This window comes from Nilaparvata lugens, chromosome Y (genome assembly GCF_014356525.2).
Source record: "Nilaparvata lugens isolate BPH chromosome Y, ASM1435652v1, whole genome shotgun sequence".
Taxonomy (NCBI): domain Eukaryota; kingdom Metazoa; phylum Arthropoda; class Insecta; order Hemiptera; family Delphacidae; genus Nilaparvata; species Nilaparvata lugens.
In genome coordinates, this window is record NC_052519.1 from 4,964,593 (window position 1) to 5,036,681 (window position 72,089).

Sequence of the window (72,089 nt, forward strand, 5' to 3'; positions counted from 1 at the left end):
GTACAATGCATACCGGAGGACTTCTCAAGCCCGATTTCAGCTTTTTCACCACTTCGTGGTGTTATGATGCATGTAAGATACATAAGTATAGACCCGATGGAAGGTGTGCTTTATTCTCTGCCCAACATTATAATTCTCTGCTGTTTAAAAATATGTATCAAACAAATAATTTCTTGTGCGAGAATACTCGTATGAAAAGTATGAAATTGGCGCCTATGTATACGAATGCTCAGAAAAGAAACTTTGCACGTTATGGATTCTTCTACAACGGAAAGGAATTACAGTGTGTTTATTGCTCGCATGCACTGAGACTGCATAAAGCTCGCACATGTTGTCTGTCTACAGACAAAGAAAGACCGTTTAATTACTCTATAATAGTGCCAGCCTACACATAGTTTTACTACTCGACAACGATGGATCCGGCAAAGTGGTTAGCTGCTGACAACGAATTGGAAGTGAGGTTAAAAAACTGCATAGACTGGTATGATGAGTGTGAAAGTGCAATTCAGAAATCATCTAGTGAAAATTATAGTTTGGCGAAACAATTAAAGGCTATTTTTCTAAGCACAGTTAATTTGAACGATATAAAAGACTATTTGTGCTATTACCGTCCATACAATTTGTCTGTAGATAAATTGATTAAAATTGAAGATGAAGTTATGATGTATTGTTGTAGTGAAATTTTTTAATTCAGATATTTCCTCGAACATTTTGGTTTAGTATCAGTGTAGACTTGATTGAGTGAGCACGCGAGAAACGCCCCCTCAGACACAACTGTTACAGCTTGAGCTTATCAAGAGATACGCCCCCTCAGAGTCAACTGTGTTACAGCTAAGTGCACATTATTGTTCATAACATAATCGAGGTCATGCAGTGTTTTAGCTTTGCTAAATTCAAAAAATTATCTCGCCTCTTGATGTCAATTTCATTCAATGAATTTGATTCTATTGCAAAAAATATTATATTTTCAACAGGATTCAAAGGCGATGATTTACCGTTAACAAAAACAGAAAATGTACATTTTCCAATTTTATCTGAGATTTTCGAATTATTGAACATACTAGATACAGGTCATCTACATTATTGTAGTGCGAATGATTTCTCAACTATTGTTACAAATACCGATGAACTTTGGAAATGCTTGTATGACATTGCAGATAAAAAATGTAAAAGATCAACTTAGATCATTCTGTTAAGACATCAATAGAGCTGATACCCCAAGTGATATAGGTCTGAGGATATCTATAGCCATTTTTGGAATGCTTGTTCGTACTAAATTTACTATAGATATTCTCGGAGAGCACACTTAAAAAGCAACGCCTGCGGTTTGTACAGCACATAGAAAATTTGTGAAATTTTTCTTAACTGTCGGGTGGAAAGCAAACCAATCACTTTTTACAGTATAAAGATGTATTCACTTTAATTTGTCAGTAGAAAAGGGAAAAAGGGACATTATACAGATTCACTCATTTAGCATTCACTTTAATTTGACAGTATAAAGATGTATTCACTCAGTATAAAGATGGATTCACTTTGCATTTAAAGATTTTAGGGTTGCATTTAAAGTAATATCCTTGCACTTAAAGATCCTTGCAACTAACTCTAGTAAAACGCAATAATCTATTTCTCACACTAGAGAAAATTGAAATACCCTTACGTCTAGAAAAAAATGAACATTAGAAAATTCAGTCCGATCACGCCATCGAGTCCAAAGTTCAATGATTTTAGATTGGCGTATCATGAGAAATAAAAAAATTAAATTAATTCACCTCCTCTCAATAATTCTACCCATTTACATTGCACCCCCCTTCGGGGAAGGGTGGACATCCCCTTCCGCACTTCTAACCGCACTCTCTTTCTTTGACACCTTGGGAACTTTGGCTTTGTTTATGGCACTATCACTAGAACTCACTTGTTGGGTGGTGGTCACCTGGGGCAGAGGTGCAGGCGCCTCCTCGCCGCTGGGGGTGGGGGCGGTCTGACTGGTCAGCAGCCTCCAGGCCACCGCGCCACCGGACAGTGCCATTACCATAGTGACCACCGCTGCTATAACGTAGTACCAGCAGGGAACCAGCTGGTCAGAAGACTCCTCCGCCTCCAACTCTCGTAGGGAGTTCATCAAGTGGTTGACCGTGACCTCTTCCACTCCACTCGTTCCAGGCCAAGCACGACCTTCTTGCAGACGTCTCGCCAGCTGCAGGCGAATCTGGGAAGCCGAGAATCGACCCTCAGCCAATGACAGGGCCGCTGGGATGTCGATGGCCACTGGCCTCAGTCGCACCTCGGTTCGACCACCAAGGCTGGTTGGTGCAGGAATCTGATAAGAGGGGTGACTGAGTGTGCACCCCTTTATCGCTCGCATCGCTCCAGTGCCATGAAGGTGTAACTCGTCCACAGTCGTCTGCCCGCCCGTCTTGCATTGAGAGACGAATCGTTTCTCCATTGACAGGCTATATATCCAGCTGTTATCGCTCCGACGCCATAGCCAGACGTCAGGATGATCCTTAGTCAGCACAAGACGTGTGCAGTGCTGACGGGCGAGCGTGATCTCTCCCAGGAACAAGAGGCTCAGACAGGACGGGTGGTGTCTGGCATAGAGTGGTGAAAATGCTGGACAAAGGGTGAGCGAGCCCACTCGGTTACACTGTTCAAGCATTGATTCACTCAATGTGGAATAACGGTCTCTGTCCTTGCTGACAAATAGAATTGTAGAGTCGAGTTGGTAACGCACACTCACATTAGTGTGGAAGTCCTTGACGTGGAGTACAAGTGCCTGAAACATATCAAATCTGCGTCCAATTGAAGAGAGGGGTACAGTCAACAATAGTTTAATCACTTCACCACTGGTTACCGCACAAGTCTTTATCAACTGGTAAAACGCCATCACTTGAGAAATGTCTGTTCCAAAAACTAATTCTAAGCCACTAGGTAAACTTGACCGAACCTTTAACAATATATTTCTTAATTCTAAAGGCGATAATAAATTTATACTCAATTTGCCGCTAGCAGCATCATTTAGACATTGTAAAATTTTTCTTAAATCTATTAGGGCCTTAAAAGTAGCAAGTTCTAATTCTTCTAATGCAGTAGAAGTATCCATATATACATGTAGTAAGTTTTCTACTTCAATAGTTTTCTTATTAGTTGTCAAAAATTGATTCATGAGAACAGTTAGATTACCATAGATTTCTTGTGAAACCCTTCCTAACTCTTGATGATTACGCTCCGTTTTCCGACTGAGTTCTCTAGTAACGGTCAAGTGTTCTCCTTCAATGTGTATTAAACTGGCAGTTTTCAATTGCGTCAACTCTTCGCTGTGTTGTACCTTCTCTAAGTCCTCACTCTCGGCTACTCCAAATAAAATATGAAGGATCTTCCCCCCCAAGTTTATTAATCCTCTACGGCTCCGTCCATAGTACAGATCGGTTAACGTTTGTACAATATCTTTTAATTCATTTTCCATTGTTATTATTCGTTGAAGTACTTTATGTTGAACTCCTAGAGCAGGGAGTTTCTCGGCCGCTTGTGCTAGCAGGAACGCTGTATCCTCTGTTCGTCCCTGAAGTTCGGCTACTTCTTGTCGAGTTTCAGTGAGATTGATTTCGATGACGATGGTCCACTTCTCTCCGGTAATAAGCGCCTCTCCCATACTTTCGAACCATACTCCCTCCTTGTTAGCTTCGTGTGGAGAGTTAGACATCACACCTGTAACCAATTATATTCGATGTTCTATTCTGTCAGAGTTGCCTTTATTCCACCATAATTCCACCACACCTCCATTAATTTTTATGGGTTGACAATTTGGATCAATTCCAATTAAAAACCGGTTTTAATGTCAAGTGCCAATTGAAGTTAACAATTTTTCTGAACAACGGTGACTCAATGTTCATTGTTGGGCCAGGAACGCTGATTCAACAAGGCTGTCACAAGGTAGAACCGTTGACCTACAATGTAAACATTGGACTCCATTGTTATAGTTACAACTGTCGCCGCTAGATTGCGTAAGATTCCAATCGCAGAAATTAATAAATTTTTCTCTAATATTTTTCTCACGGCTGTCGTTCGTTTACCCGCGTGAACATGGTTGCCGTTTCTATTGAGTTGTGGTAAACAATGGGTATTAGCTTAGGCGTGTTTGTCACTTTTCTTCTATCATGTAATTCGATACAATAAATTACCTTCCGTCACAATAATTCAACCCGTAATCTTGAACAAATCATTTCCCTAGATTATAGGCCTGCTTGCAAACCTTTCTATCAATCATAATAATATTATTCTATAGTCTCTATCATCGTCATTCGTCGTTTATTGGTTTTATTCACATTTGTATTGAAGTACATTTTATCACAACAAAATTTACTACTAAAATTCTTTCACTACTAAATCCTTACTAAAATAAATTGGAACGTTTCTTGTTCTCTTCTAGAACGTGGGCCTATTCCAGGGAAGTTCAACCAGGGCTCGGTTTGAGTACTACCGCCTACTCAATTCAACGATAGCCCTTACCCCTTATGGTTTTCACTAACCAACTGGTCATCCCTTATCGCAACAGCAATTATAACGTTCTCGAATCAGATACAATAAATTTTGTAATATTTCAATTGAAAATATTCATAAACTATTCCACAAACTTCAATATTATACAGTTGCAATTATTCTCAACACGACTTACAAGGTAACAATTTAACAATAACTAAACATCAATCCTCATCAATCTAATCTCAATTATAAAATTACAATCAATTACTGCATCTCGGTATCAATGTATTGAAATTAATTTTTATACAACATAGTCGCGTAATCTAAAACACTTCTTCCTAACACATTGAACTACAATAATCACGAAATCATCCATATCATCATAACATAATACAACAGTTAATATTTCATAGTCTTGGACTCAATCAAATTAATCGTTATCAATCAAAACATCAAATAACCATAAGCACTCGTTATCAAATTACTCTTCAAGTACAACATAAATCAATAATTCATCGAAATCATATTCTCATCGGAATCATAATTATTGAATCGCAATTAAAGATACATTACAATAATTCGTCATTTCATAAAAATTATACACAGTAGTCGTCAGCAATCGATAATAGCATTAATTTCCGTAAGCAGCATATGAGTCAGCAACTCCATTATCACTCATCATTTATCGCACCTTATTCATAATCACATGTAAATCAACAAAATAACGTAGCAGTTCTAATCTATAATCGTCTAGTATTCATCAACATCATAATAACGTCATCGTCTTATCAATATTTGTTAATCTTCATACTAATCGTAAATCGTTTTTTTTTTTTTTTTGTAAACTAATTCCTTAATAGTTTGTTTGTCGGATCTACCTTCATCTCATTTCGAAGCGATTAGCAAGCCATTGTGTATGCCTTGACATCTTATAACAATAGGCGGCTGTCCGTCTTCTTTCCTTTATTTCATTTCGCTCGTGAATAGTGTATTGATCTATCACACTCATTCATTCTCGATAATAATATTATGAAATTTAATATTATTCATGGTCTTTTTTTTTTCATCTCGATACAATAGCTTCTTACTCGAAATTCCTTTCCTATTTCGTTCTACTCCAATTATCACGTAATTATACTCCATTCAATCGTTACATCAAATACGTTACATTCATTAATTTTTCCGTACGAATTCATTCAACACTCTTTCCTTAAATACGGTTTCCCTACACTAATTTTCGAACGCAGTTTTCTGACATGCTCGGGTCATAATTTTCTCATTTTCCAAATATCGTTCGCCTACCCTAATCTTGAACGCAGTTTTATGACATGCTCGGGTCATAACTTTCTCTCATTTTCCAAATATCGTTCGCCTACCCTAATTTTGAACGCAGTTTTATGACATGCTCGGGTCATATTCTCCTTATTCCTTATACTCTAGGTGATTGTGCGTGCTCTCGATCGCAGAGGATATGGTGATCTCTGCTCCAGGTTTACACGCTCGGTTGGTTCAAAAGTGAGGTCCCGTGAATCGTCATCAAAAACGTTATCCGTTAAAGAGGGCTCCATCACTTCCACGTTTCCTTCTTCTGATCCCATCTCGTCATTGTTGTCGACGCGATTTCGTGATTCCTCAACATATTCATCTTCGTCGCTATCTGGCTGTTGATAAGGTTCTTCTTCTCCATCTGTTTCGTTCATGTATTCGTCATTGTCCATTATATCGTTCTCGACTTCCTTCTCTGCTTCTGAGTCATTGGTACTTTGTTTCTCCTTGTTACTAGATTTCAGCCTATTTACGTGCACTACGACTTGTCTCCCATCTGGTAGTTGTAATGCATAGTTCACTATCGATAACTTTTTAACAATGATAAATGGTCCATTCCAGGGTTGGTGGAATTTGGTCGCCTCTCCCGGTTTGACAGCAGGGTCGTATAGATAGACTGATTCTCCAACTGCAAATTCTCTCAGCTTTCTCCCTTTATTGATTATCTTAGATCTTTTTTCAGCAGATTGCACGGATTTTTCGTGGGTTGTTCTGTAGGCTTGTGACAATTTATTCCGCAGTTTGATTAGATGGTCGCCCACGGCCGTCTCCTGGACTTCCCTTGGGATTACACAGGTCCCTGGAAATATCATCTCTCTTCCGTGTAGTAGATAATAAGGGGAGTATCCAGTCGATGCATGAGGGATAGATCTAATACATACGGTAGCCATTTATCCCAGTCAGCTCCATCCCTCTGTACATAGTGTGCAATTGATTCATTCAGTGTCCTGTGCAAGCGCTCCAATCTACCATTTCCTTTGGGATGGTATGCTGTCGTCCTCAACTTCTTAACTCCTAATAGTTTACACACCTCGGTGAACAGTTGGGAAAGAAAGTTGCGGCCTTGATCGCTAAGAAGTCGTCCTGGTACGCCGTGTCGGGTGATAACGTGGGTAACAAACACACGTGCGATCGTCTCTGCTGTCTGGTCGCGAACTGGCACGGCCTCTGCGTAGCGGGTGAAATGATCAATGAAACTAACGTAGCATCTATTGCCAGCTTGTGTTACAGGCAATGGACCGACTACATCGACACTTATCAGTTCAAACGGATATCCAGGTTCCTCTGCAGTTTGTAAGGGTGCTTTTAACATGATGGGTGTTTTCCTTCGAGCACACTCATGACATCTCATTACGAAATTTTTTACATCTTCGTCTATACGTGGCCAATAGTAACGTTGTTTTATCAAGCGGCTTGTTCGTTCTCGTCCTGGATGGCCCGCCCATGGCACGCTGTGGTTGAGCTCGATTATATTCATTCGCATAGATTGGGGTATAGCTAATTTCCACTGTCTGTTCTCTTCTATATTTTTAGTCCACCAGATTATTCCGTTTTCGCATTGACCCTCTCCGGTTTGTAGAATCTTATTACACCAATCATCCCCTTTTTGTTCTTTGACTATTTCTTCCTCTGATAATTCACAGTTTTCAATCGTCATTACAGCTCGACTAAGAGCATCACAATTTACATGTTTCTTCCCAGGTCGATGCACCACACTGTACTCGTATTCGGATAATCTTAAGGCCCATCGTGTCAACCGTGAAGAAGGATCTCTCAAACTCAGCATCCATTTTAGGGCTGCATGGTCAGTGATAAGAGTAAACTTTCTTCCTAGGAGATAACATCTGAACTGGGTGGTTACTGCCCATATTATGGCTAAGAGCTCTCTTTCAGTTGTCGAATAGTTCCTTTCGGCTGTATTCAATTGTCTACTTGCATAGGCGATAGGTCGTTCCTCTCCATCAAAGTCTTGTGATAGTATTGCACCAACAGCCACCCCTGATGCATCGGTTGCTACTGTGAATGGTTTTGTAAAATCAGGAAAGGCTAGAACTCGGTCTGAACATAGGGTCTGTTTCAAGCTGTTGAATGCCTGTTCTTGTATAACTCCCCAATCGAATTTCACTTCCTTCTTTGTTAATTGAGTCATTGGTCGTGCTATTTCCGCAAAATCTGGTACAAATCTCCTGTAGTAGCCAGCTAGACCTAGAAATCCTCTTACTTCTTTCACGGTTTTTGGAGTTGGGAATTTTGCTACTACTTCTATTTTCGACGGGTCAGGTTTCACTCCTTCTGCTGATACTACATGTCCCAAATATTGTACTTCCTCCTTTCCAAAATGACATTTTTCTAAATTGGCTTTCAAGTTTACATTCTCCAAAATTCCAAGTACTTGGTCTATCCGTTTGGCATGCTCTTGAATTGAACTACTGGCTATCACTACGTCATCTAAATATACGAAACATCCAGTACCTTTTACGGAGGCAAGAATATTGTCCATTAGTCTCTGAAACGTTGCTGGTGCTCCACATAGCCCGAACGCCATACGTTGGTATTCAAAATGGCCGCCTACCGTTGTGAACGCCGTCTTTTCTTGATCTTCCTTAGCAATTTTAATCTGGTGGTATCCAGCAGTCAAATCGAGTGTAGAGAAATAACAGCAGTTTCCCAGATGTTCTAAAGTTTCGTTGATTAGAGGCAACGGATAGGCATCTGTTTTCGTAACTTCATTAAGGGCGCGAAAATCAGTACAAAAACGGTATTTTATTGTTCCGTCAGTGGATTTTTTCTTGACTAAAACAACTGGCGCACTATACGGACTCATAGATGGTACGATTACTCCCTTGTTAAGCATATCCGAAAGGTGTTCCTCTACTACTGGTCTTAAATGAAAGGGGACTCTGTACGGTCTTTTCCTGATGGGTCTGTCGTCTGTGGTTGGAATCTTATGTTCTACAGGAACATTACAACCCTCCGTATCTGGTTCCCCAAACACTGCCCAATATTTCATTAGAACAGGCTCCAGGATTGCTCTCTCTCTTCCTGGAAGGTGAGCTATTTTTTCTTTTATCTTCTGACGAATCTCTTGGCTATCACTTTCATCCTGCGATATGGTTGCTATAAATGGTCCAATATTTTCATGATCCAATAATTCACCGGTTCCAATTACTGTCTTCTTCTGTAATTTTATTGCGTTCTCTGTCACGTTAACTATGGAAGTGGTTACACATCCTTTCTTAGGTATGGCTAGAGCTCTGCTAACATACAAACCCGGTATCTGATGGTGAGGTTCAATTAATATCGGATTACCGTGTAAATCCCCATCAATTGACAATTTGATCAACAACTCCGACTGTGGTGGTATCACCAAGAATTTGGAATTCCTCAATTCATAAGTGAATTCGTCATAAGCACGGTTTTTTGAAACTGTACCGCGCGCGGTGACGTCACAGTTTGAAGCTCTCCCTATGCAGGCTACAGAGGGAATTTCGTCTCGGCCGCATTGCCGTGGTGACTGGGAATTTCCCTGCGGGTGGGAAATTTTCATAGGTTGCGGAACATTTGATGTCGGCTGTTGGTTAATCTGGATGCGCGCGCAAGGCTGACCCTCCTCCTCCTTCATCACCACTCGTCTCGTTCTATTCTTGTTCTCCTCCTTCTTCTTCTTGTCGGCCTCTCTGCTTTGTGCGGTATTTCGTTTCTCGCTATCAATTCTATCTCCTTGTGCTCCGTCGTTTGTACGCTCCACTCCCTGGTCACTGTTATCATTGTCTATCGGTCTCTCTTTCTTCTCTCTATCCGTTCCACTTCGTTCCACGATATGCACTGCGCTGACTGGCGATCCTTGTCGCTTATCGCCTATTTCATTATACTCATCTTCTTCTGGTGCGACTCCACAACACGTTATTCGTTTTCTTTTCACGTCTATCACTGCTTCAACTCTGTCTAGGAAATCAGCTCCTAAAATGCCGTCAGCTTGTATTGCGATTTCGGCTATAGAGAAAGGGTGAACAAAATTCAAGTGTGCTATCCGACAATTTAAATATTGTATGCCGAATACCCCCAGTGTAGCGCCGGTCACTCCCCGTGATCTTGAGTGTTTTTTCGATAAATCCACGCCTTCTATAGGATACTTCAGGATGGATATCTCGGCTCCGGTGTCCACTAGCAGGGTTCTCGTCTCTCCCTCTATGCGTAGTCTGACGTAGATGTTGTTCGTCTTGCCTGCTGCAATACAAGGTATCCAATCTACTGGTCCATTTTGGGTCTGGCCGGCATCTGGACCTCTGATACCTGGCCGTTCCCATTTGGGTGATTTCGGATATTATCATTTTTTGCTCCCTGTCCACGAGTCGGGCAGTTGAATGAGAGGTGATCGGGCGCCCCGCACGAAAAACAAAATTTCGGCCTTGCTTGTCCTCCGTCTCGACGTCCACCTCTCGAGGTTCGGTTCGGCTCACTCGGATTCGTTCTCTTCCTCCTTGTGGCGCACTCTCTCCCATAATGACCGAACCCTCCGCACTCGTAGCAGGTGTCTTTCTGGTTGCCTCGTTTCGGAGTAGACTCGTCTCTACGTTCAACTTTTCGACCTTGTATTAAATTGACATTGACGTCATTATTCATATATTCAGTTGCTATTGGGAAAATATTATTACTGGAGTTAATTGAGGGTTGTGCCTCTGCCGTTCGCTCTGCTATTCCGATCGCCTCCTCCAAGTCCTTGGGTGGGAATACTTGTAGCGTGGTCGCTGCTGGGCCCTTGATCCCTCGTACGAAGGCAGCCAGGAGAGTGCGTTGCAGCTGGGCACGCGTCCACTCAGCCTCTTGTCGGTTGCTAGGAGCTGGCATCGCCTTCAATCCCATTTCTCGGCATCTATCAGCAAATGCACGTGCGCTCTCTCCTACATTTTGCTGTACCGTACTCAGTGATAACAGCCAGCGTTCGGGGTCGATGGATCTTTCAAATCTTTGGAGAAGTAGCTTCCTAAAATCTTCAAAAGTTGCTGATTCGAGTGTAAGCTCTGGGTGGGCTTCAATACACGATGCAGCCGCTCCCGTCGATTTCAAACGACAAATCAATTTTTTGTCTTGATCGTCCCAACTTCCCGTTTGAGCTACAAGGTCGATGTTTCGTAGAAACTCTCGTACATTTTGGGTGCTTGATTCACCTGAGAAATTTTTAATGAGTGATTGTAATCCTAAATCTTTTCGCTTCGCCACCTGCCTAGTGTTACTGCTACTTCCGGAAGCCTGATTTCCGGCAGCGTCCCGGTTGATTTGTTCTGTCAATTCCCTGTTCTGTTGTCTTAATCTTGCTAGCTCCTCCCTCTCCGTGGTCGTCTCGTTCTGATCTTCCGCATCTGACATGATTGTGGATAGGTGGTAACTATTCTCTATATCTATCTACTCCGAATTAAAGGGTGAATTTGAAGGGTCACTTGAATTGAATCAGAGTTAATTAACTCAAATTAATTCTCCTAAATCAATCAATCAATCAAATAGTCAAAAATTCCTAACAGTGCATCGATCATTTCAATAAGCATTGAGAACACATTGTGTGCGTAATGGTTGAAACTTGGCATAAGGTCAACTATGATTGATACAAGCTCTACAATGAATTCGGCGACATTGTATGATAATAATCTACGACCATTAGGCATTTTTGCAGCCTAATCCCACCGCTGGGGCCACCAAATAATGTAACCGAACTGGCGGGTAGATCTGGTAGCGGGCCCAACCAGTTCGGACATAAACTTAAACCTAGTTAGGAGGTCGGCCCAGTCCTGCCTATACGACCCTGGAAGAGGCCCTCTGAGTTCAAGTGTGTTGAAATCTCAACCCCAATGGGAAAGAGGCACAAACTCCTCCAGGAGACGCAGACCACAGCAGAACTGTTCGACTCTCCCTCTTATCTATTTAACATGCCTTAACTAAGTGAGAACAAGGCGACTGGAGAAACAACGACTGTTGAAATGAAATAGATTTAATTTACGAAATAAATTGATTAGATCAATATTATGTATCCCTCACTAGTTCGCAAGAATGTCCAATTAGTTGTTAACGTTGAAACATAAAATTCTTCTCAACTCACATTAAATTCGAATTTTAATACTACACCAAATTAATGCCTTAGACATCGGCTTAAAAAGTAACATAGGTACACACATTTAAATACTCTCTACATCATAAAATATGCAACTGTCGTCAGGATAATTGTTAACAAAATTATAACTGTCTTCTCGTTAATGGTACAATTGAATAAAATGGACAAATTTATTATAAGTGTTCCTCAATAGTAGGCGAGAGTATCCAATTAGCTGTTAACGTTGGAATATAAAAACCCTTCGCCACTCTCGTCCAAATCAAATTCTAATAACACACTAACATTTCAATTAAATAACATTCAGAGTAATTATCAACTTGGTCAATTAAATAATATTAAAAATAATAGCACAGTACAACCTATCTCTATCCACCTATCTCTTACTCCAGCCGCCAAATAGACTAAGATAAAAATAATTCTCGACAATTTCAAAGGGAAGGTTCGGTCAAATATTAATCAATTATAGTGGCCAGAATAGATTCACTCACCCGTGATAATAATTCCGAGGGTCACTTTCATTAGGATCCAAAACCGCATCTTGGCTTCTGGATTCAGGTTAGAGTCACACGAATACGTTGTTCCCGCGAATTAATTTATTGTTCTCACGGAAAATAGTCACACGAATAAGTTCCACAAAATATATCAGAAAACTACAGGCCAACTTTATCGTTCATACTTCAGGAATAAGTTCAACAAATTAGCATATAACGAAAAACTGGAACCAATCCTTATTGTCCGTATCGCTCGAATAATTTCAACAATATTATAACGAAACACAAAGAAAGATTCTATCGTTCATATCTCACGAATTGTTCAACATAACACAACGAGTACAACGAATTAATTTGACATCAACTAAACACTAAAGACAAATTTTACCGCTCGTAGCACGCGAATAATTACAACAAATATAATGAATCAATTGAACTTGATTTTTATCGTTCGAATCACAAAATAAATTTAACAATATATAACAATTAAAACTTATTTCACCGCAGTGCGTCTCGCGTTCGAGAGTAACCGTTCGCTCAGGAGTCCATCGCTGACTGACTCGAGGGCTGTCCATGGACATTACCCTAGCCTAAAACACTTGGGAAACTCACCTTTTTCTCACGGCAGAGAAAGAGTGAGAGCTCAAAATTGGATGGAGAAAGAGATAGTTCCTCGTGGAAAACTGTCACCAGATTGCAGTTTTTTCTCCACGAGGCAGAAGAATATGCTGTACTGTGCACAATTCTTATATTCTAAAACGCAATAATCTATTTCTCACACTAGAGAAAATTGAAATACCCTTACGTCTAGAAAAAAAATGAACATTAGAAAATTCAGTCCGATCACGCCATCGAGTCCAAAGTTCAATGATTTTAGATTGGCGTATCATGAGAAATAAAAAAATTAAATTAATTCACCTCCTCTCAATAATTCTACCCATTTACAAGACCTTATGGATATTTCGATCTATTCGTATTTCGACCCCTTTCTCACGGATCACACCGATTATTACTGTAGGGTTCTTTGAAATACTGCACTTGAAAATATGTCTAGTGAACTGTGAAAGTATTACAGATGTAATAACCAAGTGAACATTATAACATCAACTATTTTCAAACTTACCTCTTTTCCTCCATGTATTTTTTCAATGCATCATTCAATCGCCGCTTTTTCCTCGGAGCTGACAAGCATTTTCGAGTCTTTCCCATAATTGATAACACGAAAATGAAAAAACTATAATTATTCACCAAGGACACAATGAACACCACAAAACTGATCCTTTCTTGTTGCTCGTATTCAAAACACTAATGATTTCCTATTACTAGTCGACAAGGCGACTAGAGACAGTCGAAGTCACTTGAAAGACAAAATTCCTCAACTAGCTTACAAAGTTTTGTGAATGAACAATAGTGTTTTTCTACTCCCTCGCTCACACACTCACACAAACTCACTCTCTCTCTCTCTCTCTCTCTCTCTCTCTCTCTCTCTCTCTCTCTCTCTCTCTCTCTCTATCTCTTGGTGAGATAAGAGTTATGAAAGCAGCTTGACGCGTCTCGTTTCAGCTCCTCAAAACTATTGTCGTTTCAGTCGGTTTTTCTCATTGAATCAGCGTGATTCTTTCATATATAGTGTGTGAAAGTGTTATCAAGTTCATCACCGAATCTTGTTGCGATCCACCTCATATATTTTGCGCAATTGAGAAACTTTCAAATTAAAGTAACATGTTCCATCGCCAAAAGCTCTACGAAGCGGTTCTAAGGCGCAGGCTTCGATAGATAAGGCTGCTGCAGGAGATAAGCGCCCAGCCGTGCCAGTAAATCAACGGTCGAATTCGGCCCCCTCTGCCTCTTCGTCCAAAGGTGGAAGCGATACGGTGGTGGGGGGAGGAGCGGCTCGAGAGAAATTCTCGGCATTCCTCTCCGATGACGAGTTCCTGACCAGGCTAGCAGATAGAGTTGCCGATAATCTATTCGATCGACTGGCAGATACCATCTCCGCGCGCTTTATCCAAGCGTTTGAACCGCGACTGTCGGCGTTGGAGGCGAGAGTGGAGTCTCTTGCGGCTGAGGTTATCGCCGTTCGCGAGGACGCGAGGGCCCGTCAGGTGCTGCTCGAAAACAAGATCGATGACCAGGAGCAGTACCAGCGGCGCAACAATGTGCGAATTTTTGGCGTGGAGGAGGTGAGGGGTGAGGACGTGACAGCCATCGTGACTGAAATATGTCGCGACAAGCTCAACGTGAATATAGACCCTGCACTCATTGACCGATGCCATCGCTCCAGCCGTGTTGTTGATCCAAGGCCCGGCGAGCCGCGACCTAGGCCGCGTCCGATACTGGTAAAGTTTATCAGTTATCAGACAAAACGTGCCATTCTCTCCGTGCGGCGGCAGCTGAAGGGGTCCTCGATCACCATCCGTGAGGACCTCACTTGGAAGCGGAACAGCTTCTATCGCGAGGTGGCTGCTCGTGTGGGCCAAGCAAACGCCTGGACTGTTGATGGTACGGTAAAGTGGAGGGAGGGGGATAGAATTATGTTTCAGAGAAATTTCTGATAAATTTAGTGGAAGCTGAACTATGAAATTGAATTTAGAAATCGTAGTATCTATGTTCTGTAAAGACTTATCATTGGTTTATTATTATTTGATTCTTTTTCCATTTTTCACTAATTTTTTTTAAAAATATTTTTATTTATTACTTTTCTTTGTTCTCCTTATTAATTTTATATTTTTCTGAAATTTTAAATTTCTTGATATCATATAAAATGTTGATATTTTTGTGATTATTGGTGCAAAAAGCAAGAGAGTCAAAAAGTCCCAATGACTTCAATCATTATAGCGGTTGAGAAACTCTTGCAAGCAACAATTAGAAATGCTAAGCTACATTCTACCGAAACTTGATCTCCTCAAAACGATCATCAACTTCATCTCTATGGCGTACTCTAATGGAGATTGGGGCTGGCAAGGAGAGGCAGGTACCGACTGTTGCTCACTCGCTGGATGATCTCAATGATTTCTTCACTGACATCCCTGTAAGTTTGGACCAAGCTCGTGCCCACTTCGATCCTCTGCCTGATTTTCATCCCAATGAAGACTTCTACTTCTCCAATGTCACCGAGCAGGAAGTCTTTTTTGCTGTTCATAGAGTGAAGAGTAATGCTGTTGGTGCAGACGGTATCCCAATCAAATTTATAAAAATTATCCTCCCTCTCATCCTCCTCCTTTCCTCACTCATTTGATCAATACCTCACTTTTAACGTCCGTTTTTCCCAATGACTGGAAGTCATCCATAGTGATTCCCTTGAACAAGATCCCTAATCCTCTCTCTCCATCTGATTACAGGCCTATTAGCTTACTGTCCGTCATGTCTAAGGTTCTGGAAATTATTGTACACTCCCAATTAAGCACTTTCATCCATGGTTCTGGATTGATTGGTGACTTTCAGTCAGGGTTCCGTGGCGGCCATAGCACCACCTCTGCGCTCCTGAGAGTCACTGACGACATCCGTAGAGCCATGGATAGTAGAGAGTTAACAGTTCTAGTCCTAATAGATTTAAGCAAGGCATTCGATAGCATTTTCCATCCTACTTTACTATATAAACTCAGAAACTTAGGTTTTTCCAACTCCACTGTGGCATGGGTAAGGTCCTATCTTCAGGGTCGGCGTCAGCGTGTGAGAGTTGGGGATGCCTCTTCACGGTGGCGTGAAGTGAACAGAGGAGTTCCTCAGGGTTCGGTATTGGGTCCTCTGCTGTTCAGCATCTACATAAATGACGTGACAAGCACTCTACTTACGACCAGACATCACCTGTATGCCGACGACTTACAAATATACCGGCACTGTAAGAAAAATGACTTTGAGGTCACAGTTGATGAAGTCAATGCTGACTTGACTCGTTTGGTACGATGGACTGAGAATAATGGACTGAAAATTAACGAGAATAAATCAAAATCAATAGTAATAGGTTACTCAAGACTTTTAAACACACTTGACATAACTAACGGACCATATATAAAATTGAATAACATACAATTGCAATACAGCTCTGACGTGAAAAATTTAGGACTGACAATGACAAGGACTCTTGACTGGACCAGCCATGTGACTCAGACTTGTAACAGGGTCATTGGGGGGATCATGACGTTGAAGAGGATCTCTGACTTCATTCCCTTTTCAACGAAGGTTATGTTGGTTAAGACTCTGATTTTCCCGATCTTCAACTACTGTGACATTGTGACTCTTGACATGACAGTTCAACTTCTGCAGAGGATGCAGCGTGCACATAATTACTGTGTTCGCTTTATCTTCAACCTGAGACGTGACGACCATGTAACTGAATACTTCAACAGACTTGAACTCATGAAGCTGCGTGAGAGTAGATCATATCATGCTTTGTGCTTCCTCTATAAGATATTGAAAACTAAAACCCCTAAGTATCTGGCTGTAGAGTACCGTTACTTGAGTGATTTTGGTCGTGGTGGAACGCGGCATGGATCCCATCTGCTGGCTGTCCCAACACATAGGACTGTTATGTACAACAAGTCGTTTCTTGTGACAGCCTGTAGTTTGTGGAATTCTCTACCTGCTGAGCTAAGGCTTGTTGAGGGACATCGTCGGTTCGGCGCGGCTGTCTTGCGGTGGATCAGAGGTGGTGGACTCGGCTGGAATGTTAACTGAATCTTAATGTAAGTGTGTGTGTGTGTGTGTGTGTGTGTGTGTGTGTGTGTGTGTGTGTGTATGTCTTTTCTTCCCTCTTTATCTATTCCTTTCCTCTCTTTCTATCGAAATGGTCTATGGATTTTGAACTGACTCTTATACCGTTTTCATTTTTCTCTTTTTTATTATTGTATTTTTCCACTGACTAAAATTCGAAAGAAAAAAATTTTTTTTCTCTTTCCTTCACTTGATATTTGAAAGTATTATTATTATTGTAAAATTAGTTTGTTTTCATAGTCTTATAATCTTTGTTGTACAGTGTTTTAGTTTTACTTAGAATTGTATTGGAGGGTTAAGTGTAAGAGAGGGCCGGCTGCGCCCTAACTTCGCCCTCCCAGGTTTTTTAATAAAGGCAGCAAATCAATCAATCAATCAATCAATCTCTCTCTCTCTCAGTAGGTCTTTTCTACTAATCGGTCTATTTTGGGTGGAAGGTATAGGAATACAAACTTGTTATCCTGCTACCAGCCCTTCTGAGTAGAAAACCGGAACTACCATGCAGGCCGGCTGAATGCAGTTTTTGGAGGCATATATAAATTTATTTTTTAACAATTTCAAAAAATAAAATATTCTTGTTTCAAATATTGGATTCACAAAGAAAATGTTGAACTTCATTGAGCAATTTTCAATTTCATTATCCATTAAAAAACAACTTAGTAATCATCATTATCGTTTTCACCAAATTGACGATTTTCTTATGGGAATTTAACAGTTATTTTTTACAAATAAAAACTTGACCACTTATCATATTGAGTTGATTTTAACATCAAATGAAAGCCACTAAAAAATCTGCGTGATTTGAATATAACCATTTCTCGAAAGCACTACTATGAGGCTTGTAATCGATTGATAAGTTTTTCACCCCATGTTAAACTGGGCACTCAGCGGCCGGCTGCCAGAATTATATCCTTCCTCACCTTAATTCAGGAAGGAAGAATTCAGTGAACATCTGTCTATAACGTTCTGAGGTTACAGTTACAGTGGTCCCGTTGTCGTATTCAAGAAAGTATGGACCAATAACAAATATACTACTGCTCACAGCACACCAAACTGTCACCTTGGGACTGTGTAATGGTCTCTCATGCATTAATTTTGGATTTTCATCTGACCAATAACGATAGTTCTGCTGATTAACGGTACCATTCAAATGAAAATGTGCTTCATCTGTCGTAAACAAAATGATGTTTTCATTTTGGTCAAATATGGCCTCCATTTCTCGAGCGAAATTTAGCCGCTTTACATAATCGCCAGGATTCAATTGTTGAACCATGGCCATTTTATAGGGATGAAATCCTAGATCAGTAGGGTATTTGTGCCGATTGAGCATCAATTTAACACCAAGGTCAAGGTCAAGGTCAAGGTCGAATTCAAGGTCAAGGTCGAATTCAAGGTCAAGGTCGAATTCAAGGTCAAATTCAAGGTCAAGGTCGAATTCAAGATCAAGGTTGAGAGATGTTATCTCAACCACCACCCCGCCCCGACTGAATTCTCTGTTGGAATGAGCCCTATATTTATAGACCAGGGAGGAGATGTTTACAGCAAGAATTTCTATTAAACACTGAGGAAAATATTTTTATTAGGGGGGGGGCGTGGCCTAATTCAATTCCCTCCCCCCACACCCCTAAAAGGTGTGGCCTAATTAAATTTCCCCCCTTCCAAAGAGGTGTGGCCTAATACCATTATTATTTCCCACTAGGTATACAACCAAAAGTCAAATTCAAGTCAAATTCAAGGTTAAGGTCAATGATGATCCCCACTTGGATAAAATATCTACTGCAAGTAAAACTAAGGGAGAGAGTGAGAAGTTCACACTCTTCCCAATGCAATAAGAGATCTATGTCATACCTACTGGATATTCTCCAGTCAAGAGGTATTAAATCCATCTATTGCAATCAAATCTAATCTAATGTGAAACCAATCTAAAACTAATAAATTGAGTCTACCTAGTGCAAGGGTAGTGGGAGAATAAACAACTACTGGATATTCTCCAGTCAAGAGATGTTATCTCAACCACCACCCCGCCCCAAATGAATTCTCTGTTGGAATGAGCCCGGTATTTATAGTAATTTTATCCAGTTCCACAAACATGTTTGAACAGGTCTAATAATTAAATAATAATTTAATTTATTTAATTTAATTTATTTTATTTTTTATTATTTAATATTATTCAATTACTAAATAATTATTTAATTTATTTTATTTAATATTATTCAATTATTGAATAATTATTTAATTTATTTAATTTTTCATTATTTAATATTATACAATTATGAAATAATTATTTAATTAATTTAATTTAATTTATTATCAAATAATTTCAAACAAAAAATAATTATTTATTAATTATTTAATTTATTTTATTTTATTTTTTATTATTTAATATTATTCAATTATTAAATAATTATTTAATTTATTTAATTTAATTTATTTTATTTTTTATTATTTAATATTATTCAATTATGATATAATTATTTAATTTATTTAATTTAATTTATTATTAAATAATTTCAAACAAAAAATAATTATTTAATAATTGAATAATATTAATAATAAAAATAAAATAAATTAAATTAAATAATTATTTAATAATTGAATAATATTAAATAATAAAAATGAAATAAATTAAATTATTATTTAATAATTGAATAATATTAATAATAAAAATAAAATAAATTAAATTAAATAAATTAATTATTATTTAATATTTAGACCTGTTCAAACATGTTTGGAAGACGGTATACAAAAAACCGTGGGAACTGGATTTTGATGCTGATAAAATTACTATAAATACCGGGCTCATTCCAACAGAAATTTCAGTCACGGTGGGGTAGTGGTGGAGATAACATCTCATATAACAAGATTTTTCTACACTAGACTGAATGCTACAACAATTCTTCATTGTGAGGTGTGACCTAGTTCAATGTAAGTATGAATGACCTTCAGATCAAGTTACAAAAAAGTTCTCTAATCACCGGGATTCGAACCTGAGACTCCAGATTGGTAAGCCGCAATGCTATCAACTAAGCCACTAAACAAGATTTGAAATTAAACGATCAAAACGAACTCATAAGTTTGTTATCACAAGAATAGATACTGTAATGATATTATTCACAACTTCACTAATCAGTAATAATTAATTTATCATTATTATGTGGTAGATTACCAAGAGCTACTTTTAAGTAATGTAGATAAATGAATCTCCTAAAATGCATTGTGAATTTGATATTGTTTTCATAATTTTAAAAAAATTATTATTGGCTCAACTAATTGCTTGTTATTGCATAGCTTGTTATTAAATAATATTTCTATTGTAGGTTCAATCACAGAATTACAACAGAAGGCTAGCGGAATAGGACATACTGTTCATGCGTAATCGAGGTAGTTCCTTTGCCAGATTGTAGACTGCGCGCAGAACCCTACTCCGGTCTCGCTCACCCCCCTTCCGCACTCCGTCTTCACAACAACTCTATCACCCACTCCACTGACAGGTAGTCGCCCCTCACTCCTTCATACTATCACACACACCACACACACACCACACAGATGCACACACACAGTCAACTCGGCACCAGACACCTGTCAACATGTGAAGCAATTATAGCAATTATAGGACTATTGTGGTAATAATATTATTCAACCGCCTTCTGTTTTCTTTGCATTTCATCCCAACATTCTCACAGCTGAATCATGACTGTATCATTTATATTACTCTGTGTTCTGTAAGAATGAGAATTCTATGTAAAGAAGAAGTAAAGGAATAAGAAAAAGAGAAGTAGAAGAAGAAAAAAATATGAAGTTTTCAGTTCATCATCTTCTAAATATTTATTATTTTCTATCACTATTGTATAGTATATCTTCATCTTTCTTATCCTCTTCTCCTCCTTCATGATCCACTAATTCTTATTTCTCTCATATGCTACTCCTTCTTCTTCTTTTTCTCTTCCTCCTCGTAGAAGAAGAAGAAGAAGAAGAAGAAGAAGAAGAAGAAGAAGAAGAAGAAGATTTCTTCCTTCTTCTTCCACTATCTAATCTTCTTCATGTTCTACCACTTCTTATTTCTATCTTGCTACTCCTTCCCATTCTTCTCTTTCTTCAATGAGAAGAAGAAAAAATAAAAAGAAGAAGGAGAAGAAGAGGAAGAATAGAATGATGGAGAAGAGGAGAAGAAAAAGAAGAAGATGAGTAGATGATAAGAATAAAATGACGATTTTGAGTAGAAGAAGAAGAATAAATAATAGAACATGATGACAAAAAGATAATAGTAAGAAGCAGAAGAAGGAGAAAAAGAAGAAGAGCTACAACATGATGATGAAGAAAAATAAGTAGGAGATGAAGAGAATAAGATAACATGAGAAAAGAAGAAGAAGTTGATGTATTACTATTATTACATTCATTTAAACTACATAAGTCACCCTATCCATAATATTTGGTGAAGCTGAATTTTTGCAGGATGTTAGTATACATAATTATTAATAGCCTGGAATCACAATATACTCATTTTTCTCTCACTTGCTCTATAAGGTCAACTTTTGTAAAGATATCCAATACTCCAGAATCATTACCCGAAAAATGTTGCGTTTTCGGAACTAATTATCAAAACTGCCCTTTTTCACTATCTCGTAACTGGACTATTATTAACTAATGAGCTGTTTAACATGCATTTGAACATGAAGATTCTGAATTTATCACTTCTATACCCTGGCCACCATGGGCGCCGACTTATCAAAATCTTTGGGTGGGCTCATTGGTTAGGGGTCTGGGGAGGGGTTTTTTCCATATAATTGATCAGAATTTTTTATGGACTCAGCCCCCCCAAAATATTTTTTGGGTGGGCTCCACAGCCTACCTACCTACCTACCTACCCAGACCTTATGGAGTCGGCATCAGTGCTGGTCACTTTTTTGAAAACTGAGTATCGTACCATTATAATATAATGGAGAACTTCGTTTCTCTGATACCTTTTTGGCTATTGCATTTTGTGTTTCACACAGAAAGGACTTGTCACGGTTGATTATAAGAATCGTTCAATGGTGGGTGTTGAAAACACTGATGTCTCTCTTGAATGCTTGCTACCATCGGACTCCACAATGCTTAATGCCCCCAAACAGAAAACTCTAACGGTGTAACATCCGGGTTGTGGGCATATTGTTCCATTCAATTAACCTTGGTAAACTCACACAGAAAACACACGCAATTCATTAGATGTCAATTAAAGGAAGAAACTTTGTAATCAGAAATCAGACCCATGTTTCCATTTCGCCAATCAACATTCAATATCATTATTTTATAACAATAATAAACATCATCAACATAATGCAATGCTAATTTTAAGATCTGTTTACCAAGATTAATAATAAATTTGGAGACACATTGGAGCTCGTTTCACTTTCATTGCACTTAATAAAATTATTATTTATTTTATTGTTATAACATATTAATATTTATTATCACGTAATATCATGAAACTTGAGTAGTTTTTTTTAGTTTATGAATTTCCTACTGGACTGACTGCTAAAAAAAGTATCAGAAAAGAAGAGAAATGAACATCATAACTTGATATTTGACCGAGCGAAGTGAGGTCTAAGATTCATGTCGACGGTTAGGCATTTCTCTTAATGTTTACATGTTAGAATGTTTACATGTTTAAATGTTCAAATGTTTATAAGTTGCGCATTTACGGCGAAACGCGGTAATAGATTTTCATGAAATTTGACAGGTATGTTCCTTTTTAATTGCGCGTCGACGTATATACAAGGTTTTTGGAAATTTTGCATTTCAAGGATAATATGAAAGGTAAAAGGAGCCTCCTTCATAAGTCGATATTACAGTAAAAGTCAGATTAAAGAATTATTCATCATAAATCAGCTGACAAGTGATTACACAGATGTGTGGAGAAGCCAGTCTATTGCTGTATTTCCATAAGGTCTATAGTTTCAATCAGGTGGATGAGAATACTGCGTGAGGTCTACTGTTCACAAAACTGCTAGTAGTTCTGTGAACAGTAGACCTCGCGCAGTTATACACCAACTATTCATTTGATCAGATCATGCTTACACAAGATTTAATTATCATATAACGCTCTCCGGAATTTAGCGCGAGAAAACCAGAAGACATCTAGGCGCCCAGACGAGCTGTTATAAGTTCTTTGCATCCTATTTATTAGGATAAATGATCAAAACTGTTTTAAATAAGGAATGCCGATATCCAAAAGCACAACTTTTTACAGAATTTACAGTTTTAAATGTAAGGCAATTGTACATTAAATCTTTATTGATCTACATAAAAACTAATAAACTTAAAATTTTATCAGATATTTTACATACCTATCCTACACGGTATAGAGCTAACTTCGGTTTTGCGACGCCGCAGGTGGTTCATGGAGTGGAGCTGAGGACACCTTTTTATTTGGTTCAAATGGTCTATCGTAATTTGCCCGCTGAGATAAGAACTGATATGGATGAATGCAGTGTGGCTGCATTCAAGAGTAAGGTGGAGGGGTGGCTATACCGCCTGGGCTGGGAGTCGTCAGAAAGCCTGCTTCAGTCTGTTTATTGGCACTAAGATCATCTCTATTAATTTGATAGCTTTTCTTATACATACATAGATTTTTTTTCATTTTTGAGAGCTTATAAATTTTCATAACTTACCTTTCTTCTCTTTATATTTACCACATACTTTATTTAATCGTTTATAGATTTACACATCTTCATTACTATATTCTTTTCAATAGTCACTGTGGAATCGGCTGGTTTCTGTTCCTCGGTAACTTTTTATATGAGAAGCTACCATTATTTTTTACAATAAGTATATACAAAATATATTCCACTCATGCAATCTCAAGAATTTATTCATATTCCAATTCTCGAATCTGTATAATATATATGTTACTCTTTTCAATCTTTTTCTGTTTATGAAATTTCGTCAATGTACAATGTAATAGGTAATTTTTAATTTCATAATTATAATACAAACTATCTTATACTTACCTTCTTCTTGTTAAAGTCGGACATTCTATTACCTATATAATATTATGAATAGACTATTGGCTACCCACTGTAACAGGAACCCACCCCCTACACTCAGACGAATAGTCTTGTAGGGGTATTCCAGTAAAACATGCTCTGTATTACAATGTAATCTGTTTTTTGTATGGAATAAAGAATATTTGAATTTGAATTTGATAACACTCACATCATAAAAGCGTTATAAACTGAATAAATTGCAATTTTAAAAAATATCTTAAAATATGCCCAACTATTCTCTCCGATTATAGGAAAATAATGTGGAGTTTGGAAGAAATTGGAATTTACCACACATTATCCTGTTTTAAGTGTATGAGAGTTAAATTTCTAGAATAGAAATGCCCTCCGAGTTGGTTGAAGAGGTTGTCATCCTTTCGTAGTCTTTCAAACAGGCATTCAACCAATCCACTTGTCTTAGAGAATTATCATTTTTTCAGAAGGAATATATATTGTAGGGTACTTATAGTATGAATTCATAATCATACATATACTTTTCAATTAATGATTCATTTTTATTAAATACATTATTATTGGATCATGAAGAGTTGGTTTTCCTTTTCACAAATAAAAAATAAAGAATGAGAGTTTAACAATAAGAGAACAAGTATCATTTGAGAATTCCTCTCACAAATTATAAATGAGAAATATGTGTTTCACAATACGAGAGCAAGTATTCAATACAATTCTCAATAATTACTGAAAATTCCCCACGCGGTATGCATGCTTTAATATAATCATATTCACCCTTATATTTTGTTGTAGTTTCTAATTAGAGAGATTCAACCAGAAAACTATTTCCTGATCAAGTATATGGAAGCCATAAATTTTCTGAAAAAAGAGATTCTCCTCCTAATAATAGTTAACAATAGTTAACACTCACACTTCCTCCTACTCCATCACCTCTTTCTTCCCCTTCTTCTTCTTCTTCTTCCCCTTCTTCTTCTTCTTCTTCTTCTTCCTCTTCTTCTCCTTCCTCTTCTTCTTATTCTTCTTCTTCTTCTCCTTCTCCTCCTCTTCCTTCAGCTCCTCCTCCTCCATTTTTATCTTCATTTTATTCATCTCCATCTTATTCTTCTTCTGCTATTTCTTCGTGTCTTCTTATTCTTCTAGGAGGAGGAAGAAGAGGAGGAGAAAAAGAAGAAACAAAGAAATAGCAGAAGAAGAATAAGGAGAAGAAGAAGAAAATGAAGATGAGAATGGAGGAGGAAGAGGAAGAGAACGTGAAGAAGATGAAGAGCTGAGAATAATAATAAAATCTTCTTATTTTTCTCATTATTCTTATCATCCTCCTTTTCTTCTCCTTATCATATTAAAGAACTTATCATATCAACAGATTATAGAGAAATAGAAATTATATATATTCATAATTCAGCTCTAGTGTTGTCAGAGCAGAAAGCTACATGTCACAAAGGAATGAAATTGTTTGTCTTTTATAATAGGCCACTAATTGGCCTTTGGTTGTGCTTGCAATAATTATTATTGTTGAGGCTTCCTCAGAAAAGAGTTGAAAGCCTGGCAGGCTGCCAGATGCAGCTATAAAAAACCGGATCAAAAGACTGACACTCTCCTTCCATATTCCCATGCCAGCCCACTTTTCTCCTTCCACTCATTTCAAGCCGTTACAAGCGACTGTTGACATGCTTATGCGATCTGGTGGGACAATGCAGAACTAACTTATGCTAACTTATGCGTGATATTATAAATGCACTACGTTGCTATTCTCATTATAGGAGTTTTCTCTGGTTCAATCTAATTAATAAATGAAATGATTTAAATTGATGGATTTAGTGATAGCAAACTAATGAGATCGTTTATTACCAAGCATGTTTCCGCGGTCTGATACATATGGGACCCAGGTTCGAGTCCCCACAGTATGAATAGTTTTTTGACTCTTTGAAACAACTTTTGAATTTTGTTGAACAAAACTACTCATCAAAATCCAAACTGAACTTGATTTTCTTGGTAGGAAAGATCTTTATAACCTTAGATTTAAGCAGGAAAGATTATTGTTTTATAATTTTCTAAATTAAGCTCAGTACCTTTTTACAGGTTTTTTTATTAATTTGAAAATGAATTTCAACAAATAAATTGTATTCTTGATTGAATTACAAATCTGAGCATTTTTCAGTTCCAGTTTATAATTTATTTTAGAAGGAATGTTGGACATTACATAGGTGTTAAAAAATTCTCTTATCAGGTGGATTCAACATTATATTCATACCAAAATTTGAATTTATTTTTTGAAGTGGGAGGGAAATCATGAAGTAAGTTTGGATCAGTTAAATACATCCATTGTTTCATATTATTAAGATCAACATTCTTTGGTAGATAATAAGAACCGAATTTTTTTTCTAAACTGACGATATTCTGTAATATATTAATTAATTCTTCAGCCTCTTGATTTCTACTTGATTTCTCTTGTTTTCTACTCAAATGACATCCAAATTTATCAATACTCATGTTTTTTTTATTATACTTCATGTTTGTATATGAATTTTTCATCAAACCATGCTCTAAAGAACCAGGGTTGTGCTGTTTCAGCAGCATACTTTTCATACTTTGATAATAATTGTGGATCTGACATTGCTTTGAATTGTTCATTATCATTAAGATCAATTTCTGGGATATTATGAGCAACTAATGGGATGAATTGTATAATCCTTATAAAATTCTGAATCAAATTTCTAATTTCAACATTAATATTATTATTCTTCTTATTATTATGTAAATATCGACCAAATTTATCAATAGACATTATACTAGAGTATATTTTTCTATAATACTAAATTACCACCAATAATTATTCCAATTTCACGCAACTCTTCTATGATACTCATAATCTCTGCATCATGTCCAGTGTGCCCAGCTATTTTTGAATTTACCAATAGATTCAATCTTTCACATAACTCGTTTGGGTTATCCCAATAAACATATTGCTTTTTCATTTTTTTTCTTGGTACTACAATTTGCATATCTTCTTGTTCTAAACTACTATCACCAGCACCTCTACCTCGAGTAACTCCTTTTTTAGGTGGGAATAATTTCTTAATAATATTAACATATTTGTAACTGGTATTTCTCTTAACTCGACCCAAACTATCAAGATGAACTGATGTTATTTGAAGTATATTTTTATAGGTTTGCAAATCAGTTCTCTTGTAAATATGTTTATCAGGTACTGCTTTGAATAATAATTCCAATAACCCATGTGTAAGCATGAATGATTTGCTGTTATCAATGAGGATTTCTTTATCATAAAATTTTACAACTTTATTACCAATTTGCCACTCATTAATATCAGGATTATAGTGAACTCCATACAGATTTCCTCTTTTTGTTGCTCGCATGAAATTATCTATGTAACTAGAAATGCTAGCTCTACGGGCATTCGATGTTAATCTTTGAATTGTTGAATTGAATATTCCTCTAATTCCACTTTTATCATCATCAGCACCGGTAGTTATAGATCCTTCTTCTTCTTCTTCTTCTTCTTCTTCTTCTTCTTCTTCTTCTTCTTCTTCTTCTTCACCTTCTTCTTCTTCACCTTCTTCTTCTTCTCCTTCTTCTTCTTCTTGTTGTTCTTGTTTTTCCCCTCCTTCTTGCTCTTGTTGTTCCTTCTTTTCTATTTTAATTTTTCTTTCAATGGGTTGATGTTGTAATTGCTTCAATGATTCTGTAATTGGTTTGAATTGTTTTTGAAAGTGTTCTTCTTCACTGACTACATTATGTGATAATTCACGATGTTTTCTACGAATTGAGTCACGTAGTTTTTTAATTTTTTTTTGTAGCACACTCCACTCTTCCAAATCTTTTTTATGCATTTTTATATTATAACAAATCTATCAAAACCAAGTCTGTACCGACCATTGTGTGTGTCACATTCTTTATTAATAACTAGAAATCCATTATTATTATTTCTCCATGCTTGAGCACATAATTCACTGAATTCACCTTTACTCATATCAGGGTATACATGATCATGATATATATGTTGTAGGTTACGATTATCCTGCTTGAAAGCAACAACTAGATTACAATTATCCCTAATCAATTGTTTGGGAATACTAGAGTAAGTTTGACAAATGTAAAAACAATCAATTTTATTGTGTCTTCCCATACTAAAATAGTTACGAATATTTTGTTGATTCTCCATACAAATATCATCAAATATCATAACTGAATTTTGAGGCATATCATTTGGTTGTTGAATTTCATCATTATCTTTGTACAAGTTAAATTTAATTTCAGGTATCTGTTGCATAATCTTTTTCAAGAGTTGGTACTTATCTTGCTGATGTGATTTAGTGAATATATTCAAGTGTAAGAATTTAATCCCATTCTCTGCAAATAATAAATTGAAAACTGTATTTGTTTTCCCAGAATTACTTGGGCCACACACAATACATCTTATAGAGTTTGGTAAGAGTTCACTGTGTCTTTTTGAAATCTTAAGTTTCCTGTTATCATTTAAATACTTGTCGAAGTTTATTAATGGTAGTTTTGATTTATGCTGTTTGAATTTGAACATATTTTTTATTATATTACATCATATCATCACCTTCAACCCATGAATTATATTTTGAATCAAAACCAAGCCATTTAACATACATCTTACCATCTTTCTTCTTCAGTACTTTCTCAATTAGATAGACATCAGGATATTTTGTTTTTTGCATTTCATATTCATAGAATGTACCTTTAATGATTTCATTACTAATGTCTCTCAGATGATACGTGAAAGGAATGGTAGGGAGTATATTGTGTACAGTGAATATTTCATTTGTCCAGTTTGCTAGATAGCCTTTATCAAATATTCTTTTGTAGCGACTAATTCGTACTTTATCGCCAATCTTATACTTTGGTTTCATCTGTTTGAATGTTTTACGCATGCTAGCTTTCTCTATATTCATCAGCACATATTTCTCATTTTTCCTATTCACCTCAACAGGTTTCATTCGAATTGTTCTGTGGACACTGTTATTGTAATTAGTTATTAGTTTAGGTAGTAGTTCCAGCCATTTATGATTACCTTGTATTGTGAATTCACGGAACATATTCTCTTTGAGAGTTCGATTGAAGCGCTCACAAATTGCTGCTTTTTTATCACTATATGTACTGTAATGATTGATTTTATGAGTTTTGAATAGATTCTGAACAGCTGCGTTGTAGAATTCTTTACCTGCATCAGTTTGGAAATTAACTATTTTGTGCTTCTCAAGTATTGGCTTCAATGCTGCTGCCACCTCATTTCCAGTTTTAGTTTTCATTGGTATTGCAAATGCAAATTTACTGAAACAGTTGATTACAGTTAGTATGTACCTAAAGTTTTTATTAAATGTGCTGTAGTTGGACATGTCAACAATATCAGCTTGATATAAATCTGTTAGACCTTTTATCTCAGTGCGACGTGTTAGGAAATTACGTCTGACTCTACCATGCAGCTCATGTGCAAGTTTCTTTCTTGTTGACATTATTTTTTAATTGATTATACATTTTTGTTCGATGACTTTCTGTTAGTATACTTTCTACAATTCTACCAATTCTATCAATTCTATCTTGAAAACGTAATCGATCCATGCAAGATTGTAGCCAGATTGTCCCATCCCTGGATCGTTTCATTGCATAGTTATAGGTGTGTAAAATATTCATTGAAACCAATCTATTTTCAGGAGCAAATCTAACTTTTTTCATGTGTTTTTTTTGTCTCACAATGAAATAGGTTCAAAAACAATTAGGAGATTATTTTGTAGGTTTGAGAGTTCAATTTGTTATATTCCTCAAACATTGTTTTAGATTGCAATTTAACCTATATAAATAGATGTATAACAACTTTATTCTCATTTCAGTACCAGATTTACAATGGACCACAAGCCACAAGCCAGATTGCTTTCCTCTCTATATAAAAAAATGGTGACGAGTATTAATGGTAACACAGGCTTTGGCCTTCTTGGATGAGTCGCATGAAATATTAATTTTTTTCATTTGCATTGTTGTATCTTGTAGAATGGCAAATATTCCTTTGTAATGACTTATTAATTTAATACCTTTATTGTCGTCTAGATAATAAGAAATTTCTACTCTCTCCTCATGTGAATGATTTTGTATTATTGTAATGTTTCTTGATCATGCAATAAAGAATTTGAATTTGAATTTGAATTTAATGTTATCTTATATAAATGGACAGAATTCTTGACTACTGATATTAAGATACTATTTGAACAATTTAGACCAATTATTCTGGAAATAATGCTTTCAAAATCGAAAAAATTTAATGGAAATGTTAAATGGTTTGTTAGTTTACATGTGAAATTAAGAAAAATTGTAACTGATGTTGATCAATTGGAAATCACACCTACATTTCATGGAAAATCAAGATCAATTATCAATATTCATAATAATGTCAATGAATTTCATAAGCAATGGGAGGAGGCTGAAAATATAATAAATGAAAAGTTTGATAAATTCATTCAAAATGGTAATGGTGGGTAATTGATGAGTTTCAAAGATTTGATTTGAATATAGTGAAATATTCACCCATACATGGAACAGGTTCATATGTCTTGACACCCAAAAGAATAGCAGTTAAAAGAGTCATTTTAAATATCAGGAATGAAGATGATTTATGTTTTGTCTGGTCTGTTCTAGCTTATTTTCATAATAATAGAACACATAATAGAGTTAGCGACTTGAAAAAATTATTAAATCTAATTAATATCAATGATCTAAATTTCCCACTTATTTTGGAATATATTTCAAAATTCGAAAAACAAAACCCAACTATATCTATAAATGTTGTTGGATATGAAAATGAAATTGTCTATCCATTACTTACATCAGAAAATCAACATAGAGAGCATAAAATTACGCTTTTACTTTTAGAATCAAATGGTAAGAAACACTATACTCTGGTGAGGAATTTGTTTAGACTTTGTTCCTTAAATTCAAGCGAATCATCGTTCATTCCTATACCGAAGTTCATAACAGATAAGAAAGCTATAGTGAATGTGAAAAGTGATGATAGTCTTTCATTTATTTGGTCTGTCTTAGCTTTCTTCCATAATAAGAGGACTAATAGAGTTGGAGACTTGAAAAAATTATTGAATCTAATCAATATCAATGATCTAAATTTCCCACTTAGTCTGGAAGATATTTCAAAATTCGAAAAACAAAACCCAACCATATGTATAAATGTTATTGCTCATGAAAATCATACCTTCTATCCATTACTTATATCAAAAAATAAAGATCGGCAGCACAAGATTACACTATTATTATTATCAAGTAAAGATAAAAAATATTATACTCTTGTAAAAAATCTATCAAGATTATTGTCCAATTACACTAAACATGGACATAAAGTAGAAATATGTCCACACTGTTTTCATCGATTTACTAGAAAAAATGCCCTACAAAAATTGAACAATCATATTGAATCATGCTCTCTGGAGAAAACTCAGAGAGTAGAAATGCCACAAAAAGTACATGAAATTTTAACATTCAAAAATTTCTCCTATACACTTAGAGTTCCCTATATCATTTATGCAGACCTTGAGTGTCTAATCATCAATGGAGAACACATTCCTTGTGGATATGGATATGTTATTATAAATGAAAGTGGAAATATTCACTGTGGTCCTAAAATTGTAAGAGCAAATTCCCTTACAGAATCTGAAACCTTAATTGAGAAATTTATAGGTGAATTAGATGAATATGGTATTATTCTGAAAGATAAATTAAAACAAAATATCCCCATGACCATTAATTCTGAAGAGAATAGAAAATTCTTAGAGGAAACATTGTGTTGCTTATGTAATAAACGTTTACTGTTTGATAGGGTTAGGCACCACTCACATTCAAATGGGATGTACCTGGGTGCAGCCCACAACAATTGTAATTTAAATGCAGAAAAAGTTGAAAAGATACCAGTAGTGTTTCATAATTTTTCAGGATATGATTCACATTTTATAATACAAGCATTGACTAATTATAAGAAAAAAATAAGCTGTATTGCCAAGACTAGTGAGAAAATTATCTCTATAACATTGAATGATACACTAAGATTTATTGATTCTCTCAATTTCTTGAATTCATCTCTTGAGAAATTGGCTGAGATCAATTCAAAATTTGATCTTCTATCAAAACATTTCTCCTCAAATAAAGCAGACCTATTGAAAACAAAACAATTTTACCCATACGAATATATGAATAGTTTTGAGCGATTCCAAGAAACGAAATTACCTACTATTGATAAATTCTACAGTAGACTAACCGACAGTCAAATCACCGAAACAGAATATCAGCATGCACAGAACATTTGGAAGCATTTCAACATAAAAAATCTTGCTGAATACCATGACCTTTACTTAAAAACAGACATTCTTCTATTAGCAGACATTTTTCAGAATTTTCGAACAAGTTTCATGCGTACCTATAATCTAGACCCAGCTCACTTCTTCTCTCTTCCACATTATTCTTGGTTTGCTATGTTGAAAATTACAGGAGTAGAGCTCGAACTCTTGACTGATATTGATATGCACCTATTCTTTGAAAAAGGAATAAGAGGGGGGATAAGTGTCGTTCCTAAGAGATATGCAAAAGCAAACAATAGATATATGAGTAATTTCAACATAAATGAGCCAGAAACATACATAATCTATTGGGATTGTAATAATTTGTATGCCGTGGGTATGTCTGGAAATCTTCCACATTCGAAATTTGAATGGATGAGTGAAAGAGAAATAGAATAATTTGATCCTCAAAAAATAACTGATTCAAGTTTAGGGTACATGTTGGAAGTGGACTTGGAATACCCCTCTCACCTTCAAAGCACACACAATTGTTTCCCTCTAGCACCCTTGAAAGAAACACCACCTACTGGTAGATATGAGAAACTAATAACAACATTCACAAACAAAGAAAAATATGTAATATATTCTGATAATCTAAAACTCTACTTAGAATTGGGTATGGTGTTGAAAAAGTACACAGAGGTATAAAATTTGAACAAAGTAGATGGATGAAACCTTTCATTGATATGAATACACAATTAAGGACAGTAGCAGATAATGAATTTGATCGAACCCTTTACAAGTTGATTAATAATAGTTGTTATGGCCACACTCTCATGAATGTTAAAAACCATACAGACTTTGAAATTGTAATGGATGAAGAGAAACTAGACAGAATCATCTCCAAGCCAAGAGTAAAAAATTGGTTTCCATATAATGAGAATGTTACTGGTGTGTGCTTGAATAAAATTAAAGTTGTATTGAACAAACCAATTTTTGTTGGTGCTGTAATATTGGAACACAGCAAAAATGTTATGTACGATTTCCATTACAATCAAATCAAGAATATATTCAAAGACAAATATGAAGTTTTGATGTCTGATACTGATAGTTTTATGTATGTGATACAGACTGAAGATATTTATGAAGATATTAGGAAATATAAACATTTATTTGACACATCAAACTTTCCTAAAAATCACCCATGTTATAATGAGGAGAATAAAAAAGTAATTGGTAAATTCAAAGATGAGAATGGTGGCAGAATTATAACTGAATTTATAGGATTACAAGCCAAAATGTACTCATTTATATTCTCTAACTGTGAAGAAAAGAAGGTGGCCAAGGGTGTTCCAAAGAGTGCTCAAAGAAACCAATTACAATTCAAGTTGTACAAAAAATGTTTGTTTGAAGGTGTTGAGCATACAATAAAATCTGTACATATTGTAAGTAAACTACATATTGTCACAACTGAAAACCAGGAGAAGGTTGCTCTTAGGCCCTATGATGATAAAAGATTCATAAGAAATGATTGTATAAATACATTGGCTTGGGGACATAAATATATTCAGAACAGTAAAAGGAGGTGTGATGATGAGCATCCTGCTACCAAAAAGGTGAGATCACTATCTAGCTAGGTAGGTAGGTAGGTAGGTAGGTAGGTAGGTAGGTAGGTAGGTAGGTAGGTAGGTAGGTTGGTAGGTAGGTTGGTAGGTAGGTTGGTAGGTAGGTTGGTAGGTAGGTTGGTAGGTAGGTAGGTGTGTATTTGTAAAAAAAATATTTAGAATTATCAATTATTCCTGTATTTCTTCAGTTATAATATTAAAACCTTGTAGAGGCTTAAAATTAATTATTCTCTCTATTAATTTTTATGACAAATTTTCCACTTTGATGCTGTAATTAATTCTCCATTATAAGGTTTTATAATTATTGTAATCTTCTACATTACTTTCCTAACCATACCACTCAATGGTGTGTATTCATACACATTATCATAAAGAATTAGACAGTAGGCAGAGGTTTTATCAGGTATATTTTCATTAGTTTCAAATGTAAGTTTAACATCTAGTGCACCAGATTTCAATGAATGTATTATATGATAGAGTAAGATTGTTACTGTTAGTATGTGGATAGTAAGCATGTAGGAAGCTACTAAACATATGATAGAGCAAGTGTTTGCTTTCCATTATATTGTCATAGGGGAAGTATTGTGCATTCAAATAGAGACGAACATTGTGTAGTTTACATAGATCAAAACAGGAAGTGTTGGATACTCATGTATCTGCCATGATCTAAAAGGTAAATTAATTGGTTTATCTGTATGTGATAGGTTCAACAAATCAAGCCGAATGTGGTCAGAAACATGTATATAGGGTACTTTCCATTGTATCTTTGTAATATTAATTTTAACTGTAGCTCCATCAGTGGTAGTCACTGCATCTGCATCTGTTGAAGATCTTAATAGAATAATTTCCTGACGAACATTCAAATAAACTTTCTTGTAGTCTTCCATTACACCCAACCACATCTCCAAAGGTATACAAAAACTGAATTTGTCAATTTTATTCCATCCATCCAATTTCCATCCTGCATTCTCCCACACTTTTGTATTGAGTGCTGTTTCACTTAGAAGATTTTTCATTGTAGTTGTAATACCAAGATTACGTGTACGATCAACTTCCACACCACCAAGTTCATATCTGATTTCATCAAATAAATAAGCTACTCCATTATTAATTAGTGAATAATTTTCAGTTTTAGTATCATCTGCTTTCTTAACCTCAACTTGTCCTTCAATTAGAAGGAAACTTTTACTGGGTAGTGTATAGACATCTTGTTGATTCAAATTTATACGTATTTCATCATTGTGGTTGAATGTTTGAGATGCATAAGGAGTGTGTGTATGATATTCAAACTTTGTTATACTCTCATCAAAGTTTGGTTTTTCTGAGACATTGAATATTGTATCAATAGTATTCATATCTTTTGGATGAGACATTATAATTATTTCTATTCTTATTTTTATTATATACAATAAATCCTAATCTTTGTAATAGTTCAACATTTTTGGGTGTGAGTTTATGTTGATTTATCATTGTATTATTATTATTTCCATCACTTGAGAATATCAACATTATTTTTATATAGTTGGTGATTTTCTTACATGTAAACGAACAGTTATAGTTTCTCCTCGGAAATTGATCAATTCATTATTTTGATCTATTAGTTTTACACGAATGTGATCTATTCGGTTTGTATTGATTGGTAGGTACACTACAGTTTTTGGAGATACAATTATTTTGAAACCTGGTGGTACAGTTGTATAGAACTCATACAGTATGTGACCTTCACTACCATTATCATAAGATCCTTTTGCAATATTACATTCTACTCTGATGCTATTCACACGCATAATGTGAACTGGTTTTGTAGATATGTGCCATTTATTAGCTTCTAGCTTCATGTGTTGGAATCCAAGAATTGGAGCAACACTATCTTTCATACTGATATCAATTTCTCTATCTGCATATAACTCACACTGTAGTGTATTATTATAAGCTTTGATTTTCAGTTGACCACTTGTAAGAGATAATTTATTACATATATAATCTACTATATCATCCAATTCATATGACCCTATTGGTATTTTCACTTGTTTTCCATTATAGCTAAACTTATCATTGATATTGTTTTCAATATTTGGAATTGTATTGTATGTATATAGATCTATTAGGGCTACTTCATATTTGCTAGATGTTTCCAGTTGTACTGGTGGGAAAATATCACTTACCAGTGGATTTTGATTTGCTTTTAATGAGAACATATTTTTTATACAACCACAATAAACATAAATGACCACATACTATTGAATTGTCATCGATTTCTTGATACTTCTTATAGTTGTAATGTATTTTTATATCTTTCATATAAGCCATAAATTCAAGTGGAGGACTCAAATTTCCAAAACTATCAAAATAGTCACATGTATTGTTACATTTAATATAACATGTCCAATGACTTCCTGTACTGCTTTCATCATCCAAATTGATTACACCAATTTCTAGATCTTTGAGTGGTATTTCTGGTAGACTATCTCTCATGTAGACACCTCGTAGTGGTAATTCAAGCTTTCTTGCATAATCTATTATTTCAATGTTTGTGAATGGTGTTTTTTTTTTAGAATTTTCCTCAATGTCTCTTGTATCCTCTTCTGATTCACCTTCTTCTTTATTGTTTTATTCTTATTCTTTTGCAACCCACACCCTTTGTAGGGTTTCAGAAACAACCCACACCCTTTGTAGGGTCTCAGAAACAACCCACCACCAAATTTAGTCTTGGCATTCAATAAGTTTGTTACCAAGTATGCTGATGAGCGCTCTCCAAGGCTAGCATCAGGTGATTTGACTCTTTCCCAAGCCAGGGCAGCTAGTTTCTTATCAGCTTCTGTTCTATTCTGATTAGGATTGCTATAAGCTATATCATGTTCCCGGCATGCATCATCAAGTTTATTTATTCCTTTATCACCTCTCTTCAATCTTTTTTCAAGTTTTGTGCCAGGGCCACAAAAATTGTAGCCAGGGATATGGAGTTCAACAGGTAGTAAGTCAATTGCTTTGTTCAATATGAATCCGATTATTCCAGATCCAGACACAACCTTCTTCCGTTTTATTTTCTTCAACAATGGTATTTTCTCCTTGATCATTTTTATTAAGTACATTTTTCAACATGTATATATTTATTTATCTATCTATTTATTGATTGATTCATACAGTATCAAATCTTTGTTAATCTCCAATCTCCGACCTCTGCTTGAAGAAATCTGAGATCTCCAATCACTAAAGATGTCATATCTCACTTAATATTCATTATATCTTGATAAATGATATGTTTATCAATTTGTTATTAAATTTACTAAAAAAAGTTATTCAGGTAAGTGTATTTTTTTATAACATCAACAGGTTCTTTGTTATTTTTGTAATAAAAAACTAGGTTCACACTTTCATACAAATGGGGATCATCATTGACCTTGACCTTGAATTTGACCTTGATCTTGACCTTGAATTTGACTTGAATTTGACTTTTGGTTGTATACCTAGTGGGAAATAATAATGGTATTAGGCCACACCTCTTAGGAAGGGGGGAAATTTAATTAGGCCACACCTTTTAGGGGTGTGGGGAGGGAATTGAATTGGGCCACGCCCCCCCCCTAATAAAAATATTTTCCTCAGTGTTTAATAGAAATTCTTGCTGTAAACATCTCCTCCCTGGTCTATAAATACAGGGTTCATTCCAACAGAGAATTCAGTCGGGGTGGGGTGATGGTTGAGATAACATCTCTCAACCTTGACCTTGACCTTGAATTCGACCTTGACCTTGACCTTGACCTTGGTGTTAAATTGATGCTCAATTGGCACAAATACCCTACTAACTTGTAATTCTATCCGTATAAGATAATTTTAGTGCAACAACTTAATGCAAATGATTGGGCACATTGCAAAGCCACTTGCGAGATCATTCTCGAAAATGCACACCAGATGTCATTTTTCTTTCAAGTGACGAGACACATTTTCATTTGTTGGGATTTGTGAATAAACATAATTACCGTTATTGAGCAGCCAATAATCCACAGAACTAAAGGAGGTCATTCAACGAGAAATTGAAGTAATTCCACAAGTTATGATTGAGTGAGCAATGGCAAATTTTAGAATTAGGTGTGAGTGTGTGGAAAGTAACGGAAAACATTTGGATGACATAATCTTCAAATAAAAAAACTTTGTGAGTGATCTATGTAATTTACTGTAAAATCCAAATTTGATATATCACATGTTTTGATTGTACGAAACATATTTTGATTATTAACGTTAAAAAACGTCAGGTTTTTATGCCGGACTCTGTATAAGCCAATTCTTACCTTTATTAGGCTATATTACCTTTGAGCTTTTTCCTTGGTGACTCTTCTTCACCCTTATCCTTTCTCGGCCTCTTCGCCTTTTTGGTCGGTGAATGTTCATTATTCATGACTGAAACCCAAACAAAGTTTATTAGAAACAAAAATTACCTGTAAAGAGATAGTCATTTGAAACGGTATACCACAGGGGTACCAAACACAAAATGTATTTTGCATTGTATCATGGCCATCTATAGTGTGACAAATAAGTGTAACAATTATTTTTTATAGATAAGCCAAGGGTATACCGATGTCACAAGAACATACCAATTTATAGGGCTGGATTCCCACAGATTTTCTGCAGTCTTCCTTGAACGCTTTATCTAAGAGTTGAACAAACAGAGTTGATCACATTGAATGCATGTTTTTGTAAGCGCATCCAAGATGAGAAACGAAATGTGAAAAGAAACAGTCACACTGAAAGCGTGCACTTGCTGGTGGCGTTCAGTGTGAGAGCAGCTACAATTAAGTCACAACGTTTTGGCTCTTTTCAGATTTTATTTTTCATTGGCACGCGTAATCATGCATGGTATTGCGTGCCCTTGCACATACATGCATCTGATGTGATGTACCCCTAAGCAGCTGTTATTTTATGTTCTGAGAATGGGGAAGTGTGTGTGGCCTGTTCAAAAAGCAAGTTATACTATTGCACGTTGAAGATTTTGGGATAAGCCAAATCAGTATTTTAATCTTTTGAAGTCTTGTATTAAAATTTATATTTTAAGCGAGAAATTAAATTAATAAAAAGTTATGTATAGTAATACTAAATTCTCGACTTCAATTTAGAGATAGACTAGCGCGTATTTTATTACTCTTTTATGAAACAATGCAGTTTTATATATTCAATAATAGTGTAGTAATAATAAATACCTAATAGTCAAAGTTGGATAGGGAAATTGAGTTAATAACTTCAACAACATTTTTAACTCAAAGTTCTCTGGAACGCTACGATTTAGCAAAAGAATCAAGCTTTACTGAATGCTTATGTTTTTTATTATGAACTGAATGTAAGCGTGCAAGCGTTGGCTTGGAGCATGTTCAATTTGATTCCATGTTTGCCTATTCAAATTTCTTTACTTCTGAAAACTTACCGGACACCACACACCAGTGTCCCAACTTCAAATGACAATTGAAAAGAAATAATAAGCAAATTTTCTCTGCTAAAAACCAAGATTTGTGAATTCATTGAGCATAAATACAATAATAGGGTTAACCTAATTTACAAATAAAAAAGTCGCAGTCTTTCAAATTGAGGTTAGATTATTTTTAAATTCATTTATTAAAATGAATACTTTAATGTTGGGATTAGAACAGCACGTCTTCAATTCTTATAGTTTATGGAACAATTGGGTTTATATATTTAATAATAGTTTAGATGATATTCAAGCTATATGCTAGACTATAATAAATTATAATTTAGATTATAAATTGTAACCTAGGTACTTACCGAACTATTGTGTCGAATTTTGAAACCGTTTAACATTGATTTTATATTAACGCTATGTATTTAGAACACTTAAGGGAAGACATAAGCAAACAGAAAATAATTTATAGAAACTTACTACAACCTCAGAATTTGCATCAAAACAATCTTTGTAACAGGTTATTGCAAAAATGCAAAAGCGCCAAAGACCACAATCAACGGAAAACGGAGAAAAAGCAACGCTGCCGTCTTGATTATTCCTTGTTGAAAACAGCGACCTTCCAAACGTTGATGACCAGATTCTTTGTTGTAAAAGTTGGCTAGATATTAATGTTTCTGAAGCCGTATTCACTGAGCTCAATGATTGAAAATAATCAATTTCAGCCAAAAAAAATAGAAGCAGTGGAATAAGCCAAGTCAAAACTAAAATTTATTATTGACGCTTCTCAATGATAATCGAACTTGCTATACTTTCTGATAGAGAACAACAAAGTCCGCAAGAAGCCCTAGATTCTCTCTGGAACTACATTACCTATCCTTTGAATCGCATTCAACAAAATTTTATTCTGAAAGAATGTTATTTTATAGTTGCTATGAGTCTGCAATGTAAGCGAATTAATAGTAAAAAAAAAGTTACATGAAAATTTACCAAGATTGAAGGATAAGCAAAATTCAACTAATGAACTGTTTTTTGTTTAATAAAATATAGCATGAATAAAATCTGGTGTAAAATACCCTCCATTGGTGAAAAGTGAAGAATAAGCTGAAAAACACAGAGAAAATTCAAGAATATTCATCAATTAAATACAGGTGGATAAAGATGTGAGAAAGAAGTAGATTAAAATAAAATATCACTCAAACTATCAACTTTATTAAAAGATAAAAATTCACAATTCACACAGTTATAAAAATTTAGCAAGATATAAGAAACTTGAGCATAACATCAGTTCAAATAATTGAAACTATAACAACTTCTTCAACTATGGCTGTCAAGCATGCAATTCAGTCTTTTCCCCAAACCTAACAAAAACACACAACTTTCATTGAAATTTAGAGTATTATTTGATTCGATGATAAATGATCAAAATCAATATATTTTGATGTATGATGAGAGTTAAATAACATTTCAGTCAAACAACAGAACTACAAACACAATGGTAGTATATAACACAATAGTAGATCAAGTATTTCATTGATGTAGGCTAAATATATTTCATATCTCAGAGCGGTGAATCTAGAATCTTAACCAATCAATTGCTTTTCAACTTATAAAATAAAATTAAATTCAGTTAATATATATAAATGAGTCTACATACCATGATATATATACGAATACAAATGAGTATATATTGAGGTCCAAGTTATAATGGCAGTGAAGAAGGATAGGAAAACAACGTTGCCGATCTTCAGTCTTGTCAATGCCTTCTATAAACGGTATCTAATACACGTTTATTAATGTGATTATATTTTATCAAGCAGTAAATTATATTTCTCAATAATCTTATAATAAATTAAAATGAAATATTTTGTTCATTAATTATTAATTCTACATTGTTAAGAGACGATCTGGCAACAGAGCAAAGCGAGAAAGAGATAGCGCTATCCGCTTTGTTGAATGATAGACAAGGATAGCAATACCATTGCTAATCAAACACTGTCATTATAACGTGGACCTCACTATATAGAACAATTCAATCCCAAAATTTTCGAATAAAATGCAAAACGGAATTAATTAAATTAACTATTCACCAGATAGAGGATTAAGATACGAAATTATTAGATCACTATAATATTGAAGATGCAGTGAATATAAAAAACACAATGATTAGCTAAAGCTATTCAAACAAATTCCTAGAAGATAGGTAATCACAAAATAATGCAGGAGCAGAAAAGTTTTTTCTTTAAATTAAAAAAAGTAAATATGGAAAATTATTAGAATAAAACACAAAACATGGAATTATTTTTCGAACTCATAACTTGCGCATGGAATAATGAAGCTATTCTCTCTTCATTCTTCCATTGTAGGATGACATAGCCTAATTATTGAGATACAGTATTTGCAATAATAAAATCAGAGGAAAAAGCTTTGTATCTCAAGAAACCGAAATACTCTAGAATCATCATTTTCAATTGCATAAAAGACACAAATTCCCATTAAAAATACAGCCAGCCTACAAGTTACAATAAAATTTGGCACCGAAAGTACTGCAATGAATAAATAATAATTTTGAAAAAGCATTAGAAGATGATAAAAATCATCATTTATGATAATATTTTTATATGTTTTATCATTGTTCAATAAAAACGTTGAAATTGATGGCATCCACTGGTGTTGTAATGTAGGATCATTTTTTATGGTGGAAATAAATTTTATTATTTATTCATTTACATCAGCAATTTGAGCCAGAACAAAAGATGACAATATCTGTACATTCCATTTGTATTTAGAGAAAAGTACGTCAATTCGGTCAAAATATAGAATAGGTGAAACTCAATGACAATGACGAAACCTCGCAAAATGTTGAGGAAACGAATAATTGTCAAACTTCGACGTATTGACAAACTTAATTTTGTTCCTTGCACTTTAACAATAGAGTATTGGATAAGCTTGGCCAAAATAGGCCTAATTAGTGTTTTGCACTTATCAAGTTATCTAGTCTTCCAAAAATCTACTTCTTTTATAAATATTCCACAATTGGAGTATGAATAAATGTTTGTAACACAATTCAAGCCTTCTACAATCAGCTTACTCACTAGCCTTATAACAGTAGAGAACAATTTAAATCAATAAAACAGAATCTAGTACAGACTATGTTCTTACAAAAGAAACAGATCTGAATTTGCTGGAATAAAGATAAAGTTTAGATTACTGAACGAAATAATGAGTTACTTGAACAATTACACTTTGCAAAACTAGATTATACTGTAACCATATGTAAGTGAATTATCGAATTACTGTACATCAAAAAGGGTTTGTTTCGAACAAATCTCATTGTAATTACACATGGGGGTTTGGATGTAACAAACTATTTTTTAAATTTTAACAATTCGATGTGACTATTCGTTTTTGTATAAAAATATAACTACTGCACTGCAGGTAATGTGTGAAGTCGATTCACAATATTCTTACAAAATCTAGTATTAATGTAACAATAATTTTTTGTTTTTTGATTTTCGAGGTCCATTGATGATCACAGTGTAGTTTTTGTATTTTATTTCGTTCAAATAATTGGATGATAATGACGTAAGGAAATCATAGAATCGTAATAATCTCAATTATTATTATTCTACAAAGTTAGATACATTATTTATTATAGTATTAATTTGAAAAATAAAAAGTTCTATATAGATCAAAATGGATATTATGGTCTAGTACTTGAATATTTTTTAAATGTCAAACTAATTATGAACTGCAAGACTACCAATAGTTATTTATTGATGGACAAATGCATAATAAATATATTCCTGAATATTGAGTGAATATTTTAGAATAATGTAAATTTCATAGCAATTTGAATTTTTACAAATGAGTTCTTTAGTCTGTACGTAGAGCATGCTACTATATCACACACCAAAAATATATGAAGATTATTGAAACCTGACTAAATTCAAAGTATTAGCTTGTTAATATAATAGCTTAAAAATCTATTCAACTAATAATGTTATTCCAACTACATTTCCAGAATACATATCACATAGATCGGTTAGAAAACCCTTAACTATTAATTAGCGAAATCAACTACCTATTTCAACACTCTTGTTTTAGTTCCTTCTGTATCATAATAATTAAAAAGTTTTACAAATAATTTGAGTATGAAAACTACCTAGTTGAAACAGTTCAAACTACAAGCACTACGGTAAAAAAAACTAAGCACTACCAACTCAATTATAGTTAAAAAAAGCAGACTGGAATGATATAATCTGATGTCAAAATTACAGCTCATAAAATGGTTAATTTGTCTAGTGTAATCTGTGCTACATATTATATACCATATATTTGTGGTTACATGTGTATATATTTAGATATAAATATTCTTTATTAGCCTACTTGTAAGCACAGCGACTTACTTTTCATTTATCATTCAATTTGGAATTTGATATACACTATTGAAATAATGAATCAAATTTTTCAAATGTGATATTTTAATCATGACTGTAAGCAATGTTAAAAAATGATGATCTACTCTCATATAGGTCCAATCTGATGAAGCTGTATAGAATATTTTAGATAGAATTGCCAAAAATTCTTCAATATTCTAAGTTTGTTTCAAATTGTCCAAATATTCTTAACAAGAATCAACAATATTAATATTAGATCAATTGTACTGGGATGACGTGAATCACAGCTAACTACTATAGTATATACTTTACGGTACTAGTACCACTTGTGTTATACTTAAGTATTATTCTACTATAGTATACTTTAGTATTATAAAATAGTATATAAATGGTTGTGGTAGAGTACGGTCTCATCAGAAAAGCGCAAGAAAACGAAATGTGAAAAGTACGCTCTCCTATCAAATACACTGACTTTAATAACGCCAATCTTACGATAGTCAACTGACTCAAAAGTTACAAATCTTTGGCTACCGTCATATTTCTAAGGTAGCTTCTCATAAAACTTATAAATCACATAATATGAATAACTATCCAATGTTATAATAAAAAAAAATAGATATAAAACTATTCTACTTTGGATTGACGAAGTTGAAACAAATATTATTGATTCATAGGCAAATGTTTGTTAACTAATATTGATGAACAATATTTTCCCTACAGGATCCTAATTTAAAAACGGCATATTTCATTACACCATGAAGCAAATCTAAATTACTATTAACAGAAGAGGTTCACCGGTAGCTGTTGAGTGGATACGATTATATAAACGACAGGAAATAATTTTCAACTCAATTATTTCTCTGATTGCCAATAAATTGCCACCGAATCGTAATAAGAATTTCAGAGCAAGAGAAATATCTAAAGAAAATTATTCCAATCTAGCAGAATTCAAATAAAATATTATTATCCCATTTTCCGGAACAGAATGGCACTTACTGAAGTACTGATTTATTGGTAACAAAAAATCATAATTTTATTGATTGGAGTTGATTTCTTGAATAATAGAGTTAATCAACTATTTTCCTGATGATCTAGATAATGATAACTATTTCAAGATAACAGAAACTATACCCACTAAAACACTATTTCTGACTAGCTCGACCGTATTGTTATCATTAGAATAATATCATTATGCGGTTGATTAACTTGTTGAAAAATTATAAATTTATTGGAGGATATCTCACGTGTATCATAACCTGCACTATCATTAATTGAAGGCCTGAATTATATTATATATTTGGATTAGATGGAGCTTTCCCGTGAAGGAATCCCCACCAACAAAAAGCTATAAGAATATTCATTAGGCTATAGGCTATTATTTTCACCATACACTCATTTGTACAAGAATATCATGAACCTTCTAAAGTTAGTAGGCTGACCTATAGTTAGGTCCACGTTATAATAGCAGTTCAGAAAAGATATGAGAATAGCGTTGTCGAATCTCTTCCCCTGAAAAGGATAGCTGTTACCGGTATATCTGATGTAAAACTAAATACTCATTCTTTTGTTTAAAATAATCAATTATATCCTATTCGTTGGAAAATAGTTATTTGTGCAACTAGTGCGCAAAGTGACAGTTTGCTGCACCGAAAGAAACGTCTACGCACGAGCCGTAGGCGAGGGCGGAATGGTTTCTTGAGTGCAGCAGAGGAGCTTTTTCAGTTCAGCCCTGTAAGCCAAATATCACGTCTGGTATAGGAGGCTCAGTCACAATTAAATTATCATTTATTCAGTTTTTAGTCCATAACGTGTTTACACTTGGTATGTAATCTTGGAAAAACTAATTTCATTCAGTCAATAATTTATTCAGTTTTTAATTCTATATTCAAATAACTCAATATTATTCGTTACAAGTGGTAATTGAGTGGAATATTTCTAATTAATTTATTAATTCAAGCCATCTAAATTCAAAATCTATAGTTTTCATTTTTGTTTTGGACTAAAATTTTATAAAAATTGTACACGTGAAATTCTAACCTCATCTTGGACTTTTTCACCTATAAATTTGAAAGAAAGATAGCACAAGGACTATCTTATTATTTTATCTTTTATCTTTCAATGTTATTACATTAGTGTCATTTGCATTGTAAATAGATAGATAAATGGAAATAAAACAAATTCACATTAAATTTTTCCTGCAGTTACCATTGAATATGAGAAGTGGTTCATTATGCGTAAAATGATGGCTGAAATCCATCAAATGTTTGTCTGTATAATTTTGTTATTAATAACAACTTTAATTTATTTTAAACTTGATAATCCAATTGAAAATTAATAATCGATAATTTATTCATATTAAAAATTAAATTAATAGGCCTACAATAAATTTAAAAATTTGAATAATTTTGAGTGAATCTTAATTTCTAAATAATTTTTCAAACAATCAATTTATGAATGAAAAAAATATTATTTGAAATAATGAATAATAAATAATATTCAAAATGTATAATTCAATGAGTTCTCATTTATTTAAAAATCAGAAAAATATAGATAGAACAAATTCACATTAAAAATACATGCCAACAATGTCAACAGCTGATTGGGATGGCTGCAAGATAATTCACAAAGTATTAAGAGTACGCAAAGTAATACTTTGCACACTAGAGTGGAAAAGTGATTCTTTGCATTCTGTAATCAGTGCAGGAATGGTCACTTTCCAAGGTAACTGTAGGAAATAGTTATTTGTGCAACTAGTGTGCAAAGTGACAGTTTGCTGCACCGAAAGAAACGTTTACTAAATCTAACCACAGTCATTGTTACCAACTTAATTTTTGTTTTCGTACACTAATCCTCCATATAACCCACCAACTATTTTGTGTTGCCATGTTGCAAATCTGGCGTTCAGAAAAATTTTTTCCTACAGTTACGTTGAAAAGTGGCCATTGCTGCACTTATTACAGAACGCAAAGAATCACTTTTCCGCTCTAGTGCAGGAAAAAATTTTTCTGCACTCCAGATTTTCAACATGACAACGCGAAACACTTAGTAGGTTATATGGAGCAACAGTGCAGCAAAATGAAAATGAAGTTGGTAAGAGTGACTGGTGTGGCTGCTATAGTGAGCAGAGGTGCAACCAGCTTAAGTAGATCACTTATAACCAACGACAACATTTTTATTCAATTTCACAATAAATTAAGGTTTTTATCAATAATAAAATTACACAGAAAATCATTTGATGCATTTCAGGCAATTTTACCCATAATTACCCACTTTTCATATTCAATGTTAACTGTAGGAAAAATTTAATGTGCAATACGTGTGCAAAGTTCCTTTGCTGCACTCAACAAAACATTCCGCCCTCGCCTACGGCTCGGGCGTAAACGTTTCTTTTGGTGCAGCAAACTGTCACTTTGCGCACTAGTTGCACAAATAACTATTCCCGCACTAGAGCGGAAAAGTGATTCTTTGCGTTCTGTAATCAGTGCAGGAATGGCAAGATTCAAAATTGAGATGTAATATTTTGATTATATTTCTAAATTGTTAAAAATCGATCTGGCTACGTTGGGAGGTAAAAAAGTATAGCGCTATCTGCTTTGTCGAATGATAGACAAGGATAGCAACACCAATGTTAATCAAATACTGCCATTAAACGTGGACCTCATAATGCATAAGAACAAGCCAATAACACTAAAAAATGTTAACTATATAAACTATACATTAGATAATATCATAGTTAGCCCAGGTGTTTTGTGACAACGTAGGTAGTGAAGCCGAGGTCACACCTCTCATGCAGTGTTCCGATCCAACTCAGATCCGATCACGGATGACAACGGCTGCATGCCACACATGTCCGTCATTTAATCAGTAATATCGGACATGAATCGGATCGGAAGGCTGCATGACAGGTGTGGTGGCGACATAGAAGCTGTAAACCAGAGACTCCGGGTTCGATCCTCGGACGGTCAAGATATTTTTTCTCGAGCCACCACCTTCAAAAAGTCAAGAGATAAAGAATAAGGGTTAGTTGCACAAAAGTTTGTTAATTTTTAATCATGATTGAATTCCTGGAGAACCAATCAGAGAAGGTTTTCTTGTGAAGAAGGCTTCTATTATTAGTTTTCGTGGCATTAAATTGGGGTAAGAAGTTAACAGAATTTTGTGCAACTGGGTTTGAATCTTTTACAAATGAATCGGCCTGAGGAGAAAGGGAACATGTCAAAATTTTTCATTTTTTTATGGTCGAAATGAGTTGTTTACTGTGGGATACATCGATTGGAGTTGAAAGGGAACAAGTCAGCATTCTCTTTATACGAGAAACAGATATCGTATTTTTGCTGTACTGGAGTGAAAGAAAACTAGTCATGACACACATGTTCCCTTTCAACGCCGAACATTCGAAAATTAGCTGTTCGTCAGTTGTGATTTTTATGCTATTGTAAGGTTACCTTTCACGCGTTGCTTTGAGGTTGGATTGCTTTCGGTTGAGGTGTTTATTGTAGAAGTTGAAGAGTGATTAATTTATAATATCATCATGAGTAAAAGAAAGTTACCAAAAAACTCAATTTTTAGGGTGAATCTTATATAAGTGCTTATACTGAATTGAAATTGTTATCTTGAAAGAGTTTGCACCCTAATGACAAAAAACAATCTTGAAATTATCAATACTTTTATCTATATTCAGTTTTTTCTCTCCCCTGAAAAATTCTGATTTTTTAGATGTTCCCTTTCTCTTAAGACCGATTCAAATAATGAAATAACCCATGAGTTCTACCATACAGAAAATACAGCATAAATAAGAAGATATACTTGGTGTAGGGCGTTTAGGTTCCAATTTCCACTGATAACTCAAGTCGACAGTCCTAGTAGTTCTTTTATGTGAAACTATGTGACACTGTTAGTCTCTCATACTGTGCCGTTCTTACACTCTCAACCGGCAGTATAATAGACAGTAGACGATAGTAATCGGCTTGAATTAATAAAAAGCAGCTTGAAATTTGGATCATAGGCGACCTATGCTATGTGATACCTACTCATGCTAAATCTCTCCTCCATGTTCCTGCCCCAACGACTCTAAAAGCATTGTCTGAAAACTACTTTCTTAGGGCTGATTATCAGCTGATTGAGTTGGCATTCGGGAATCGAAGAGCATCCTTTCCTGCAATAACGCCTTAATATACGCTTCATGTGGCGTGGGCTTTATGCATATTCTCTTATGGGAGATAAAAACTAAATATTTTTAAAATAATTAAAAAACTATGAATACTACCATATAGAAAAGATAACACAAAAATATATATCCCATGGTTAGCATGTTTATTTTCCAAATTTCACTGTTAACTCAAGTCGATAGTGTTATTTTTGGTGAAGCTATGTGTCGCTGGTAGTCTCTCATACTGTGCCGTTCTTAAGGTGCGTACAGATATAAGCGCCGCGAACATGAGAAATCACTTTTAATCAGCTGATGCCAAGCTTTTTATATCTGTATCTTACCGTCTCTGTAAAAATACAGATATAGTCAGCTGATTAAAAGTGAATTGCTCATGTTCGCGGCGCGTATATCTGTACGCACCTTAACACTCTCAACCGGCCAAAACAGTTATAATATCAAGACCGAAAATCAAGTAACGAAGCAGTATGTGATTACATAACCTTATCTTTTGGACAACATTAACATTCTATCAAAATTTTTGGAGAGAAATAGTACAGACTCAGCCTAGTTTTTCCTCAAATGTCATAATTGTATTATGATTATAGTATTTTATACAATAAATGAAATAAATAATAGACAGTGGTCGGCTTGATTCAAGAAAATTTCGGCTTGAAATTTAGAACATAAACGACCTATAGCATGGGATATCTTCTTCTTATGCTATATTTTCTCTATGCTAATATCAAGTAAATACAGTGTGCTATTATAGGGCATAGATTACATAATTAAAGGGCTACTTCTTGTATTTTTCCTGTAGAGAATTGGTATTACCAGCTTCTCTTGGAAGAGAAAGTGATTGTATGTGTTATTTCATTATCTATGAAAGATTTAGTTACTAGCCCAGTCAATAAAGGTCCAAAAAAGCAGTTTCGATCCGAAAATTAAATAAAAGCTGAATTTCCCACCATCGATAGAACCCTCCCAGAGGGTCATTCTCCCAAAAGTCCCAAAAAATCCCCTTGGAGCTTTCCGCCCCAACCCCCTAAAACATGAAAAATGCAGGTAAACACGGGAAATCAATTATCTCTGTACCCATTGATCGGAAACAGCTCTATTATATGCCATTCGATTCGTTACATTATGGACTACATTATTAGTTATATTCATTTTTTCAATAGAATTTACAGTTTTCTTGATAAAATAATATATATGTAAAAATTGAGGGGGTTTGTGATTTGATTTTTTTGTTTTCTCCGATTAACCTCGAAACAAGTAGTTTTAAAGAAAAATGAGCCAAATATTAATGTAGCCACTCTCATTGCAAATCCATTGATGTATATTGTTATGTATTTGCGAATCAATTTGACGCTGTGGAAGGGGAAACAGTCGACGCGGAAAGGCGCGGCTGGCTCTCTTAGCCATAGTTAACAGCAAACTGGAAATCAATTATCTCTGTAACCATTAATCGGAAAAATCTATCATATGTCATTCGATCCGTTACATTATGGACTAAAATATTAGTCGTATTCATTTCCTCAATAAATCAAACAGTTTCCTTGATAAAATAATATATATATATTATTGGGGGGTGAAAATTTGGGGGTTTTTCGATTTGATTTTTGATTTCTCCGATTAACTTCGAAGCAAGTAGTTTTAAAGAACAATGTGACGAATAATTATGGTAGCCACATTCATTGCGAATCCATTGATGTATATTGTTATGTATTTGCGATTCAAGTTGACGCTGTGGAAGGGGAAACAGCCAACGCGGCTGACTCCCTTCACCATAGTAAACAGAATAATACAGTATGGCTCTGGAAACAATCAATTTTGTCTATTGTTTTGACATGCGATGAAACTAATTTTTCACATTTTAATTCTCTAAATTCTCTAAAATCATTTTGTTGTTATAGATGTGCTAAATCATGCATTCTATGACAGACAAAGATATTGTTTGCAACCGATAAAATATTCATACTATCACATAATATAATACATATTTAAAATATGTATGTATTATCATAATTCTATGCTGAAATTTATCATAAGCTATGTCAAAAACTGAGATAAATCATAGATTACAATAGTGTTAACAGTGGCAATTTCCTGAAAAATCAAAGCGTGCTAAATATATATGACGGCTGAGGCATAACAAAAATTATACATTGGGCTTGTTGAGTCGAAACTTTCTATGATTATCTCTGTAAAGTAGCTTATCTTCCGTTCTTACTAGTTGAATCTAGATTATTTAGACAGTCCAATATGAAAATTCAGTAGATTCTAAAGATGAAAGCCATGCAAACATACAAATTAAGGAAGAGTAAGCATGCATAAAAGGTAGGAAAATCATGAAAGTGTTTCACAGTATTAACCACAAAGTACCCTACCGTATAAGATTAATTGAAAGACGATTCATCATCTTCTATTATTTTTGTTAACATATCGATTTTTCACCTCCACTCGCATCTTGTCATTCACTATACAAGGTTGGCAGAAGCTTTTCTTTATGTCGATTAATGTTTATTGAAATTGATTTTGATTAGGGCACCAAAAGAATAGATCATTTTCTATTTGAAGCATTCAAATTGAATCTATTGAACATGATTTCTTATGACTTAGCATTCACAGATTTAGTTGGGTGAAGCTATTTGAAAAATGTACCTGATTATAAATTCCATGGTTTTTATACCATTCTAGTTCATTGTGATCATTGAAGGGTTGAAGTGATGAGTTAGTTCAAGTGAATTCTAGTACACAAGTATATTGTGCTTATGATGGGCTCTTCTTTATTTTCTATCGATGTTTTGCTCCAGTAGAGAAAATTTAAAATGTTGGTTTTACATTTTATAAGCTTTATAAATAATATAAATTTATCCAATATTAAATTAATCGATGTTGACTTTCATTGTATCGCTTTGTATCAATGTTACTTGCACTGTTTGCAATTCATCACTATTCTCTTATGAATTAGTTTTTTATGAATTTCATGATCTGAAAATTGAAATTCAAATGCTATTTGGATGACGTTCACATTCCACTGGTTTTTTTTCAATAAGTGTTACGTTGAAGAGTGAGGCAATTCAATCCATTTGGAAGTAAAAGGAAATCACAGTGCGATTTGAACAGTGGATAGTAACTTTGAAATTCAGTTGCTCAATTCATTACGGCTTGATACTATCATTATTTTATAATTATAGTTGATCAGAAATATGGATTGTCTATAATGTTTATATTTCAGTTTGACCAATATTCTATCACAGTCTCGCTTTCATTCATAAACATCATAATCCTAAATACGTTGGTTACCTTAAAGATGTAGCTTATCCTACGTCGAACAATGTACAATATAAACAATTTTCATTAAATTATGATAATCATTGGAATTTCTGCCTGTGATTGAGGGAAAGTCATTTTATGAGCCTTGAAATTCATACCTAGGAAAAGTTTCATTATTACTAGAAATTTTGTTATTTTTACTATTTATTATAGGTACTGTACATTGATTTTTGTGATTATAGAGATCAACTACTTTATTCTGAATCAGGATAAGGATGAATAGGGAAATTGTGAGATGGGGATAACATCCATAGTTACATAGCATCAATTTGAAAGCTCTGATAATAATGATTTGAACGGAACTGCGATTCTGGCTTGGTATTGCCTCTTCATGTTCAGTGAGAATAGTAAGCTTCAGAATAATTCGTTCTCACTATATGTGATAATATTTGGTAACATTTGTTAATATTTGAACCGAATGTGCAACAAATTAATCTACTTTCAAATTGAAAACTTTTTTGTTCACGTGATCTGATGATATTCATTCCATTATCAAGTGTTTAAATTATAAAGAGTGATGAAACAAGTTAAAACACAAGAAAAGCTACGAAAATAAATTTTGAATCTTCATTTTTCACAAAATAAGGATAAGATGAAGAGTCGGACACATAATATATCATGAAACTTCGTTGAAAAACATCAATATCTGAAACTAGAGTTATCAAATTGTGTTACCTCTGACTCGTATGGGGAAGGCACACTTCAAATTAATATAATAAATTCAGTGAGAAAACAACGAAATCCTGATTTTCATCATGAGCATGGTTAAATCAAGAAAACTGTAATATTTTTTAAGAGTATTGAAAAGTGAAAATCTATATACAGGGCTTGTCAAAACAATAGACAAAATTGATTGTTTCGAGTGCCATACTGTATTATTCTGTTTACTATGGTGAAGGGAGTCAGCCGCGTTGGCTGTTTCCCCTTCCACAGCGTCAACTTGAATCGCAAATACATAACAATATACATCAATGGATTCGCAATGAATGTGGCTACCATAATTATTCGTCACATTGTTCTTTAAAACTACTTGCTTCGAAGTTAATTGGTGAAAACAAAAAAATCAAATCGAAAAACCCCTAAATTTTTACATTATATTATTTTATTAAGGAAACTGTTCGATTTATTGAGGAAATGAATTCGACTATTATTGTAGTCCTTGATTGAACGAATCGAATGGCATATGATAGATTTTTTTTGATTAATGATTACAGAGATAATTGATTTCCAGTTTGCTGTTTACTATGGCTAAGAGAGTCAGCCGCGCCGTTCCGCGTCGACTGTTTCCCCTTCCACGGCGTCAAATCGAATCGCAAATACATAACAATATACATCAATGGATTTGCAATGAGAGTGGCTACATTAATTGTTCGGCTCATTTTCTTTAAAACTACTTGCTTCGAAGTTAATCGAAGAAAACAAAAAAATCAAATCGCAAACCCCCTAAATTTTTACATATATATTATTTTATCAAGAAAACTGTTAATTTTATTGAAAAAATGAATGAATTTATATTGTAGTCCATAATGTAACGAATCGAATGGCATATAATATAGCTGTTTCCGATCAATGGGTACAGAGATAATTGATTTTCCGTGATTACCTGCATTTTTCAACTTTGAGGGGTGCTAGGGGGGAAAGCTCCAAGAAGATTTCTTGGGACTTTTGGGAGAATGACCCTCTGGGAGGGTTCTATCGATGGTAGAAGATTCAGCTTTTATTTAATTTTCGGATCGAAAAAACCTTTATTGACTGGGCTATAAGGTGAAATGAAAGAGATGTTGTCAACTGACTAAAGAGCAGTCGTTAGGTCATGTCAGAGGCCCTGAAATTGATCAGTTGCGACCTGAAAACGCTGACACCAGACCTCAGCCAGCCAGGTCACTCGATAAATTATTATTACGGTAACTCCATGTGGAACTCCACATGGTGGTGATGCATTGAAACTTCAGTTTAGATCTAATAAATCAAGTGAAACTGACAACATCTCTTCTATTTTACCTCAATTTTATGGAAAAATTCTATAACATCTCTGTTCATCGTGTCAATATTTACTTTTTATCCTCCGTAAAGCCTGGTTTTCATCAATAGAGTTAGTGGTAGAGAGTTCCCTGGGCAAGTATTAACTATCTTGTGAACTCCCAATGAAAACGTTTATGGTAGAGTACTAGTTTTTAGTGGAGTAGAGTGATACATCACCGTGGGATAGTACTCTACCACTTGCTTTCCCCCTCCACCGCTTCTCACTCTACTCTACCACTACTATGCCAATGAAACCAGTCTCGAGCTAATAGAGTAGAGTCGTACCGTAGGATATCAAGTTTAAGAAGTATTGTTATTTATTAGAAAGTGTTAGGTGTTTTAGGCTCATCTCTCACTTAAGCGACTCAGGTCGAGAAGAGACTCGACCCTGGTCGAGTGCAATGTGTTTCCAAATGGTGACAGTCAGACCAGTCGACTCTAGTCTTCGCGACTGTCACCATTTGAAAACACTTGCTTTCGACTAGAGTCGAGTCTCATCTCGACCTGAGTCACGAAGGTGTGAGTTGAACCTAAGTGTTAAATTATTGAAAAGTATTGACATTTTAAGGTTAGTTCTGTTCACTAAACAACACACTTTACCTACTATTCTCAATTGTAGTGGAAACAGTTACTCGACCAAGTAAGTAGAGTAGAGTTAGCTCGGTAGAAATAGAATGCCAGTTACTCGACCAAGTATGTAGAGTAGAGTTAGCTCGGTAGAGGTAGTATGCCAGTTACTCGACCAAGTATGTGGAGTAGAGTTAGCTCGGTAGAAATAGTATGCCAGTTACTCGACCAAGTAAGTAGAGTAGAGTTAGCTCGGTAGAAGTAGTATGCCAGTTACTCGACCACTAACTCTACTAGTGAAAACAAGGCTTAAGAGGGCATGTATAAAGAGATTGAAACCGGGAATGTTTGACGTCACGCAAAATAAAATCGACCATGAAAAAGCTCTGATAAACTGACGAGCAATATACCTCTTAGGCCGGTTACAGAGCTCGACCGACCGTCAGTGCGTATGTACCATCCTGACCGTACGCATCGATGAATCAGTTTTACACATTCAGAGCTCGACCAACCGTCAGTGCGTATGCACCATCCTGACCATACATCAGTTTTTCTGACTCACAAAATGGACGCCTTTACAGATTGTTATTGCAGCTTATTATCTTCGTAAACGAAAGATAAAAAGACGTAGATATCAATTTTACCCGATGGTCGCCCAAAGAGCATTTCAAAGGGTATTTAGTAACATTATATACATCATTGCGTGGGGTGAAGATACATTTTTCAATTACCTCAGAATGTCCATCAGAAATTTCGATGAGTCATTTCGAGCTTGTATCACCATTGGGAATACTTGCAGTCACTTTAAGCTACGGATCAAATAAATGTAGATAATATTGATGATATATGATTTTTTCAATACAAAATTTAGAAATGATTGAAGAAATGTATAGAAAAACTCTGAATTCAAATATGACACTATGAATTCACTCATTATGCTATTAATTCAATATCAGCTGATTGTCGGGCAGAGGTGTCAGCACATTGGTTATGTTGCGATCGGGCTACTGATCAGTACAGCTCTGAAAGCTTCTATTTGTTTCAATAGCGCGTCAGTCGACCGATGGAACGGATGCGCACGAGCTCGACCGACGGTATTCGTACGCTGTATAAAACGCATGGTCCTGATAGTACGCATGCGTGCCGTCAGTCCTGCTCTGTACGGATACATGGAATATCTATGGAAAAGACAAGCGCGACTGACGTACGCACTGACGGTCGGTCGAGCTCTGTAACCGCCTTATCTACTTCTACCTTGCCATGAAGTCACTTGCTAATTATGAGCAAGTCTGTACATGTGACATGTTTCATGACACAACTTACCAACTATACATGTGACATGTTTTATGACGTCGCTTGCTAACTATGGGGTCAGACTGGCTCGCTGTTGAAGATGAGGTTGGTGTGGTCTGTAAATGAGGGGGTGGGGGAACAGCCCCGACTGGCAGAGCTGAAACTCGAACTGGTGTCCTCCAAGCTACTGATGCTTTGGCATTGACCTCCACCTGTGAAAAACCGCAAATTAATCAATTAATTATCCGGTACAACAACAAAATAAGCAGAAATAATCAAATCAAGTTATTGCCAACGACAAATATTACACAAGTATAGGCCACGTCATAAAATCACATAATCATTAATATCGAGGCACCAAGCTTTGCTCGTTATTTATTTATTGATAAACAGAGCACAATTTTTCAAAATGATTGGGGAAGGACAAACAGGCACAGCCCAAAACTGTTTCTTCCCCGAATTTTGATTTATACACTATAAATGGTCCAAAAAGAAGGTTATGTTTCATACACTTGAATCCAGGTCCAATTTTATTCAGTCAAAATATTTAAAAACAGAAAAGTTCTAATTTAGATTGTTTAAAACCCTGTTTTTGACTACATTTTCGCCATTTTAGCCGCCATATTAAATTGCATTTGATCGAAATTGTTCGTGTCGGATCCTTATATTGTAAGGACCTTAAGTTCCAAATTTCAAGTCATTCCGTTAATTGGGAGATGAGATATCGTGTACACAGACGCACATACACTCATACACACACACACATACAGACCAATACCTGAAAACCACTTTTTTGGACTCAGGGGACCTTGAAACGTATAGAAATTTAGAAATTGGGGTACCTTAAATTTTTTCGGAAAGCAATACTTTCCTTACCTATGGTAATAGGGCAAGGAAAGTCAAATTACACACAAAATGGAGTGATCCATGGCCTAGTGGATACAGTAAGGTCCGGTCCACGTTATAATGGCAGTGGAGAAAGATAGGAGAACAACGTTGCCTCTGTCTTGTCAATGTCTTCTATAGACGGTAGCTGATACAGGTTTATTGATGTAATATTAACTGTTCATTCTTGTTTAAAATAATCAATTATATTCTATTAGGCAAGAAATTATATTTTTAAATAATTTCATAATAAATTTTTATAATTAGGATGAAATATTTTAATTAAATATTAATTCTACATTGTTAGAAGACGATCTGGCAACAGAGCAGAGCGAGAAAGAGATAGCGCTATCCGCTTTGTTGGATGATAGACAATTATAGCAATACCATTGCTAACCAAACACTGCCATTATAATGTGAACCTCACAATAGCGTAGCAGCCCAGACATCCCGGGTTCAAACCCACTTATCAGCAACATTTTCTAACATGGTCACTCCCGTGTTAAACTGGATGGGCATGTAAAACTGTTGGTCCTGGCTGAAGTATGATAGCCGTGAGGCCCATTGACGGCTTCAATTATACAGAGTGACACAGAATAACGGGAACTTTTAAAAACGTTTTATGGCGTTAATGGGAAGGGTAAAAATGATTTTATTCAAACTAATGTAAAGTTCAAGACTTGCCATTTGAGAATTATTAATAACATCACTTTTTGACAATTACTTCTTCAAGATGGCTTCCTCCTGCACGAACACACTCTTGAAATCTGTGTTGAGATTCCTGAACGATTGCTGCAACATTTTAGCTGGGATATTGTTAATTTCATTTTGTATTGTCTGTTATGATTAAACCACAGTTATTGATCAAGTTGTAAAAACGTTTGATTTGAGATAGCTCCACAAACAGAAAATCACAGGTGGACTGATCATGGGACCAGGAAACGCAGATGTTGCAGCGATCAATGAGGAATCGTCAACACAGATTTCAAGAGTGTATTTGTTCAGGAGGAAGCCATCTTGAAGAAGTAATTGTCATAAAGTGAGAGATGTTATTAATAATTCTCAAATGGCAAGTTTTGAACTTCACATTTATTTTATTTGCCAATATATTTTTCAATAATTGAATGTTGAATTTTTATAATTGAGATTAAATATTTTGTTGAGTAAGTCTATTTCTACATTGTTGAAAACGATCTGGCAAAGTTGCAGAGGTAGAAGAGGATAGCGTTAACTGCTTTGTCTGCAGATAGACAAGGATAGCAACACCAATACTAATCAAATACTGTCATAATGACTTGGACCTGACTATAGCTTACCTAGATGAGAGACTGTGGAATTGTGTAAAAGTGAGGACTTACAGCCGGCTTATAGATGAGGGATCAAGTTTCATTTTACTCATCATATCTCTATATATTTAAAAATGAATGTCTGTTTGTGTGTTTGTTAGTTTGTTTGTTCCCTATATACTCGAAAACTACTCTTGACAGAACAGCATAAAACTTTGGGAATATGTTGTGTGAATATTGGGATGGTTTATGACCAGAAATTTTTATAGGGGGACTAATAATAATTATTTATTAATCCATTTTACATACCTATGTTTTTGAAATTTTAGGCCGAGTGGCTACTTATAATTTAGCATCTAAAGTTACCAGCTGTATAATAAACACGTCACCCTGTGATCAATTGTGTACTGATATTAAAACGGTAATTTGGAGTTGAAGTTAGTGCACCGTAGTTGATTGGTACCAGCTGTAGATAATCGTTCCTCAGAAGACCTATACAAATAATTATCACTCCCCTATCATTGAGAAACTGGAAAATAATTTATTATTCATCTCATGAAAGAGAGTTGTTCATATTGCAATCATTAATTACTGAAGAATGGCAGACAAAATTGATTTTTTTTTTTAAATTTAGCTTAGCTTACTCATCCTAAAATGGAAGATGGAAAGAATATGGAATTCTGTGTAATTCATCGTACATCGCATATTTCCTGGACCATCTATTGACAATCAACAACTATGAAAACATTAAATTCATATTTGAAGCACCGATTTAACCTACCGGTATCTATTTTTTTAATTCAACACTTTACTGATAGATATTACTACCAATTGATCGAGAATATTTATGTTGCAATGTCGGAATAATAAATGCTGCATGACTAAACACATAGGAAGTCCGTATTGAGATATAAATGAAAATATTGATTGTCAGATAAATTTCATGATTCACCAAATAAAGTCAAGTTTGACATGAGATAAATTGACTTTTTGGCGGTACGAAGTTGGCCGGGAAAGCTAGTCAGGCTATAAAAGCAATAGGCACGTCTTACATAATTATTGTAATAACACAAGGATCTAATTAATTCTTGACAAACTGAAAACTTGTCCTACTGAAATCTTGAAGAATTTAAAATAGGCCTATAGCCATCCTCGGTAAATTCTGAAACTATATGTAAAATTTCAAGTTAATCAGTCCAGTAGATCAGACGTGATGATGCGTCCTATCCCGTGCCTGTATAAGCCAGTTATTTCCTTTATTATAGTATAGATGAAGTATGAGGTAAAATCATAATATTGCCTTTATTACTCACTTATTGAACGTGATAAAACACACGTTCATAAATTACACATTAGAAATTAAAGGCCGGTTTCCGAGCTCGGGATTTAGCTAAGTTCTAGACTTTAAACAGCTGCAGTCAGAAAATTGGCTTTCCGAAATGGGGCGTAGTCGCAGTCTACGGTTAAATTGAATTTCGAAAAACTAGAAAATTGAACACAAAATAAAATAAAGTGGAAATAGTGTAAATTTTCAGCTATTTTGAATTTTTAGGAATGTTTTATTTCAAGGAAAAACGTTTCCAATTTATTTGACCGAGCGAAGTGAGGTGTAAGATTCAAGTCGACGGTTTGGCATTTCTCTTAATGTTTAAATGTTTATATGTTTATACGTTGCGCATTTACGGCGAAACGCGGTAATAGATTTTCATGAAATTTGACAGGTATGTTCCTTTTTAAATTGCGCGTCAACGTATATAAAAGGTTTTTGGAAATTTTGCATTTCAAGGATAATATAAAAGGGAAAAGGAGCCTCCTTCATACGTCAATATAAGAGTGAAAATAAGACTATAGAATTATTCATCATAAATCAGCTGTCGAGTTGACTGTAAATTGCATGCCATGACGCATCCAATAATTCAATATCTCAATGTAACTTGGTGAAAAATTAGCAGCTGTGTAGACTAAGAATTGCATGCCTCATTGAATTTTTATGCACTATTAAATAGGACGAAAAAAACTTATAACAGCTCGTCTGGGCGCCTAGATGACTTCTGGTTTTCTCGCGCTAAATTCCGGAAAGTGTTATATGATAATTAAATCTTGTGTAAGCATGATCTAAAAGAATAAGAATGAATGATACATACAAAATGCATAATAAAAATGTAAAATATAATACGGTAGATCTAAATTATTTGGCACAGCCAGCAAAGTTAAACTTGTGCGCTAGCTGTGAGTTCATAAAGCAAACAGTGCGAAGTAGCCTATAGCAATACTGAAAAATGGAAAAAAATACCTATATATTACCTATTACCTATATAATAAATATTATAGTAATGCTTCTTATAAATAATATATTATAAGAATTGAATAATTTCGTGTTAAAACCAATTATACAGGTGATAACCAAAAACAAGTCATACAGCCAACATTTAATCTTCTAAATGCAAACTAATGAAGAAGAATACAATAAAAAATGAAATTTTCAGTTGTGAGCACATCCCAGTGCTTAAACAATTTTCATAAATAATACAAAAGAAAGACATTCAAAACTCAAAAGAACCATGAAAATCTGAACATATAAATAGTTAGTGTATCAGTGTGGATGTGCTTATGGTTTGGGACGTCGTTATAACTGCGCGAGGTCTACTGTTCACAGAAATGAGAAAATAAAGATTATCATAATAACTATGACTAGGCCTCGTTTCGGAAAGCCAATTTTCTGATGCCAGCTGTTTATAGTCTAGAACTTGGCTGAATCCCGAGCTCGGAAACCGGCCGTTAATTGCTTTACTAATTACGTAGAACAATAATTTGATTCCACGACTCATCTTCCAACTAATAAAAATAATATTCAAAAATAAATTGATGACAGTTTCCACTTCAGAAGTGGTTTTAATTCAGAAACTTTGAAATTTTGTTAATTTGATGGCGATGTTTGGTCTAATACCTGCGACAACCAGTGCTCGTCATGATGCGGATTGGGCTTGGCGTGGTTGTGGGGGCGGTTGCTGCCCCCCTGTAGCAGGGGGCAGTTGGCCCCTTGCAGCAAGGGGCTGGAGGCGGCGAGGGGCGGTTGTACCGGGTTGAAGAGGGGCGGCCACATCACCAGCCATTCCGCCTTGGCGTCCACCAACAGCTCAATGGCCGTGTCATCGGAGACACGGTCCTTCGATAGACCTGCAAAACGCAATCAATTACTGGTCAAATATTACAAACATTAAAGTAAAATATTTCAAAAATAATGCACAGGTTTCCGAAAAAATCTGTAACGTTCTTCACGCCTCGAAAGTTCTGAACTTATCATAAATCAAGAACTATAGTTTGTGTAAAATAAGTTGAGACTTGGCCCTCCATCCGAAGAAATTACAGGGTTGCCAAATCGTGTAAAATTGCAACTTTCTCAAATTTCCAATTCAACGTCAGAATTGGATAATATCATCCCCGATATCCTAGTAGTTCTGAAAAAGGTTCAGGGTTGAAGGATTAGAAGGAAATTTAACTTTTATGATAAAATTGGAAACATCGCGAAGAATTGTTTTTCTTTTGAATATTACTTCTCCCAGAATCATGGGGCGTCGTAATGCATAATTATTTTATATAAAATTACCGGGCAGAATGTCTCCTTTCTATTGGTGTCTGGATCATTTTTATCCGACTTATAGTTATTTTTTAATTAATGATTATGTTCGTCAATGTCGAGACATTTCGAGCATAAAACATGAAATTTTTGACATGCTAGAAACTTTTTTGTTTCAAAAGATAAGTAGGTGGTGAAAGCGAGAAAGTTTCTCACAAATAGTTGAAATTATTTTTCCAATTGTCAAACGTACTCGGAAGAGCGTATTTTGGCCTCTCAGGAGTTTCAAAGTCAAGGATAGCGGATGAATGGTGTGCCACCATATGCTATCAATAGCTGGGATCAACAAGAACAGAATACAGAACGATTGAAACATTCAGCAACTGTAAGCCGCATGATTATAAATAGTGAAAATGACAACCTCGCCTCGAATAATCCAAGCAGTGTTTCATTAGAGCCTTTCTAGAGGCAATCAGCTGCTTGCGTTTGAAATAATTCAGTCAAATATCTTGTAAATTGCCAGCCTTCAGCCTACAATTTGGTAAACAATGCATACCATGTAGCCGCTCTCCTAACTTTAAAATTCCTTGGAGACCAAAATACGATTTTCCGACTACTTTTGGCAATTGGAAAAATAATTTCAATTATTTGTGAGAAACTTTCTCGCTTTCACCACCTACTTATCTTTTGAAACAAAAACGTTTCTAGAATGTCGAAAATGTCATGTTTTCTGCTCGAAATGTCTCGACATTAAGGAACATAATAATTTATCTTTATGTTTATATGTTCCACATTTACGGCGAAATGCAGCAATAGATTTTCATGAAATTTAACAGGAATTTTCTTTTTTGAATTTCGCGTCGACGTATGTATAAGGTTTTATGAAATTTTGTAGTTTAAGGATAATATGTAAGGAAAATGAGTCTCCTTCGAACGCCAATATAACCGTAGAAATCTGACTATAGAATTATTGATCATAAATCAGCTGTCGAGTGGATTATTAATTGCATGCATTGACGCATGCAATTAATATATCAATGTAACTTGGTAAAATATCAGCTGTCATGTGGACTATTAATTGCATATCACACAATATATTGATAACTCGAAATAGCAACTGCTTTCAACTTCGTAAACTTTTAATGATAGTAGAATAGTTGTTCATAACGAATTTTTAGCATTGTCGGTACCTACAACAACCCAAACAGCCATTAGTTGTTTACACACAAATATCTCGCCGACACGACAGGACAGAGAATAATTTACTCCGATTGATAGTATTAGAGGAGGCTGTGGTTTATAAATGCGCGAGGTCTACTGTTCACAGAACTACTAGTTCTATTCACTGATATACGGTATATTCCGTATATTATGCTGATATATCATACAGACGAGATATCAAGATTGTAAGAGAAATATTATATAATAATGGTACAATGAATATTTTTACGTTCAACATTTTTCAATCAATGATCGATTTATCAAATTTATTATAAATTAAATCTTAATTAACAGAAGAGCCAGAAATAAGCGATTCATTTTGTAAAGTTTGTTTAATGATTTTGGCAATAATATTTCTTTATTTCTTTCTTCCTTTTTTTCTTTCTTTCAAAAAACATGTTGGTTTTTCAATACGTGAGCAACAAATATGCGATGTGCATGCCCTGAAAGTTTCAGCCGTTTAGAAGTATTGAAACTCTAAATCAAGATAAATATTGTATGAATCGTAAGAGTTGTCAATGTCTTTAAAAGTTATATATTTTTTGAGAAAAGACTTACAAAGTCGCATAATTTAACATTGTAGAAACAGGAAGAATAGATTTTTAGAGCACGTCATTGTCACACCGAACACCTGGTTTGAATTTGTTACTGCTCATCTTTTAATGAACACTACCTTGTATTCTAGGTACATTGCTTTTATCTAATAGCGTCATACCGTAATTGCATGCAATGACTAATCCACTCGCCAGCTCAATTTTAATTATTTTTTGTATTTTGTGTATCATTGAATACCAACCGGCGATATGTCTTGGCTCCAGGTCATACTGTAACAAAGCCCCTGAGGGTGCCGACATCACATAGATGCTGCTGTCAGATTTGCGCTGCTGTGACGTCATCACTCCGCCCCCACTGCCTCCAACGCCACCACCTCCACCGCCCCCCACCCCACCATACTGGCCACCGCTCCCCGTTTGCAGCAGACCCGGAGGCAGAGCGGCGCTCGTCGTCATTTGTACGTACTTGTCGAGAGTGTGGATACGGCATTAAAGACCATGCATTCTGTAGACGTGTCAGCTAAATGACGCACGTATAGTTGGGGTCTTCCTTCAAGGTCACTCAAACCAAGTGCTGACTTTACAATAATTACCTGAGCGGCTTCACAATCACCACTGGCCGTAGGACTGCCCTGAGCAGTCTGTGCCGGGGAAGGCATCGGCTGATGTCGCTTCAGTTGAGCTAGCGGCTGCACCACCACTGGTGAATGGGGGTGCTGGTGCAGGCTGCGCTGTGACAGGGGCGGAGTTAGGGGCGGAGCTACCCCTGGCGTGGCGCCCCCACCCGCGTCGCTGTGGTGTCCACTGCCCACAGGGCTGTTGCGTCCACCGCCGTCACGACGCTCTGACAGGCCTGCGCTACGGTGAAACCTAGGCCGTAAAACACACAATCACACATTTGCAAATTTGAATCTATAAGAGCTAGTTTATAAGAATATAATAAACAGAGAGAGTTTTATATTTGCTTTACATTCAACAAGTATAAATCCAGGCACACACAAATACATTTTTGGTCGTCCTTATAAATTCTATTAGATTAAACAGATGATGTTTGTCAAGCTCCGTTCAATCTAAATATCGGGGCGCTCGTTATTTGTTTATTGACTTTTGATAAACCGAACACAATTCTTTAAAATTATTAGTACTAACAGGCACAGCCTAAAACTATTTTTCCCCGAATTTTGATTTATTCACTATAAATAGTCCAGAAAGTAGGTTATGTTCCATACACTTGAATTCAGGTTCAATTTTCTGTTCAAACATTTGAAAACAAAACAAAAAAAAAATTTAGATTATACACAAACCAAATTGAATAACAAAATAACACACTAATATCACTTGAAATTGTCAAATAATGATCATCTTTGAAAATTATAATATACTCTAGTTTAGGAGGATTATCATGTCATGTCAACAAATCAGATTATGTTGATCAAATCGATTAAAAATTGTCTAGCTAGATAACATTTCTCGCTGATTGATTATGATTACACAGCTGGAAATAATTCTGTCTCTTTCCCACACAGGCACACGCATCTTCTGTTATCGAGAGACGACGAAATTATCATCTGTTTTCCAAGGATGAATTATCCTTTTAATGTCGTTCAGCGAGTTTTCCAAAGAATAGATAGATGGATAGATGGATATATATTACGTCTGGTTGGCCTCAACGGCGTCAGACAAGTCAAAGTGCTAGCAAAAGCGAGACACCATTAATTTTTCATTAAATTTATATCTAGTATATAATTACTATTTGTCTTTGACTCTATTACAGTAATCAAAATAGTCCTTCAGACTATAAAAGCATTCCTCCTTTAGAAATAATTTCAAACTTCGTTTAAACTTTTTTATCGTTAATATTGAGACCTAGTGCAATCGAATCTTTATATCATAAACCTACTATGTTCCAAATTTCGTGGAAATCGTTAGAGCAGTTTTCGAGATCCGTAAAACATAAATAACCAGATATAAAAATAGCCAAATATAAAAATAACCAGATATAAAAATAACCAAATATAAAAATAACCAGATAAATACAGAAATTGCTCTTAATATAATAGGATTATTATTAAAATTTTCTCATTCGTCTCAAGACTAGATAGCAATAGAATGAGAGAGACTTTGGGTGAATCTAGAAAATATTGCCGAATGTTTGTACGTTTTGTGATTGCTTACCGTGACAATTTGTTGACAACATGCGGTGTAGTGTGTGTGCGTACACCAATGGAGCCTCCGTACGGTGTGATGGGAATATGTGAGTTGTGCCACGCATCGAGCTCACGGACACCCAACGCGAGTCACACGAGAACGCCACGTCCTGGATACGCGCCGTCGTATCGCCCCTACACAACAATATTAACGTACAAATTATCTCAAATATGCGTGCCACACCTACACAAAAGCACAACCACTAGTTAACTACAAAAGCACTTAAATTAAAAATTGAAAGCTGGATAAAGACAGAAGATATCATACCTAAAATATTTTAATTTGATGTACATATACTGTCTTCCTCAGTTCCTCTGAATTTATTATTAGTAGGGCTATACTCCCAGATTAATTTTTCTTCTGAGTTTTAAGTTTTATTTTTTGTGTCATGTGTACTGTATTGTATTGTTTTTCTAATTCTCTCTTTGCTTACAAAAGGAATTGCATATATGCTACAAATGAATTACATTATGTTACTAAATGGATTACATATGTACAGTGAATTGTAGATTAATAATTACATGAATCATCTCTTTTTCTTTTGAGTTTTTCAATTATTATGTATTCATTCTAGTTTTTCTGCTCTCTTAGTATTTCACTCTTAGTACTTCTTCTTTTCGGATTGAAATTTTATTTTTTTCTAGTTTTTCATACATTCCATATGTTTCTTTTTTCCTTTTTTCTTTATTATATTTTTTCTATTTTCGACTGAATCTCAAGCCACTAATTATAGCCGACTGGATTACTCGTTGTCATCGCTCAAACTACTTAGTTTTGCTGGTAACGCCAATGATAATATTATAATCGATTTTTAAATGGAAAATATTTTAATTTTAAGTTTTTGCAATGTATTGTATATAAAAATTTTTATATTTTTCACATTTGTAAAGTTTGTTTAATGATTTTGGCAATAAATATTTCTTTATTTCTTTATTTATTTATTTATTCCATTTAATAGAATTACTAATTCATAAATTTCTAGCTATTTAATTAGTTTAGGCCTATAGCATAGAAGAAAGATAGCATAATAATACATCTATAGTGAGGTCCACATTATAATGGCAGTGTACTGTTGCTGTCCTTTTCTATCATACAACAAAACAGATAGGACTATCTCTCTCTCACTTTGCAATGTTGTCTATTTGCCAGAATATTTTATTTTTACTTTTGACAGTGACTGTACAAAAGTGAACAAACAATTCTCAGCCGCCATTTTTTTTCTTCATTCTATCAAAATACTTGAGTACACAAGTCGAATAATTGATTTAAAATGTATTTTTGAAACAATGAAATAATTTAGACATTACCGTATAAGAAACACAAATCAAAATACCTGAAATGACATTTTAAAAATTGATAACTAACAGTCCTAGACTTCATCCATGCTTCAGTGAGCCTACACGTATAGGTTGGACCTACTCGTACCGGTATAAATAATATTGAAAAGTTATTTCCGAATTAATCCATTGAAATTACTTATTTTTAAATAGGATTTCTATTATTTTTAAGAGAAATTGGAATAGAATACCTACTAAATAACTTAATTTCTGTTGTTTTAAAATTCAGATTGTGGTATCACAGCTTTTTAAATTAGCCGCCATTACAGGTGTGTATAGAAATAAAAATCTGATCTCAGTTATAAAAGCAAACTTTTTAATCAAATTATGAAAAAATATATTTTCTTGATTAATTTGACATTAAATTGATCATTCTATCAAGGAATTGATAATTATTATTAGATTAAATTTAATGGGATGAATTGAGTAACAGCTGTGTACAGTCAGTGGCAAAATGGAGAGACTTGGCAACGTTTTTCTCCTATCTTTCTTGACTGCCATTATAACGTGGACCTCACTATAACACGTATTTGTTGATGCTTTGTTGTTGTTTGCATGTATTCTTTTTGTTTATTTGCATTAAGAGTGTATGTGTTAGTGAATAAATAGATTGAATTGAAATCTCATGGTATAGGTCGTTTATGTCCGAAGTTTCAAGCCGATTTTTGTTAACTCAAGCCGATAACTGTCTATTATTACTGTTTTGGCCGGGTGAGAGTGTAAGAACGGCACATTTTGAGACACTATTATCAGCTTGAGTTAACAGTGAAATTTGGATCATAAACGTCCTATACCATGGGCGTATCTTCTTAGGCTATATTTATTAAAATGACCTTAATGGTCATTTGAATAACCTAACCTAACCTAACCTAACAGTATCTTGATTGGAAACAATATTTCTAAATAGTTTGACCAAAATACAAACCCGTAAGATCTAAACCCGTGTCACAAAATACGAAGTAATATTACTCATGCGCGAGAGAGAGCGGAAGATCCGTCAATTATTCAGTTTAGCTGCAGTTTTATTTTATATCTTGTAATATTTATTCTTTGAAAGCATTCTGCTCGTCTACTTCCTGCCAATAGGAAACATCAACTCAACTGTGAACTGTGAGTATTAATTGCCCGATCACAAATTGGCATTACATTATGCACTTATAGAAGGGTACATTAACCATCAAGAAGGTAGCAACTTAACATGGAGAAACATGTAATCTATATGAATTAATAAAATCGAGCCTCGAATTTTTACATTCAATAATTTTTTATGAATGCACCGAATTTGATGATTTTTTAAGCTGTGTTCGTTATGTTCAGAACCAGGTTTATGGCCTATCAAATTCATAATCCGACTTCAGGACTCTCTCCTACGGTCATTCAAAGTTTACATGTATCCTTATGGAAGAAAATTGTGAGCTGGCAACACACATAAATGAAAATCATCTGTTATAATCATTGCGTCATCCAACAGCCGTCAATAGATAATAGACAAGAGTGTGTGCTAATCCATAACCACTCATGTATTTTATTCTAAACGCCCCAACTAGAAACAAAATGACTGTTCTGTGTGTAACCATCCAGCAGTGCGGCCTCAGGTTAAAGACATTGCTTTGTTACGAATAATTGTGCTGTCTTCGGTGTTTAGAATTAATTGATTTTTAGTAAATTATTCATTTTGGAGTTGGATAAATTATCTATATAAATGAAATCCATAAAAATCCCCCGATCCAGTTACTCATTCAGTTACATTTATATTAGGTACAGTTATTTATTTATTTATTTATTATTATTTCATCCACTGACCACCTGTGATAGGGGTATAAGGATATGTCAATTTGTCATTAATCAAACAGTAACATGTTTTCTATCTTCTCAAACCTCCATCTTGAGGTTTGCAAAAATCTTTGTATTCCTCCACTGAGTAGGCACATATGGATAGCAGCTCACTTTTCAATAAAAATCTGAAAGCTTTACCTGTCTTTTCATAGAATTTTATTACATAGGCTATTTCAGTTATTAGTCACATATATTCAGTTACTTATTCAGAATTATTATTAATCGATCTTTTTCAATACTTGATTTATCAAGGATGATTATAGGCCTGTTTTCAATTCTTCAAGATTTCGGTAGGTCAAGTTTTTATTTGGACCCTTGCGGAGCACAAGTTACCTGCAAGTTTTTAATAAAAGTCAGTATTTGAAGTTATTACTGATAAAAGTAATCAATTTAATACTATTGATTTTTATCAAAACCCTTGATTCTCCAATTATAATTTCGACATCAGGGTTTGTCGTCACTCACCAATTTATTTAAAAAGTTTGTGAAGCGATTAATTTTCTAGCTATCTTCCAAGGTCACGCATTAGATTTTTTATAAGAGTTTTGAATCCCCTGCATATTTTGAGTGAGTAAAAGGAGTGAACGGGGAAGCACATGAGTGATTTATGCAAAAAGATAGCATAGATCAAACTACACGTCGATTAATTATATGCGTGATCAATTAATTTGTCAGTTATGATTTTATCGTACACGCACATGGAAGAGTATGCTGAACTGATTATTTGGTCAATAGCAAATAATAGGATGGTCTGGATTTGAGGATTGTTAGTATGGGTTATAGATTTTGATGTGTGCATCCAGCTAAAGTTTGTCATGAGATGCATCAACTATTTGACGGTACAAAGTTCGCCGGGCCAGCTGGTTTGTGATAGTTTGTTTGATACAGACCTGTAGAGCGTATAGAGCTGATGCACCTCACTCATACTGGATCCACTGAGATGTGGCTGAATGCGAAACAAATGGAAGCGGTGGCCTCGCTTGTCAACTGTCAACAGCAGCATGCCACTCGGGTCGAAGGCCAACGCCACTAGCGGCTCCATGTGGTGGGCGACAAAGTGCGCCACTATGTTCTCGCCAAGGGCGCCCGCTCCACCACCTCCGTTCTGCCACGAGTTGCCCTGTATAACATGAATAAGTATGACCTATAATGCGTGCAAGGCCAATGTCACTATAATGAGTATGACCTATAATGCGTGCAATGCCACTGTCACTATAATGAGTATGACCTATAATGTGTGCAAGGCCAATGTCACTATAATGAGTATTGTTTGTATATCATGTGATGTTACTTAATCACATGATAACTGTTTGATAAAATAATAAGTTGTTTACTGAGTTTAGTTTGTTATCTACGTAAATAAAGATGGTTGCTTCAAATGGCTAAGAATTTATTAAGATATTTAAACATGGCGCAGTCAAGGAATTGAACAGAAAAGGAGAATTCATAACGACAGGATTGAGTGAGTAATAAGATTGGGTAATTATCATATTATTATATTTTTTCTTAAAAGACGAACATGGATTTCAACAAGCCAGAACCGTTACTATGCAACGGGGAAAATGTTTCACAAAATTTCGAATTATTCAGGAAAAATATCGTAGATTATTTTATAGCGACTGAGACAAATAAAAAATCCAACCAAATTCAAGTTGCAAGATTTAAAAACTTGTTAGGCAATGAAGCTTTGATTTTATATGAATCGTTACAAGATGTGGATGAGCCAGAAACGGTAGAATCAATATTAAAAATATTAGAGACCTATTGTTTACCAAAAAAGAATGAGATCATGAATGTATACAATTTTATAGCTTGCAAACAAGAGGAAGGTCAATCATTTAATTCATTCTATACAACTTTGAAGGGGCTAGTGACAAGATGCGAATTTGGGGAACGAGAGAATGAGTTATTGAAAACTATGATTGCATTGGGGTTAAGGTCGAAAGAAATGCAACAACGTGTGTTGCGAGACAACGCCTCGTTGGAGAAAATAATTGATTATTGTCGCAGTGTTGAAATAGGTGAAAAACATGAGAAGTCAATAAATGAAGAAAAGTCTCGAAAGGAAGTGCACCCAGTTTCCAAGTATGATAAAAGGAAAACAAACTCAGTAAACAACTTATTATTTTATCAAACAGTTATCATGTGATTAAGTAACATCACTCCACGTTGCCGATACTCTGTCTTGTCAATGCCTTCTATAGACGGTAGCTGATACACATTTATTGATGTTATATTAACTCTTCATTCTCGTTTAAAATAATCAATTATATTTTATTAAGCAAGAAATTATATTTTTCAATAATTACATAATTAAGATGTAAAGAAATATTTTGTTAATTAAATATTAATTCTACATTGTTAAAAGACGATCTGGCAGCAGAGAAAAGCGAGAAAGAGATAGCGCTATCCGCTTTGTTGAATGATAGACAAGGATAGCAATGCCATTGCTAATTAAACACTGTCATTATAACGTGGACCTGACTATAGCGGCTCCATGGTGGGCGACAAAATGACTACTATGTTTCAAAAATAGAATAGAAATTTTTATTAGCTGATAAATACTTGAAATAGTATTGTGGGTCTGTCACATAATATATATGGATTACAATATGGAATACGGTAAATTCTAAAGTATAAATTTCAATATAACGAATACATATTGCGAAGACTTATAAACATTAATCAATCTAACACAACAATAATTCAATATAACAAACAAATCAGTCATATTGATAGAAACTATTTACAATATCACAAGGGAGATCAAAAAGCTCTCCAACACTGTACTTCAATGGGTTCTCTAAAAGCATCATTTCACAGTTTGTTTTGAAGTCACATACTAAGATTCCGGGAACACAGCGGTAATTTATTGACCGAGCGAAGTGAGGTCTAAGATTCAAGTCGACGGTTTGTCATTTCTCTTAATGTTTATATGTTCATATGTTTATATGTATATATGTT

General features: G+C 34.8%; 2 protein-coding genes and 1 long non-coding RNA gene across 3 annotated transcripts in view; 1 reads left to right on the top strand and 2 right to left on the bottom strand.

Annotated features, from left to right (window-relative positions):
- Positions 1 to 19,834: 19,834 nt before the first annotated feature.
- Positions 19,835 to 30,293, top strand: LOC120355254. The gene is made up of 2 exons (XR_005573471.1): positions 19,835 to 20,037; positions 29,984 to 30,293. It is a non-coding gene; the product is annotated as an uncharacterized LOC120355254 (long non-coding RNA).
- A 30,964-nt stretch (positions 30,294 to 61,257) lies between these two features.
- LOC120355109 (breast carcinoma-amplified sequence 3 homolog) lies at positions 61,258 to 64,200 on the bottom strand. The gene is made up of 2 exons (XM_039443427.1): positions 63,987 to 64,200; positions 61,258 to 61,569 (listed from the first exon to the last, which is right to left on the bottom strand). The coding sequence occupies exons 1-2, from the start codon at positions 64,198 to 64,200 to the stop codon at positions 61,310 to 61,312; spliced, it is 474 nt and encodes a 157-aa protein (XP_039299361.1). The 3' UTR covers positions 61,258 to 61,309.
- A 141-nt stretch (positions 64,201 to 64,341) lies between these two features.
- Positions 64,342 to 72,089, bottom strand: part of LOC120355110 (breast carcinoma-amplified sequence 3 homolog) — a 12,263-nt gene continuing 4,515 nt past the window's right edge. The window contains exons 4-6 of the mRNA XM_039443428.1: positions 70,016 to 70,245; positions 65,920 to 66,086; positions 64,342 to 64,614 (exon numbers count right to left, since the gene is read on the bottom strand). Coding sequence (XP_039299362.1) covers positions 64,505 to 64,614; positions 65,920 to 66,086; positions 70,016 to 70,245 — 507 coding nt within the window. The 3' untranslated portion in view covers positions 64,342 to 64,504. The remainder of the gene's footprint in view (positions 64,615 to 65,919; positions 66,087 to 70,015; positions 70,246 to 72,089) is intronic.

What these genes read in the sequence shown, in the direction of transcription:
- LOC120355109 (XM_039443427.1), bottom strand. Translation starts at nt 64,200, where the DNA reads ATGACGACGAGCGCCGCTCTGCCTCCGGGTCTGCTGCAAACGGGGAGC. An exon ending in GGAGCCAAGACATATCGCCG is followed by an intron (nt 61,570 to 63,986) that starts GTTGGTATTCAA and finishes TGCGTTTTGCAG; the next exon opens with GTCTATCGAAGGACCGTGTC.